The sequence below is a fragment of the Triticum urartu genome, chromosome 2A (genome assembly GCF_056163025.1).
Source record: "Triticum urartu cultivar PI428250 chromosome 2A, HENAU_Tu73, whole genome shotgun sequence".
Classification (NCBI taxonomy): Eukaryota; Viridiplantae; Streptophyta; class Magnoliopsida; order Poales; family Poaceae; genus Triticum; species Triticum urartu.
Window position 1 is genome coordinate 13,794,385 of NC_141874.1, and position 72,089 is coordinate 13,866,473.

General features: G+C 43.5%; 1 protein-coding gene and 1 pseudogene across 1 annotated transcript; both read right to left on the bottom strand.

Moving 5' to 3' along the window:
• Positions 1 to 30,012: 30,012 nt before the first annotated feature.
• Positions 30,013 to 53,210, bottom strand: LOC147982910 (uncharacterized). The gene is made up of 10 exons (XM_087540582.1): positions 53,002 to 53,210; positions 52,399 to 52,477; positions 50,699 to 50,826; positions 50,290 to 50,624; positions 50,148 to 50,212; positions 30,872 to 30,997; positions 30,701 to 30,768; positions 30,287 to 30,364; positions 30,144 to 30,209; positions 30,013 to 30,028 (listed from the first exon to the last, which is right to left on the bottom strand). Exons 1-10 carry the CDS (start codon positions 53,208 to 53,210, stop codon positions 30,013 to 30,015), a joined length of 1,170 nt encoding a protein of 389 aa, XP_087396708.1.
• Positions 53,211 to 65,984: 12,774 nt separating this feature from the next.
• LOC147982911 (uncharacterized) overlaps positions 65,985 to 72,089 on the bottom strand; it is a 13,630-nt pseudogene continuing 7,525 nt past the window's right edge.

Below are 72,089 nucleotides of genomic sequence, written 5' to 3' on the forward strand. Positions count from 1 at the left end.
TGACTTCCGAAAGGATTCAACCGGTACTAACTCATAGATGGCTCTCGGACGATGCAAGTACTAATTGCATGTTTTGTTATTTAAATTGTCAATAATCTATGTCTCAACTTTCAACATGTAATGCCCTAATATTCTATGAAGGTTATTGATGCTTATATGGGACATTTGGAGCTGCGCATTGGTCATGATCGTTACCTCTGTCCAGCGTGGAGGTCCAAATTCCTTGTAGATCGTGCTATCGCACGAGATGATCCATTGTCGTCGAGCTGCAACATGGACAGTGCTCTGTCTAAAGCTGGAGCAGTTAATAGAGTCACGAAAGAGTATATTGTGTGTGATAAGGTATGTTATGTTTGTAATTCTTCACTTCAGGACATTACATCTAGTATTACGTTTGATCCATAATTGGTTTTTGCACTGTAGACGTATATCACGTTGAATATCGAAAATGCCCACTGGATGACCGTGGTCATGCACTTGATCAAGCAAGAATTCCAAGTTCTCGATTCACTCTATCCTCTGGACCAGACAGAAAAGACTATGAAAGCACTGGTAGTATAACCAACTTTTGTACCATTGGTCTTACATGTTGTTTATGATTCTTCTTTAACACTATCCTCTTTATAGCGAATGGCTATAGCAAACGATATGCGCCAAGCAAATCTTATTACACCAGGGAAATATCCGGACGTTAGTAAATGGCCTATCAATGAGTATGACATGCCCCAGCAAGAGGATGGGTGAGTTAGTAGGACATCATGCACATTCAAACAACAATACACATGTTCGTATTGCCCACCGCTAATGTTTGCATATATACCAGGAACTCTTGTGGCCTTTTTGTCATACAGTGTCTAGAGAATTGGGACGGGGACCGAATGACCCGTGATTTTTCACAGGTATGCTGTTTTTTACGTTTGTAGAGTAGCTACTATGGTCGTGTGCAAAATTAGGTTCATGTAACCTGTATGTCATTTTTTGCAGGCCACCGTTGACGCAAGGAGAAGACGTTTCGTCACCGAGTTGATTATGTCACCTTCGAACACGATGGAGTGTGTGAAGAACAAAATTCGCGAAATCGCAAGTAAAAGGCGCGCCTGAAGAATTCATGCGGCATGCAAGAGTCAAGTTTTAGTGCTTTGGATTTAGTCCGGTCGAAGGTTTCGACGGCATGATTATCTTACGGTTTCTATCATTTTTATGTAATAAACAGGGCATCTCGAATATTGTGACACATACATGTGTATGTGTCTGTCAAACAATAGGCTCGTACCAGACCATTCGGTCATTCAATTCGCTCGAGAAGACAATTTGGTCGTACCAATAAAGTTTTGGCTTCAACTATCAATTGTTCTTGCTTAATATTTTTCTCGTTCTACAATTTTTTATAGCCATGAAGAACAAGAAACTGGAGACTAAGATTACAGAATGTGAAGCTGAAATTAAAAGGAATGAGAAAGAAAAGAGGGCAATGGTTAAGATGCACAAGGAAATATTGCTCTATAGGGATAGGATTTTAGGATTTGGAGGTCTTCTGTATCTTGGCCTGCTTGCCACTATGATTGTTGTCATAGTTACCAAGTAGATTGTTCATAAAGTTATTGACATCATTGTAGTTGACATGATGAAATCCTGATGAATTATTTGCTACTCAGTTTATGGGCAAAGTGTAATAGACAATGCAGCAGAAATAACATGGGGCCATCATGATTGGTAGACAATGCACTTTTGGCATGTTCTACATTTGGCAGACTCTGCAGTTTTGTCATGTTCTATATTTGGTAAGTGATGCACATGGGCACATCACATAGCAACACTACTGATTTGTGCAGCTGCCCACCTCATTGTCTTGTTGCAACATAGGAGCAACATCTAGCAGCACCTACACCTTTGATTCAACACTGAAGCAAAACCACAGTACATATTGAAATTTAACTGAACTTCACACTTAGGGTAGGCAATAGATATTCAGTTCTTTAGCCACAAAGAACCCGACCAAACCGTACTGATTCCATAACTTATATAATTACCTGGAGAAAAGCACACCTAACCAACATCAAGCCCAATTTTTTTTTGATCAAAGAAGGGCTTGCCCCTTCCGATTTTCATTACTGAAAACCACCAAAGTTCACAACCAAGTTCAGTCTAAAAAGAGAAGGACTAAAACGCTACCAGCATGACATCGCAACATCCCAGAAGGCCAACACAGGCCAGCCAAACCGCGCAATGACCCAAACAAGTTCACAAGCGACGACACAATCCACCCTACATCGATCATTATTACATCAAAAGCAAGCATGGAGCTGAAGGAGCCTAGTAGCAACTAGGAGAACAGCAAACTTATATGCTGAAACATATAACAGCATACCTAAGATAACCAGCAGCTTCCTCCTCCTTCAGCAACTGTGCCCATCTTCACTTCTTCAGAAATTTGAGGCGGCGTGAGCGGCGCACCACACACGGAGAAGCCTTCTTCTTGACCATCGCCGGCGCCACCTGATCCTGAGCCACCTCCTCTTCTTCCACCTTCACTATGTCAGGGTGCAGGGGAAGGAGCTCGACGTCGATGGGCATTGTTTTGCCACCCTCCACGGCAACCGGCGCTACCATCTGCACGGCGTCCTCCTCGCCCTCCTCAGGGTCATCAGGGATGAGCAGTACCTCGCCCACGTCGTCCTCCATGATGTCAGAGCTCAACGGCAGGACTGGCTTCGGCACGTGGCGGACCTGGTAGTCCGGGCTCACGGGCGCAGGGATAGCGAGCTCGACGTCGACGCGCTCCGCCATCGACGCGACGCATGCTGGATCTAGCCGCAGCGTCATGGTGGTGGAGCGGTACATCCACCACCTTGCGCGCTGAACAGGGGAGTCGCTCAGCGTGGCCTCTCGCATTGCCCAGACGAGGAGGAGAGCCGGCAGGACGCCGCAGCCGTAGGGGAAGGCGTGCTTCTTCTTTGCATCGGTGAGGACTTTGACGAGGCCACGCGCGTGGTTGACCAACATCTCTGTGCTGGGGAACCAGCCGCACACCTCCGCCAACTGGGCGCACCACCCCTCGTCATCGCCGGCGAGCTTCATCATCGCTCTCTGCCAGCCGAGGCTTTTCTCCATGGAGGCGGCTGCAGCGGTCGTCGGCGGGGGTTTTCTCGATCTACTGTAGGTGGGGATAAGGGGAGTTCGAACCGGCGCGCGAGGTAGGTGGGTGAATGTGTGGTGGGGAGTGGTAAGTTAGGTGATTTAATGGCAGTTAGGACGTGGGGAGGGGAAATGTTCAATATTCTTTCTAATTTATAGGTGTAATTTATTTAGGTCATATTTTGTGGTTTATTTAGAGATGTAAAAATTTGACACTCCCACTAAACAAAGTGTCGATCGAGTTGCTACAACTAGATGATGCCCCGCGCGTTGCTGCGGGAACCGTGTTAAAACCAATCCATAAATTAGTGCTTAAAACCAATGAAATTAAATGTAAGAGTTTTACATGTTAAAAAAGATAAAACTTAAAAGAAGTGTGTGTGGCAAAATGATGTATAAAAGAGAAAAAAATCCCCACAAATAGAAGACATGATTGATGAAGTGGCGTTGTTTGAGTTGATAGGTTAATGGAAAAAATGCATGCATGCGTTGGGAAAAAAGGCATGCATGACCAATGAGGTGGCATAATTTACATTAATGCAAAAAGTAACTTATGAGCACATGCATGATTCCTTGATGCCACACAATTTTAATCGGAAGGCTGTAAATAATTGAGGTGATGTGGAAGCACGCATGTGTAGACAAATCTAGTAGTGGGGGCTAGCTATTTAGGTATAGAAGATATATATAGGATCCAAACACGATGTTAAACGTCGAACTAAAATTGATGCCATAATGTGAAAAGGATATACTGCCATGTTCACTCGATTCATCCGTAAAAAATTGAAGCAAGTGTTCTACACTTCTTCCTTCTCCATTGTTCTGCACATCATAGAAGACAAGATAAGTTAATGAATGATAAATTTTTCAATAATCCAGAATGCATACAAACACTTACTTCTGATTCAGTTTGCATTTCTTGCTACTTTTAGTGTGTCCTAGCAATTTGCAAGTGCTGCACCGGGTTTTCAACTCATCAAAAGAGAGTGGTCTACCATTTTTCGAGACAGGGCGGTTCTCATCTACCTTTGTTGCACCTTTGCTGGACACTTTCATAGGATCTTTAACTGCGACCATGTTGCCTTCACCATCGTCTACATATTCAACTGCACACTTACTGAAGTCATTTATATTGTTGCTTAAATTTTCCTGTAGCAGATCATACTCATGACTCTTAGCTATCACAGCCTTCAAACTATCCTGTTACTGATCCCACAAAGCTGGGTGTTTGCATGCCGCATGCATAGCTTCTGACGCTAACACACTGACCTGGCTATATTTCATTCTTTCCTCTGCCCCAGTCCAACCATATCCCAAAAGATTGCTTGTGCACCTCGCGGGCAGTCCCAACCTTGCTTGTTTCGTGAACCGAACAAGAACTAAACACTTTGGTATTTCAGATATGTTCAAGTACTTCACTACGTGGAATATGTGTTTGCAAGGTAGACCCTTTCGAATCATTCTTCTGCAGCTGCACCGTATAGGTTCTGCGGAATTTACTGTTGTATACTCCACCCAAAAACGGCTATTCCGGTTATTCTTCCAGGCTACGATGTACTGCTGTGATCTATTTCCCAGCTTAATTTCTACAATCTCCATGCCATCAATTTTTCTAAGATCATCTTGCAACATATAGAAGTTTGCTGGAGTGAAGACGTGAGAAGCAGCTATCTCAAGTTCCCTCGAGCTAGTAACTGGCACCAGTAAACTCTGTGAGGCCATGCAGTCATCTCGCGCCTCGTTTTCACAGATACGTACAACAGCGTTCTCATAATGCAAAATCTTATCCACCAGGGTCATTTCACCGTCTAGGTGGAGGTGAAGGCATGAGTTTAGGCTTTCACTCCGCTTGTTGCTTTTCATGCCAAGCCAAAACCCCTCTGTCAGATAAGCCGCGGCCCACAGTCTCCTCTTCTTATACATCCATCTCAACCATGTTACTATTTTTTCCGACTGCCATCTTTTGGTAAACGCGTGCCATCTCTCCTCAAACGTGGCCGTGGACGTGTTGTAGTACAGAAGGGTTTGGAACTCCTTCAAGGACTTGGGACTGAGGTGAATCTTCATATTTTTTTCTATATACCACGTACATATACGGTGCCACATGTCTGGCAAGACTTAGCGAATTGCCTTGATCATCGCAGCGTCGGCGTCTGTGATTACACTCTTCGGCATCTTTTGACACATGGACCTCAAAAAAGTCTGCAGCAGCCACACGTATGTCTGTTCGGTCTCGTCCGAAACTATGGCACAACCAAAAACAGTGGTCTTCCGGTGATTGTTAAGACCAACAAAAGGTATGAATGGCATACCATAGCGGTTCATCTTGTACGTTCTGTCAAATACAAGCACGTCGCCAAAGTCCTCATAGTCATGACGAGACTGGGAGTCACACCAGAACATCCTATTCAAGTGTCCTTCCTTATCTAGCATGTACTCGAAAAAGAAGCTAGGATCCCTCTGTTTCCTACTGGCCATGATGCCTATGGTTGTGGCAGCATCACCTTTTTAAGCAGCATCCTCTTCTCCCTGGCACAAAGGTTGTATATTTCACGCCTGGTAAAACCAACACCGCCATACCATACATGTTTGATGATGAGGGAATCCATCATGTCGTGAATTCTAATCCCTGCCGCTCCCATGGACATTATCTCATGCTTCTGAAACTCTTTGATTTTTCTGTGGGACCAAAAAAAAGGTACCTCGTCCGGTCCTGCCAACATATGGCTATGCTTGTCCTCAAAACTTGCAACATACCAAACCCCACGCTTTTGGTCAAGCTTGACAGTCAGGTGTGCTTTGCAAAAGCAGCGTGTCTCGGCTCTGAGCCGACGGCTGTGCCCTTCCTCGGTTAGCAACTTGCTGTCACGTTTCCCTTGTCTGGAACAAACAAACTTCCTATAACGCATAAGATGTGCCTCGGTTTTGGTATACCTGACCTTATTCTTCCTAATGCTGAAACCATTAGCTCTAGCATAGCTGTTGTAGAAATCATACGCAGCATCGTGAGTCATAAAAGTCATGTCCATTATCTGCATGAACATATCCCTCTTATCATCCACACTGGCAGTATCTTGGACATTCATTACCCCACCATCTTCTGTCACCTACACAGTCAAAACATAGTCATGAAAACTGTTTTGTATGGTTTAACATTACTTTCATAGAACATTGATTACACAAATACCTCACTCATGGTGACCGACGACTGAGAATCCCCAGAATCAAGTGCATTTGATGATTCGTCGTTAAGGCCTGTCTCCGCGTCTGATTCACCGTAATAGTCGTACGCATTATGACATTCGGAAATGAACTGAAAATACAACACAAATACATAATTACTTATCATATAATATTCCAGAATGAATTCAATTTGCATGCCAATAAATTTTTTCACTTACGTACCTGACTAATGTAATCTTCATTTGAGAGCTCCGAATTGTTTCCTGACCATCATCATGCTCATCCATCTACAAATTTTCAACACAAAAATATAATGTTGTAGGATGGCACCAAAATATTACAACATGGTAATGTCACTCACATTCAAATCTTCCCATTCGTTCCCATTCTCTGACTGATTCCCAAGATCTGAATTTTCATCATCTGACCAATCTTCTATCCAGTCTTTCATCAGTTCTCCAAACTCCATGTCTACCATCATATCAGTTAACTCCTCGTCCGCCATTTCCTACAACAAATGATGAAAACATTATCAATGATGAAATATCTACACATAGCTCACGATCACGGATGTTATGTAAACAACCCCAACCGAGGCCGTTCAGATCTGCCAAACCAAGTCAGGAAGATGGCCACGACACCCATCGTGATCACTTTCAATCGCAAGGAGCAGCACTACAAAACCTAGCTAGATCTGTGATTACCTCTGCCGCCGGATACCTAGGTTAGCCGCCACATCAAATAATGATAGTCCTGGTGGACACAGCAGACGGCAACAGACGCTACGTGAACCCTACATTGAAGAAACCCATATCACGAGGAGCAGCACTACCGGAACAAGATCCACGATTGCGTGCGCTGCCGGGTAGGTAGGTTTCCCGCCCCGGTAGGCTAACCACTATCTCTGACGGCGGCAGTTCGTTCGATGTTGCCGCGAGCGAGACTAGAGGGGTGCGGGGGGATGCAGGATGCGGTACCTGTGAGCGCTGGAGATTCACGATGTTGTCGCGCCCGCTGTCCGACGAGATCGTCGGCGACGAGATAGCCCTGCGCGCCCCGCTGGAGATCTACCGCGTGAATTATGGAGCGGCATGAATGCTCGCGAGATTGATGGAGCTGCGTGAATGATTGGATCCAGCAGGTCCTACGTGGTCGTGGGGTCGTGTGATGTTTTTTTTCGGACTAGGTACTATACGTATACGGTCTGGGCTATACATGGCTTGGCAGGGCTAGACAGGGCTTGGATCTGGGCTACGGCGGGCCAGAAAAAAAAATCGCAGGGACAAAAATACCCCTCCGAAATTAGGTTAGGGAGGAGCACCGGAGCAGGCCTCCATTGCCACTGGAAGCGAGCAGGTACCCTGAGGAAGCCCTGCATGGCTGGTATGTACACCTCCTGCGTAAATCTTACGGATGAATGAATACAGCTGAATACTAATTAGGAAAAATTCAAGCTTGACAAAAAACACTAACCAGAAAATGGAACTTGCTGCATTGGAGCGCTACTGGAAGAACCCACACCCACAACAAAATCATGGTACATAGAACCACCCTCCGTGAAAAATCTGAGCACTTGAAAGCTCAGCCCATCCTTGTTTCTCCTACAAGAATACTTTGACACAGTGACCTCTACAATATATTTCCTTCCAACCAGAGCCATTATCTTTGCTGGCATGACGGAGCTATTTGCTAGAAAACTCTCCAGCACCTGATCGGCTGGCCTGCGCACAACATCCCTATCAACATCATCAAAGAAAACCATTTCCACTGCAGCGTTTCCATCAGCTGCGATTATAGGAAGCTTGTACCTACAGCAGCAAAGATATCAGTTCAAAACCTCATTACAACAAAACCAAAACACGTAACAAATAATTAAAGAGACCTAGGGCTAGCAGTCCTGTTAACACAATTCAGATTAGTACAATGATATGCATCACCATCCTCCATAGCCTTCCAAGTGTGGTTGGACGCAATACCCTGGACGGTGATCTTGCACCTAAAGACCTTGTTCTGCAAAAATACCAACAATAAGAACAAACATAGTATAAATTTAGCCGAGGAGTCACTAGTAGAAAAACCCCTATTAGTCCCGGTTGGTGAGGGCCTTTTGTCCCGGTTCTTGAACCGGGACTAAAGGGTCGTTACTAATGCCCTAGACCTTTAGTCCCGATTCTAACACGAACCGGGACAGATGGGCCTCCAGATGGGCCTCCACGTGGCCGGTGCGCCGAGCCCAGGCAGGAGGGCCTTTGGTCCCAGTTGGTGGCACCAACCGGGACCAAAAGGCATCCACACGTCAGCATTTCAGTGGCTGGGGTTTTTGTTTTTTTTTGAAAGGGGGGGGGGGGGGGTTGGGGGTTTTTGGGGGGTTAATTCAGGTGTTCCATATATTGTGTTAGCTAGCTAATTAATAGAGAGAAGTGTCCTCTCTTATGTCCGTGCTTGGTCAACGCTACGTACTATACATAGAGAGGCCCTCGACACGCTAGCTAGTAAGAAAATGAAGGGAACCATTAACTACAGAAGTTCGTCATGCATACCGAGAGAAGTGATCGATCGACCTCTCCTTCTCCGAGAGATTGGTCGAACAACAAGTTTTCGTATTATCTATCCGACGCTACTGGCTACATACATATACAATATGTAAGATCTCTTACAATCCCCTAGCAATTGAAATCAACTTCCACATGGTATTCTCCGGCTTTATTGATGATGTGGTCAAGAAAGAATCCCGCCAATTCCTCTGGAATTGCTTTCATGCTATCTTGTTCTAGGAGTTCATTCCGCATCTGCCACGTCTAATTTGAAGAAAGGGGGTTAATTAATACATATATATGAATGAAACTCAACAGAAATGATGGTGTAATAAAATGAAATTGTGAATATTATTGCTTACGCACTTCATATTGTCTTTTAGAGTAGCCCCGCTTATTTTTCAAAGTCGCGTTGTAGATGAACTCGCACACGTATTATCCATAGTAATTATTCCCTTGTTCCTGCCACAAGCACTTTACGAGAAATAGAGGTCAATCAAACTGATAATGAAGCATTATAAATGGCACTGATGGAAGTATAGCTATAGAATCAATGGGAGATGCGCGCAACTAGCTAGCCAGTAGTACTTACTTTCGGGTATGTATATCGCAGCTCCTTCGGTAGTCCCGGAGCTTCTGCGGTGAACTGTTTCCAAATCCTGCAAGACAAAGAAAATAATTATTATTACTTGAGATATCAGGAAATGAACAAAAAGTTGCCGATATGGTGCGATAATGATCGATTGAACTTACTTGTTGAGCATTTTAGTCACGTCCGCATAGGTTTCGGGATCTTTTCGTCTCGAGTCTAAGACGGTTACTAGTCCCCACTCAAGCTTAATCTCCAGAAGAACATAGTGGAAGCTGCGCACGTATGCATAACTCATCAATTACATTACTATAACCTCGCTCGAGTAATAAGGGAAACCGAATATGCACACGATAGTAACACTCACTTGAAGTTGTAAGGAAAGAGTATGGTATCTTTGTTTTGATTTTTGATCAACGATTGTAGCAAGTTGGCCTCGGCCTCTTCGGCGTGCTTTTTAACCTGAATTTCATCTGTGATATTTGTGTTAATGAACCCAATATCATACATTTCTTGTTTTCTACACTCGACGATCTTCAATCTGCATAATATAGTGAGGATAATTAATTATAAATACATGCAATGAAAGAGCTGAGCTATATATAGAGACTTAACGACAGAAATAGTACTTACAGACAGTAGCAAAAGACCGTTAATTTATCGAGGGCCTTTTGATTGAAGAACTCGAAGAACTCCTCAAATGGAACAGGCAACAGATCAGTTCCATCGAGGTCGTGCTCCTCTTTAATGTTCAGATACCAAGTATTCGTCCCACCAGACTCTCTGTAGGTTTTCATGTACCAATTATGGAATCTTCGCATCATCGTTGTTAGAGATTTTTCATCCTTGGCGAGAGGCTTCCCGTACTCGTATCAGTGTTCGTCCACCTCCATGAAATCAGGAAGTTGATCGTCAGGCAGGTAATCTGCAAGATTGCCATAACCGGCCACCGTCCACGTAGCATTAGCGATGATGTCGCCGCTAGACACATTGAGCGGGGGGCACGATTGATTTTCTTGTTCGCCAAGCTGGGCAATTTTTTTCGCAGCTGCACGTTCTTTTGACCTTTGATGTCTGACAGTACTTCCCGACCGCTCCGCTTCGAGATATGTCTGTTCAGTAATGCGCTCATAGTTGGTTCTCGGCGGAGACTTTGGTGATTTCCTCAGGGCATCGATAGTGCGCTTTGCTTTCATTGGATCTACCTTCTCCTCCGGAGGTGGATGTCTCTTTACTTTCAACCCTTCAAAGAAGTCGTCCACTTCACCCCACATGATCTTCGCGTTTTCCTCCTTGGTCCTCTCGTACGGTAACTTCTCTAGAGGCTTGAGAGAAGGACCGTATTTGTATTGCCTCCCGCCTCTGTTGGCTGTACTGCTAGACGCCAGAGCAGACGAAGCGGCTGCGGCGTCTGTCTTCTTTCGTGCTTGCTTACGAGGCGGAGGAGAAGGACTACGACGCGCCGGAGCAGCCGGGGCGGCGGTGAGTCTCTTCCGCCCTTGCTGGCGAGGCGGAGAAGGAGGCGGCTGCTGGCTGTTCGGGCGCGCCGGTGCAGGCGGAGAAGGAGGCGGAGTGCCGCCACGCGCCGGACAAGGAGGCTGAGTGCCCTGATCATCACTCGCCGGACGAGGAGGCGGTGGAGGAGGCGGAGTGCCCTGAATCGCCGGAGGAGGAGGAGGAGGCGTCCAGTTCGGATGCTTGATGAACTCCTTCCGCATAGGCATGGAGTCTTCAGAGCAGAACCCAGCCGAGTCTCCCCTTCACTGGTAGGGTGGTCAAGCTGGAGGTCCTCAAATCCCTCCATTATTTTGTCCACCGTCACCCTAGCATATCCTTCTGGAATCGGACGACAGTGAAAAGTTGCACCGGGTTCAGAAGGTCGAACTTGGCCGACAGCCGCCTTGACTTTGAAGTTCTGCCATTGCGTCATAAGGTGCCAATTTTGAGACTCCGTGATAAAATCCACGGGGTAGCTAGCAGGAGCCGTCAAGACATGCTCCGGCTGAAGCAGCTCGGTGGAAGCCACGTTGCTTCTCCGCTGAGATGGCGGGGTAGCTTCGGGGGAAGCTTCGGCAGGTCGTTTGTTGCGATCCGCTTCTCGTTCCTCTAGCCCTTGTACCGTTTCGTGCAGCGCCTATAGTTGGCTCTACTCCAGTTTCTTCCTCCTCTCCTGGGTTTTGTAACCCCCTGCGTCCGGAAAACCAACCTTCCACGGAATGGAGCCTGGCGTGCCTCGTGTCTGTCCAGGGTGCTCAGGATTCCCGAGGGCCATTGTGAGCTCGTCCTTCTCCCTGTCTGGAACGAACGTCCCTTGCTGCGCTGCATCGATATAGTGCCGAAGCCTGTTGACTGGTATTTTCAGTTGCTCGTCCGTCCAACAGCACTTCCCTGATACAGGGTCCAAGGTTCAGCCAGCCCCGAAGAACCAAGTCCGGGAACGGTCTGGCCAGTTCATTGTCTCTGGTTCGATCCCTTTATCAAGCAGATCATTCTCAGCCTTGGACCACTTAGGCCAGGCTTTGAGGTAGCCACCTGACCCAGTGCGATGGTGAAACTTCTTCTTCGTAGCATTTTGCTTGTTTGTCGCCGACATCTTCTTACTCTTTTCCGATGTCTTGTGGGCCACAAATGCGGGCCAGTGATCTCTGATCTTCTCATATTTGCCGATGAATTCTGGTGTCTCTTCTTTGTCGACAAACTTGTTCAGCTCTTTCCTCCACCTCCTAAATAGGCCTGCCATCTTCTTAAGAGCACAAGACTTGATTAATTGCTCTTTAACTGGCTTCTCCGGATCCTCCTCTGGCGGTAGGGTGAAATTTGCCTTCAGCTCAGTCCAAAGATCATCTTTCTGCATATCATTGACATAAGACACCTCAGGGTCTTCCTCCTTAGGCTTATACCATTGGTGGATGCTAATCGGGACCTTGTCCCTAACAAGAACCCTGCACTGAGTAGCAAATGCGTTCTTTGTCCGGATGGGTTCAATCGGTTTGCCGTCGCGCGTGATTGCTGTGATCTCAAACCTTTCATCCGAGCTCAACTTTTTCTTCGGGCCTCGTCTCCTTACCAAAGTTGTGCTCGATCCGGAGGGCTAGAAAAAAGAAGAAAGATGAGAGTTAATTAATATGTGTACATATACCAAAACAATGAATGCATCAATTAGCTAGTCAGCACAGGCTTAACTAATATATATACCTGGCCAGACTCGGTTCGGTCACCGGAGCCATCATCACGGTCTCCTTCTTGCACCGTCATAGGGTCACTGATAACCCACAAGTATAAGGGATTGCAACAGTTTTCGAGGGTAGAGTATTCAACCCAAATTTATTGATTCGACACAAGGGGAGCCAAAGAATATTCTCAAGTATTAGCAGCTGAGTTGTCAATTCAACCACACCTGGAAACTTAGTATCTGCAGCAAAGTGTTTAGTAGCAAAGTAATATGATAGTGGTGGTAACGGTAACAAAAGTAAAGACAGCCAAAGTAATGTTTTTGGTATTTTGTAGTGATTGTAACAGTAGCAACGGAAAAGTAAATAAACGAGAACCAGTATATGGAAAACTCATAGGCACCGGATTAGTGATGGATAATTATGCTGGATGCGGTTCGTCATGTAACAGTCATAACATAGGGTGACACAGAACTAGCTCCAATTCATCAAAGTAATGTAGGCATGTATTCCGTATATAGTCAGACGTGCTTATCGAAAGGAACTTGCATGACATCTTTTGTCCTACCCTCCTGTGGCAGCGGGGTCCTATTGGAAACTAAGGGATATTAAGGCCTCCTTTTAATAGAGAACCGGAACAAAGCATTAACACATAGTGAATACATGAACTCCTCAAACTATGGTCATCACCGGTAGTGGTCCCGATTATTGTCACTTCGGGGTTTTCGGATCATAACACATAGTAGGTGACTATAGACTTGCAAGATAGGATCAAGAACACACATATATTCATGAAAACATAATAGGTTCAGATCTGAAATCATGGCACTCGGGCCCTAGTGATAAGCATTAAGCATAGCAAAGTCATAGCAACATCAATCTCAGAACATAGTGGATACTAGGGATCAAACCCTAACAAAACTAACTCGATTATATGATAAATCTCATCCAACCCATCACCGTCCAGCAAGCCTACAATGGAATTACTCACGCACGGCGGTGAGCATCATGAAATTGGTGATGGAGGATGGTTGATGATGACGACGTCGACGAATCCCCCTCTCCGGAGCCCCGAACAGACTCCAGATCAGCCCTCCCGAGAGAGATTAGGGCTTTGCGGTGGCTCCGTATCGTAAAACGCGATGATTTCTTCTCTCTGATTTTTTTCTCCCCGAAAGCCAATATATGGAGTTGGAGTTGGCGTCGGAGGGCCACCAGGGGGCCCACGAGGTAGGGGGCGCACCCAGGAGGGAGGGCGTGCCCCCCACCCTCGTGAACAGGGTGTGGGCCCCCTGGCCTTCATCTTTGGCGAGGATTTTTTATTATTTTTTCTAAGATGTTCCGTGGAGTTTCAGGTCATTCCGAGAACTTTTTTTCTGCACATAAAACAACATCATGGCAATTCTGCTGAAAACAGCGTCAGTACGGGTTAGTTCCATTCAAATCATACAAGTTAGAGTCCAAAACAAGGGCAAAAGTGTTTGGAAAAGTAGATACAACGGAGACGTATCAACTCCCCCAAGCATAAAGCCTTGCTTGTCCTCAAGCAATTCAGTTGACAAACTGAAAGAGAAAAGGAAAAACTTTTACAAACTCTGTTTGCTCTTGTTGTTGTAACATGAAAAGACAGCATTCAAGTTTCAGCAAATATTTTGAACACATAGGTCTCACAATTACTCATATCAATAGCATAATCAGCTAGCGAGCTATAATAACAAAACTCGGATGACAACACTTTCTCAAAATAATCATAACATGATATAACAAAATAGTATCTCTCTAGCCCTTTCTGAGACCGCAAAACATAAATGCAGAGCACCTTTAAAGATCAAGGACTGACTAAACATTGCAATTCATGGTAAAAGACATCCAGGCAAGTCATACCCAATATAAACCAATAATAATGAATGCAAATGACAGTGTGCTCTCTAGCGGGTGCTTTTTAATAAGAAGGATGATGACTCAACATAAAAGTAAATAGATAGGCCCTTCGCAGAGGGAAGCAGGGATTTGTAGAGGTGCCAAAGCTCGGTTTTAAAATAGAGATTGAATAACATTTTGAGCGGCATACTTTTGCTGTCAACGTAACAACTATGAGATGGCTGTATCCTCCATACTACATGCATTATAGGCAGTTCCCAAACAGAATGGTAAAGGTTTATACTCCCCCAACCACCAACAAGCATCAATCCATGGCTTGCTCGAAACAACGAGTGCCTCCAACATACAACAGCCCTAGGGGAGTTTTGTTTGATTATTTTGATTTTCTTTGATCTTTTTGGATCATGGGACTGGGCATCCTGGCCTTTCTCGTGAATTAGGAGCGGAGTCCACTACTCCTCTTGAGAATAACCCACCTAGCATGGAAGATGTAGGCAGCCCTAGTTGAAACATGAGCTGCTCGAGTATACAAAACAGAATTTCATTTGAAGGTTAAGAGTTTGGCACATACAAATTTACTTGGAACGGCAGGTAAATACCACATATAGGTAGGTATAGTGGACTCATATGGAACAACTTTGGGGTTTAAGGAGTTTGGATGCACAAGCAGTATTCCCGCTTAGTACAGGTGAAGGCTAGCAAAAGACTGGGAAGCGACCAACTGAGAGAGCGACAACAGTCGTAAACATGCATTAAAATTAATTTACACCGAATACAAGCATGAGTAGGATATAATCTACCATGAACATAAATATCATGAATGCTATGTTGATTTGATTCAACTACATGCGTGAACATGTGCCAAGTCTAGTCACTCAATTCATTTAAAGGAGGATACCATCCCATCATACCACATCATAATCATTCTAATAGCATGTTGGCACGTAAGGTAAACCATTATAACTCATAGCTAATCAAGCATGGCACAAGCAACTATAATCTCTAAATGTCATTGTAAATATGCAACGATGAATCATCATATTTACAAAAACAAGAGAGGTCGAATTCATACCAGCTTTTCTCATCCCAATAAGTCCATCATATATCATCATTATTGCCTTTCACTTGCACGACCGAACGATGTGTATAATAATAAGAGTGCACGTGCATTGGACTAAGATGGAATCTGCAAGCATTCAACTCAAGAGAGAAGACAAGTAATATGGGCTCTAAGTTAAATAAACAATCATGCATGTATGAGCCACTAAGCATTTTCAATATAGTCTTCTCGACCCCAAAGAAAAGAAAGAAAACTATTTACACGGGAAAGCTCCCAATAAGCAAAAGAAGAACGGGAAATATTTTTGGTTTTTCTTTTTAATTACTACAGCAAAGAAATAAACTACTACTATTTTTTTTGTTTTTTTAAGGTTTATTAAACACACAAGAAGAAAGCAGGAAAAAGAAAATAAACTAGCATGGATATTACAGTGAAAGAGTATGAGCACCGACATCTAGCAATGAGTGTGTGTGAACATGAATGTAATGTCGGTGAGAAATACGTACTCCCCCAAGCTTAGGCTTTTGGCCTAAGTTGGTCTATTGCCAGGGATAGCCTGGCGGATACCCGTAGGTGAAGCTGGGTCATACTGCGATGAAGAAGACTCTGACTGCCACTGGGTGGCAACCACCTCTGGATCCCAAGAATAAACAGACTGTCGTGGAGGCTCATCTTGTGGCTCCGGTTCCGGGGCTGGTATAGGATTCCGATAGGCTTGAATGGCCGCCCACGGAACAATGTGAGGACCTACAGACAAGTTAAACAAAGAGGGAGCAGGCAAAGTAATAGTCTCAAGGTGATGTTTATCAAAGTATAATTTATATTTGAGCTCCCCTTCACGACTCTTAACAAGAAAGTCATGCGCTAGCATACTCTTATAATCTAAATAAGCACGGGGCAACGATGTTTCTTCCTTCTCCTCATGCCTAATACGTATTTCAAAATATTCAGCTAGGCATGAAGCATAAATGCCTCCAAAGATGGGGCCCTTAGTACGATTCAGACTTAAACATCTAGCAACAATTCCACCCATACTATCAGAGTTATTGCGGTGTAAACCATGGGACAAAATAATAATATCAGGAACACTAAGGTTTCCACAGTTCCCACGTCCAATCAAGCAACGACTAGAAAATAAGGCAAAGTAGTGTAAAACAGGAAAATGTATGCTAGTAATCCTTGCATCCGAAACCTTCCTGGTTTCTCCCACAGAGATAGTGTTAATAAAAGCTTCTACTTCGTTACGGTGTGGTTCATCCAAGGTGCCTTCAAAGGGTATTTTGCAAACCTCGCAAAATTCAGCTAATGGCATCTCCTTAACAATGTCATATAAATGAAACTCTACTGATGGAGGTGATTTCTTAGGGAAAAAGTAGAAGTTTTGCACAAAAGTATTTGTGAGTAAGAGATACTGATGACGTTGGTCACGGAGGAAGTCGGTGAGGCCAGCATTCTCAATCAATAAATAGAAATCCTCATAAATCCCGGCTCTCCTCAAGAAGTCATCAGAAGGCCATTCACACGGCCGGACCTCCGCGGTGCGAGGCAAATTAAATTTGGGCTTCTGCTCTTCTTCCTTTTGGTTTTCCTTCGAGCTTCGGCTCGACGAGCCCCTTAAAAGTCTCTTCATTATTTTCTGAAATAATCTGAAATTTTTAGTAACTTCAAATAAAAGTGAACCAACTTCAATAAAATCGATAGCAACAACTCCCACAAGTGCCTAGAGCCTATATCAAGCATTAGAACTACTTGGAACCATATAAGTTTGACATGCAAGCTCAAGAACATGGTCACCTATGCAGCACAAATTTGCAATGAGTAAAGCACTAGAACAAAAACTAATTGGACCAATGGAGGAGTCACATACCAAGGAACAATCTCCCCAAGCAGTTTTGCGAGAGGTGCTTTAAGCAAGGAGATCGAAAATCACAGCAACGGGGGATGGAACTCGTGCTTGAGTTGGTTTTTCGTGTTTGTGTGAAAAGGAGGAAGAAGATGGGTGCAGGGATAAGTGGAGGAGGGCCACCATGGGCCCATGAGGCAGGGGGCGCGCCCAGGGTGGTAGGGCGCGCCCTCCACCCTCGTGGCTAGGTGGCAGCTCCCCCCGCGGTAATTTTTGTACGGTAAATCCTCAAATATTCCCGAAAAATCATATTAAATTGGCATGGCATTTTGAGGACTTTTATTTTCGGGATATTTTTATATTGCACGGATAAGTCAGGAGACAGACGGAAAAATACTATTTTACTTTATTTCTACTAAATAACAGAAAATATAAAGAGGGTATAGAAGGTTGTGCTTCTAGTTTCATCCATCTCGTGATCATCAAAATGAACCCACTAACAAGGTTGATCGAGTCTTGTTAACAAACTCATTCCGAATAATCACGGAACAGGAGAATTTCGAATAACACTAAGTTACCTCAACGGGGATATGAAAATCCCCAACAATAAGAATATCATACTTTTTCTTGACAGGAGGGAGAGGAAATTCAAAACCTCCAAATATAATCGATGGAATTTTTCCAATAGAGTTGATACTATAAACTTGAGGTTGTTTCCTCGGAAAGTGTATCGTGTGCTCATTACCATTAACATGAGAAGTGACATTGCCTTTGTTGCAATCAATAACAGCCCCTGCAGTATTAAGGAAAAGTCTTCCAAGAATAATAGACATACTATCATCCTCGGGAATATCAAGAATAACAAAGTCTGTTAAAATAGTTACGTTCGCAACTACAACAGGCACATCCTCACAAATACCGACAGGTATAGCAGTTGATTTATCAGCCATTTGCAAAGATATTTCAGTAGGTGTCAACTTATTCAAGTCAAGTCTACGATATAAAGAGAGAGGCATAACACTAACACCGGCTCCAAGATCACATAAAGCAGTTTTAACATAATTTCTCTTAATGGAGCAAGGTATAGTAGGCACTCCTGGATCTCCAAGTTTCTTTGGTATTCCACCCTTAAAAGTATAATTAGCAAGCATGGTGGAAATTTCAGCTTCCGGTATCTTTCTTTTATTAGTAATGATATCCTTCATATACTTAGCAGAAGGATTTGTTTTGAGCACATCAGTTAATCGCATACGCAAAAAGATGGGTCTAATCATTTCAGCAAAGCGCTCAAAATCCTCATCGTCCTTTTTCTTGGATGGTTTCGAAGGAAAAGGCATGGGTTTCTGAACCCATGGTTCCCTTTCTTTACCATGTTTCCTAGCAACGAAGTCTCTTGTATCATAACGTTGATTCCTTGATTGTGGGTTATCAAGATCAACAGCAGGTTCAATCTCTACATCATTGTCTTTGCTAGGTTGAGCATCAACATGAACATTATCATTAACATTTTCACTAGGTTCATGTTCGTCACCTGATTGTGTTTCAGCATCAGAAATAGAGATATCATTTGGATTCTCAGGTGGTTCAGCAATAGGTTCACTAGAAGTTTGCAAAGTCCTATCATTTTTCTTTTTCTTCCTTTTAGAAGAACTAGGTACATCAATATTATTTCTCTGAGAATCTTGCTCGATTCTCTTAGGGTGGCCTTCAGGATACAAAGGTTCCTAAGTCATTCTACCAGTTCTAGTAGCCACTCTAACAGCATAATCATTTTTCTGACTATTCATTTCATCAAGCACTTCTTTCTGAGCTTTAAGTACTTGTTCTACTTGAGTGGTAACCATAGAAGCATGTTTGCTAACAAGTTTAAGTTCACCTCTAATATTAGCCATATAATCACCCAAGCGTTTAATCATAAAGGTATTCTGTTTTAATTCTCTACCAAAATAAGCATTAAAGTCATCTTGCTTAAACATAAAGTCATCAAACTCATCCAAGCACTGACTAGCAATTTTAGTAGGAGGGACTTGAGCTTTATCATATCTATAAAGAGAATTTACCTTTACTACCTGTGCCAGGATATCGGGATCAGGAGGTTATTCAATGAATAAGGAATTGAGATCATATACTTCTTCAACAGGCGGTAAATTAAGGCCGTGTATTTCTTCAATAGGAGGTAAATTCTTAATATCTTCAGCTTTAATACCTTTTTCTTTCATAGATTTCTTTGCCTCTTGCATATCTTCGGGACTGAGAAATAGAACACCTCTCTTCTTCGGTGTTGGTTTAGGAATAGGCCCAGTAATTGGCTCAGGAGCTGGCTCGGGAGTTGGCTCAGGAGGTGCCCATTTATTTTCATTTGTCAACATATTATTCAATAGAATTTCAGCTTCATCCAGTGTTCTTTCCCTGAAAAGATAACCAGCACAACTATCCAGGTAATCTCTGGAAGCATCAGTTAGTCCATTATAAAAGATATCGAGCATTTCAGGTTTCTTAAGAGGATGATCAGGCAAAGCATTAAGTAACTTGAGAAGCCTCCCCCAAGCTAGTGGGAGACACTCTTCTTCAATTTGCACGAAGTTGTATATTTCCCTCAAAGCAGCTTGTTTCTTATGAGCAGGGAAATATTTAGCAGAAAAGTAATAAATCATATCCTGGGGACTACGCACACAACCAGGATCAAGAGAATTAAACCATATCTTAGCATCACCCTTTAATGAGAACGGAAATATTTTGAGTAAATAAAGGTAGCGCGATCTCTCATCATTAGTAAAAAGGGCGGCTATATCATTTAACTTAGTAAGATGTGCCACAACAGTTTCAGATTCAACCAAAGTAATTATATCTGGATCAACAGAAAATTCATAATAATCCTTATCGGGAACACAGATAGGTGAAGTAGCAAAAGCAGGGTCGGGTCTCATTCTATCTCTAAGAGATTCTTTACCCCATTTAACTAGCAACCTCTTAAGTTCGTATCTATCCTGGCAAGCAAAAATAGCTGCAGAAGATTCTGCATCAAAAAGATAACCCTCAGGAATAGCAGTCATATTTTCATCATCACTCTCATCATTGTATTCAGATTCAATAATTTCTCTTTCTCTAGACCTAGCAATTTGCTCATCAAGGAATTCACAAAGGGGCATAGTAGTATCAAGCATAGAAGTAGTTTCATCATAAGTATCATGCATAGCAGAAGTGGCATCATCAATAACATGTGACATATCAGAATTCATAGCAGTAGCAGGTTTAGGTGTCCCAAGCTTACTTATAACGGAAGGAGAATCTAGTGCAGAGCTAGATGGAAGTTCCTTACCTCCCCTCGTAGTTGAGGGCAAAATAGTAGTTCGATCGTCTTTCAAGTTCTTCATAGTGTCCAGCAGATATAAATCCCAAGTGACTCAAAGAATAGAGCTATGCTCCATGGCAACGACGCCAGAAAAAGGTCTTGATAACCCACAAGTATAGGGGATCGCAACAGTTTTTGAGGGTAGAGTATTCAACCCAAATTTATTGATTCGATGCAAGGGGAGCCAAAGAATATTTTCAAGTATTAGCAGCTGAGTTGTCAATTCAACCACACCCGAAACTTAGTATCTGCAGCAAAGTGTTTAGTAGCAAAGTAATATGATAGTGGTGGTAACAGTAACAAAAGTAAAGACAGCCAAAGTAATGTTTTTGGTATTTTGTAGTGATTGTAACAGTAGCAACGGAAAAGTAAATAAGCGAGAACCAGTATATGGAAAACTCGTAGGCACCGGATTAGTGATGGATAATTATGCTGGATGCAGTTCATCATGTAACAGTCATAACATAGGGTGACACAGAACTAGCTCCAATTCATCAATGTAATGTAGGCATGTATTCCGTATATAGTCATACATGCTTATGGAAAAGAACTTGCATGACATCTTTTGTCCTACCCTCCCGTGGCAGCGGGGTCCTATTGGAAACTAAGGGATATTAAGGCCTCCTTTTAATAGAGAACCAGAACAAAGCATTAACACATAGTGAATACATGAACTCCTCAAACTATGGTCATCACCGGGAGTGGTCCCGATTATTGTCACTTCGGGGTTGCCGGATCATAACACATAGTAGGTGACTATAGACTTGTAAGATAGGATCAAGAACACACATATATTCATGAAAACATAATAGGTTCAGATCTGAAATCATGGCACTCGGGCCCTAGTGACAAGCATTAAGCATAGCAAAGTCATAGCAACATCAATCTCAGAACATAGTGGATACTAGGGATCAAACCCTAACAAAACTGACTCGATTACATGATAAATCGCATCCAACCCATCACCGTCCAGCAAGCCTACGATGGAATTACTCACGCACGGCGGTGAGCATCATGAAATTGGTGATGGAGGATGGTTGATGATGACGACGGCGACGAATCCCCCTCTCTGGAGCCCCGAACGGACTCCAGATCAGCCCTCCCGAGAGAGATTAGGTCTTGGCGGCGGCTCCATATCATAAAACGCGATGATTTCTTCTCTCTGATTTTTTTTCTCCCCGAAAGCCAATATATGGAGTTGGAGTTGGCGTCGGAGGGCCACCAGGGAGCCCACGAGGTAGGGGGCGCGCCCAGGAGGGGGGGGCACCCCCCACCCTCGTGAACAGGGTGTGGGCCCCCTGGCCTTCATCTTTGGCGAGGATTTTTTATTATTTTTCCTAAGATGTTCCTGGAGTTTCAGGTCATTCCGAGAACTTTTGTTTTCTGCACATAAAACAATATCATGGCAATTCTGCTGAAAACAGCGTCAGTCCGGGTTAGTTCCATTCAAACCATACAAGTTAGAGAGAAGAAATCATCGCGTTTTACGATACGGAGCCGCCGCCAAGCCCTAATCTCTCTCGGGGGCTGATCTGGAGTCCGTTCGGGGCTCCGGAGAGGGGGATTCGTCGCCGCCGTCATCATCAACCATTCTCCATCACCAATTTCATGATGCTCACCGCCGTGCGTGAGTAATTCCATCGTAGGCTTGCTGGACGGTCATGGGTTGGATGATATTTATCATGTAATTGAGTTAGTTTTGTTATGGTTTGATCCCTAGTATCCACTATGTTCTGAGATTGATGTTGCTATGACTTTGCTATGCTTAATGCTTGTCACTAGGGCCCGAGTGCATGATTTCAGATCTGAACCTATTATGTTTTCATGAATATATGTGTGTTCTTGATCCTATCTTGCAAGTCTATAGTCACCTACTATGTGTTATGATCCGGCAACCCCGAAGTGAAAATAATCGGGACCACTCCCGGTGATGACCATAATTTGAGAAGTTCATGTATTCACTATGTGCTAATGCTTTGTTCTGGTTCTCTATTAAAAGGAGGCCGTAATATCCCTTAGTTTCCAATAGGACCCCGCTGCCACGGGAGGGTAGGACAAAAGATGTCATGCAAGTTCTTTTCCATAAGCACGTATGACTATATATGGAATACATGCCTACATTATATTGATGAATTGGAGCTAGTTCTGTGTCACATGACGAACATGACTAATGTTACATGACTGTTACTTGACGAACCGCATCCGGCATAATTATCCATCACTAATCCGGTGCCTACGAGCTTTCCATATACTGGTCTTGCTTATTTACTATTCTGTTGCTATTGTTACAATCACTACAAAATACCAAAAACATTACTTTTGCTGTCTTTACTTTTGTTACCGTTACCACCACTATCATATTACTTTGCTACTAAACACTTTGCTGTAGATACTAAGTTTACAGGTGTAGTTGAATTGACAACTCATCTGCTAATACTTGAGAATATTCTTTGGTTCCCCTTGTGTTGAATCAATAAATCTGGGTTGAATACTCTACCCTCGAAAACTGTTGCGATCCTCTATACTTATGGGTTATCATGTACTAAATCAGAGAACATTAATGTACTAAAATTAATGTATTTTTAAAACACCATGCATATTACAATTGAAAAAATACATACATTCATACAAAAAACATGTAAAAAATACATACATACATATATGAACAAACATAAGAAATACATATATCTAAAAAATACATACATACATATATGAAAATATAAAACATCTAAAAACATGTAAAAACATCTGAAAACAACGGCGGCAGCGGCGGGGCCGGCAGGGGCGCGCGGTGCTCACAAGGGCGGCGTCGGGGCGGGCAGGGGTGAGCGGCGGGCGGCGTCGGAGCGAGCAGGGGCGCGGGGAGTGGCAGCGAGGTGTCGGCAGGGCGGCAACGGCGTTGAGGCGCGACGCGGGGCGGCGACGGCGTCGGGGCGGCGCGGGGAGGTGACCGTGACGGCGCGGGGTGGCGCGCGGCGATGGCGTCGGGGCGGCGCGGGGTGGTGACGGCGCGGGGCACGGGTGGCGACGGGGGCGGCGACGGCGTCGGCGGTGTGTGAACCGGGCAGCCTGGCGGCGGCGGCAGCGCGGGCAACTGCAGAGATGAAATGAAAAACGTTAAGTCTTTGCTTATATAGCAAAGCCATTGGTCCCGGTTCGTGAAACCAACCGGGACTAATGCACCCTTTAGTCCCAGTTGGTGGCACCAACCGGGACTAAAGGGGGGCATTGGTCCTGGTTCGCAGCACTAACCGGGACGAATGCACCCCTTTAGTCCCGGTTGGTGCCACCAACCGGGACCAATGGGCCTTGCACAACGGCGTGGTGGTGGGAGTTTAGTCCCACCTCGCTAGCTGAGAGAGAGCCGCACCTGTTTATAAGGTGCGATGCGCCAACCCCCTCGAGCTCCTCTCTAAAGCAGGCTTTCAGGCCTAATCTGTCTCTATGTGCCTGTGGGCCTACTGGGCTTACTACGGGCCTGAATCCTGGCCCATTGTTGGGTTTCTAGTCGTATTCAGGCCGTGGGGGCCCAGTAGGAGGCACTTTTTTTTCTTCACTTATTGTTGCGATTTTTATTTTTTTCCAGTTTTTTTGTTTTGTTTTCTGTATTATTTATTTTCTTTTGTTTTTTGCTTTATTTTTTAATTCTTTTTGCTTTTAGTTTTAGAAAAATTATAAACTTTCTGTTAGTGCCATTAGTTTTCAAATTTGAAAACTTTTTTTTGTTTTCTTTCTTGCTTTATTTATTTTATTTTGTTTCTACTTACAACAAAATACTTATTGTTGCTATTTTTATTTTATTTTCAGTTTTGTTGTTTTGTTTTCTGCATTATTTATTTTATTTCGTTTTTTGCTTTATTTTTTAATTCTTTTTGCTTTTAAGTCAGCAAAATTATAAACTTTCTGTTAGTGCCATTAGTTCTAGAAAAGTTATAAACTTTCTGTTAGTGCCATTAGTTTTCAAATTTGAATACTTAAAATTTGAATTCTTTGAAATTTGTGTGAATCACAAGTTTGTGATTAACTTTACTAAAAAATGAACATAGATGCGCCTATAGAGAAAATTCAACCTAAATTTATAATAAATTTCTATGAATTTCAGAGAAATTCACTATGAATTTAGGTCAAATTCCTTGTATAGGGGCATCTATTTTCACTTTGAGAGGAGCTCAACAAGGCAGAGAGGGACAGGCTTATAAACCGATGTGAGCGCCCTTCGGTTGGCGAGGTGGGAGTAAACTCTGAGCGCAACGAGGACCAACCCTTTAGTCCCGGTTTGTGGCACAAACCGGGACTAATGGTCATGGGCCAGGGGCGAGGCGCATTGGTCCCGGTTCGTGCGTGGTACCGGGACCAAAAGGTCCAGACGAACCGGGACCAATGGCCCACGTGGTTGCCCTCTTGAGAGTGTTCTTGGTTAGAACATAGTTGACAAGGAGCGAACCGGGATTAATGGTATTATGAGGGCCGAACCATAAGACATTAAAGCATTTCAAATGAACTCTGGAAAAGTTGAAAGTTGGCATGGTATCATAATTTCACCCACATAGCATGTGCATGTACAAAACGTACAATGGTATCATACTCGTCTGTTACAAAGTTGGCATGCTATCATCATAATAGTTGCGGGAGAAAGTCTTCACTTTTTCTTCGCTTGTGTCATTTGCTTATTGCGCCATAACCATGGATAATCTTCATCGTTTATCAGGATGCTGGGGTCAGCCTTGACTTTGAAGGGAGGAATTTCATGAAACTTTTCATAATCTTCAGACATGTCTGTCTTGCCCTCCACTCCCACGATGTCCCTTTTTCCTGAAAGAACTATGTGGCGCTTTGACTCATCGTATGATGTATTCGCTTCCTTATCTTTTCTTTTTCTCGGTCTGGTAGACATGTCCTACACATAGATAACCTGTGCCACATCATTGGCTAGGACGAATGGTTCGTCAGTGTACCCAAGATTTTTCAGATCCACTGTTGTCATTCCGTACTGTGGGTCAACCTATACCCCGCCTCCTGACAGATTGACCCATTTGCACTTAAACAAAGGGACCTTAAAATCATGTCCGTAGTCAAGTTCCCATATGTCCACTATGTAACCATAATATGTGTCCTTTCCCCTCTCGGTTGTTGCATGAAAGCGGACACCGCTGTTTTGGTTGGTGCTCTTTTGATCTTGGTCAATCGTGTAAAATGTACTCCCATTTATCTCGTATCCTTTGTAAATCAATACAGTCAAAGATGGTCTCCTGGACAACAAGTACAACTCATCACAAACAGTGTTGTCACCTCTGAGACATGTTTCCAACCAACTGCTGAAAGTCCTAATGTGTTCACATGTAGTCCAGTCGTCGCACTGCTCCGGGTGTTTGGAGCGCAGACTGTTCTTGTGTTCATCGACATACGGGGTCACCAAGGTAGAGTTCTGTAGAACTGTGTAGTGTGCTTGAGACCAAGAATATCCGTCCCTGCATATTATTGAGTCCCTTCCAAGCGTGCCTTTTCCAGTCAGTCTCCCCTCATACCGCGATTTAGGGAGACCTATCTTCTTAAGGCCAGGAATGAAGTTAACACAAAACCCGATGACATCCTCTGTTTGATGGCTCATGGAGATGTTTCCTTCTGGCCTAGCGCGGTTACGGACATATTTCTTTAGGACTCCCAGGAACCTCTCAAAGGGGAACATATTGTGTAGAATTACGGGCCCCAGAATGACAATCTCGTCGACTAGATGAACTAGGACGTGCGTCATGATATTGAAGAATGATGGTGGGAACACCAGCTCGAAACTGACAAGACATTGCGCCACATCACTCCTTAGCCTTGGTACGATTTCTGGATCGATCACCTTCTGAGAGATTGCATTGAGGAATGCACATAGCTTCACAATGGCTAATCGGGCGTTTTCTGGTAGAAGCCCCCTCAATGCAACCGGAAGCAGTTGCATCATAATCACGTGGCAGTTATGAGACTTTAGGTTCTGAAACTTTTTCTCTGGCATATTTATTATTCCCTTTATATTCGACGAGAAGCCGGTCGGGGCCTTCATACTGAGCGGGCATTCAAAGAAGATTTCTTTCTCTTCTTTCGTAAGAGCATAGCTGGCAGGACCTTCATACTGCTTCGGAGGCATGCCGTCTTTTTCGTGCAAACGTTGCAGGTCCTCCCGTGCCTTAGGTGTATCTTTTGTCTTTTCATACACGCCCAAGAAGCCTAGCAGGTTCGCTCAAAGGTTCTTCATCACGTGCATCACGTCGATTGAAGAGCGGACCTCTAGGTATTTCTAGTAGGGTAGGTCCTAAAATATAGATTTCTTCTTCCACATGGGTGTGTGTCCCTCAGCGTCATTCGGAATAGCTAGTGCGTCGGGACCCTTTCCAAAGATTACGTGTAAATCATTGACCATAGCAAGTACGTGATCACCGGTACGCATGGCGGGCTTCTTCCGGTGATCTGCCTCGCCTTTGAAATGCTTGCCTTTCTTTCGACATTGATGGTTGGTCGGAAGAAATCGACGATGGCCCAAGTACACATTCTTCCTGCAGCTGCCCAGGTATATACTATCGGTGTCAAGTAAACAGTGCGTGCATGCGTGGTATCCCTTGTTTGTCTGTCCTGAAAGGTTACTGAGAGAGGGCCAATCATTGATGGTCACGAACAGCAACGCCTTTAGGTCAAATTCCTCCTGTCTGTGCTCATCCCACGTACGTACACCGTTTCCATTCCACAGCTGTAAAAGTTCTTCAACTAATGGCCTTAGGTACACATCAATGTCGTTGCCGGGTTGCTTAGGGCCTTGGATGAGAACTGGCATCATAATGAACTTCCGCTTCATGCACATCCAAGGAGGAAGGTTATACATACATAGAGTCACGGGCCAGGTGTTGTGATTGCTGCTCTGCTCCCCGAAAGGATTAATGCCATCCGCGCTTAAAGCAAACCATGCGTTCCTTGGGTCACTTGCAAACTCATCCCAGTACTTTCTCTCGATTTTTCTCCACTACGACCCGTCAGTGGGTGCTCTCAACTGCCCGTCTTTCTTACAGTTCTCACTGTGCCATCGCATCATCTTGGCATGCTCTCCGTTTCTAAAGAGACGTTTCAACTGTGGTATTATAGGAGCATACCACATCACCTTCGCAGGAACCCTCTTCCTGGGGGGCTCGCCGTCAACATCACCAGGGTCATCTCGTCTGATCTTATACCGTAATGCACCGCATACCGGGCATGCGTTCAAATCCTTGTACTCACCGCGGTAGAGGATGTAGTCATTAGGGCATGCTTGTATCTTCTGCACCTCCAATCCTAGAGGGCATACGACCTTCTTTGCTATGTATGTACTATCGGGCAATTCGTTATCCTTTGGAAGCTTCTTCTTCACTATTTTCAGTAGCTTCTCAAATCCTTTGTCAGGCACAGCATTCTCTGCCTTCCACTGCAGCAATTCCAGTACGATGATTCTGTTCTTTAGACTAATTTGCAGTTTGTGCCAAATGTAATTACTATAGAACCTTTGCCTGTGCAATTCAGCAATATATTTATCTTTCTATCTTTGTTGTTGTTGCACTGATGAAATGAAGAGAAATTAAAGAAATGAAAAACCTGCTAGCAATAACTTACAAAAAAGTTCACAGTAGAAACAAACAACAAGAACTTACACGTAGCATTACCAAACAATAACCACTAGACTAAAGATAGAATCTCTTGCCAAATACAATTCATCAAACATATAAAAATAGAAAACTGATTCCAAGAAAAAGAATTTTCACATCATTTTCATGGGAGCAAAGCGAGGAAACGGCTCTTGGCTGCCATCTTGGCTATGCCAAAATTTGGTACCGACGCCAGTTCGGTCTTGCTTTGGAATCTTGGACTGAGGCTGGCCGGGTTTCTGTGGGTGTCCGTCGACCCGTACGTTCACTGTCCGGATCTATTCTCATCCACACACGCACTACTAGCTGCAAGTAGCACATGATGCACGAGTGTCCGGATCCATTCTCTTCCACATACGCGCTAGCTGCAGGCAACGGCTCCTGCTAGCCTCAGTACTGTCCTTCCATGAGCATGCGGGAGATGTTGACGAGTTACCGATCGACGCTCAAACCATTGGTTGACTAGTTATTACACATGCATATTGCTCGCTAGTTGTCATCAATGCATAGCTCGTGTGATCCGTGATTGAAGGGCAAAGAATCGGAATCCAATTACCCTTTCTCCTATAGTACTGTTGATCATTCTGACCTCCACCTTCTAGAGTGAGCGTCACATAGCTAAAGGTTTGAGACTGGATTTCTACTCTTTGAAAAAACGTTATCAAACAAAATGATCCCGCAAAAAAGGTGTGTCTTCTTTGGGAAAGAAGTACTGCCACTAGTGAGAGAGTCGGTTGAGACAGACGCGAGACCAATGAAGGAGGAGGAAGACAGCTTGCTAGGTCAGGCTTGGTTTTGGGTCGGCGTGGTAGCGTGCCTTCTACTCCCTCCGTTCCCAAATATAAGTGTTTCAGTGAAGAGATCGAACACACTTGTTCCATTGAACAGCAGGAGCAGGGGGTGACTTGGCCATGATGGAGATCGTTGGAGGCCATGCACGAGAGAGGTGGAGCGTCGTGTGTGCTTGGGGGAAAACTGCACACACGTACTCTATGCTAGCCTATACAGTAGACTACATACAATGCTCATACACACAAATACATGTAGGTTATCAATAAGTCTTTCAAGAGGTTTCAACACATGACTACATACGGACCAAAATGAGTAAATCTACACTCTAAAATATATCTACATACATCCATATATTATAGTCCATTTGAAATGTCTAAAAATACCTATATTTAGGAACGGAGGGAGTAGTACGCATGCCACTAGTAAATTTATAGTTTTTTATAATGGATTTGCCGGCTCTGATATCATTTGTGTGTAAACTACTCACACGCCATCAATACACACTAGAGGGATACTCGCGCTTGCGCCGCGCCAGTTTTTCATACAACACCACATCAAAACACTGGATTACTCGTCTCATACAACAACACTCCAAAACCCAGGCTTACCTGAAATCTTTTTTAACCATCGCATAGACCACACCACCACGGATGCAACTGAAACTGTTTACAGAGGCTAAGACACTAAGCACCGCCACTACATAAATCCCATTCTCACATATAAGCACGCCTAGCCTAGGGAACGCGAAATCCTGACAAAGTGCCTAAGAAAACAGCCTGCTTCCATCACTGGTCGTCCACCTTGCAAACCACCTGCTCCCATCACTTATCGTCCACCCTACAAATATAGTGAAAGGTGAATCATTACATAAGTAGTGTTTTCTAAAGTTCACTCTTTTCACAAGAATTTCACAAGAAAATAGTAAGAAAAGATAGCATATGCCGAAGCATACCTATGTCCAGCTGTGTCGCTCCCATCAACGAACAAGTTTTTAGATGCAGTCGACTTTGAACGTGACCTGCGCGTATACCATAACATCACCTGTATTACAGGATGCTCACTCAAAAAGAAAATCATATGCAATAGTAGCCAAACTTTTTATTCTTGGTCTCCTTCACCTTAGTCTTGTCCGGCACATCAGCAGTGCATACATTATGGGACTGTGTTAATTTGCTAAAAAGCGAATAAAAGCCTCAGGAACGCAATCTATACAAAGTTTTCAAAGAAAGGCATACCATCATATGGTGACATGAAGAACACAGCATATGAAAGATAGACAATATTTAGAAGAACTAAAGATCCAACAACACCGAACAACAAAAGCAAATAGGAATAAAGTAACCAGTATGGCTCCTGGAGGCGTATGAATGGCTTGAGGAAAGTCAGCAAGACCCCACATTTTGAGGTTGTGCCTCCTAAACAAGAACAAGAATACATTGGAAGCAAGAAATAGTTTAGGAAAAAAACAGTAGCATATAGTTAACAAAAGAACATCATATGGTTACCAGCATGTCTTCTCGGCGCATGGACATGAGCTGAGCAACATTAGTAAGATTTGGATTCTGCATTTCCGTCCCCTGAAAAATAATAAAAAACGAATTATAACTAAAATAAACAGCTAGTAGATGAAATTAATGGCCACAAGCACCATAAAGCAAAGGAAATTATGTTCAAACTCACCAACATGTCCCCTGGAAGTGAGGAAGTGCCTTGAGGAAACTCAGTATTACTGGTGCGCACGTTAGGAAGTGAGGAAGTGTCCTGAGGAAGCTCAGCATGACTGGTGTGCACGCTAGAAACTGTATTCTACATTTTTCCGCCCCGTAGAAAAGAACAATATATGGACTATCAGAAAAATAAACAGCTAGGGAGAAGAAATAAATGACCAGCAGTATCATGAAGCAAAGGAAAGTTTGCTTGAGCTCACCATCATCGCCACCGTTTCTGCTCCGGTGCTCCCCCCTTGGGCTGAACGCGAGGGGGAGAAACACAAGGACGGGTGAGATCTATCAAAAACGATTCGTGAAGAGGGGCACGATCGTTTTTTTATGCCCGCGGAGAGCGCGCGTACAGCCCTGTACAAGCCCGCACCGGCCCAATTACCTTTGTACAGTGAGGGTATACATGTATTTTACGTGGGCGTTTCGTTTTCCCTTGTCACGTGCGGCGGTCGTGGGCGTGGGCGGCGGCGGTCGTGGGCTAGCCACGCAGCCACGCGGCGCACGAAAACTTCCAAAAACGTCACATCCTATAAACAGGGAGGGGAACCACCACCGGCCGCATCGCCCCCACCATTTCCCCCCAAATCGGCTCACTCCCTCTCTCTCCTTGCCGCATCGTCTACCCCTCGTCTCCATCGCCCCGCCACCGCACCTACTCGCTCAACCCCACCGCCTCCCTCTCTCCAGTGGGTTCTCATAGGCTTCGATGGTGCAAGGTGGTGGCGGTGCCGCCGCTGCGCACGGAGTTGCGGTCGAGGCCGCGAACATCGCGACAGATGTCGTCCAAGAAGTGGTCGTCGTCGGCGGTGCGGGAGATGCTGCACCCGCAGTCGCTGGATCGGTCACTGCCGCGGCGGATCTGGTGGAGCAGGGGGTGCTGGGCTCGGACTCCGTCGTGCCGGACCTGGTGATGACGGCGTCTCGCGGCGCACTGGATGCAGGTGCGGAGGCGAGCGACAAGCAGGTGGTGGATGTGGTAATCTTTCTCGTTCCCCTCCTCTCTTAGTTGTAGTTGTTAAGCACAAGATTTAGTAGATAGGGTTTTTTATTGTAGATTTGTGATTGAATGCGGCACCCCCTTCTGCTTGTTAGGGTTTTTTGATTGAATGGAGAACCCATTTGAGAGTTAGGGTTTTTTTGTAGTTGATTCGTGGTTGAATGCTAGAGAGATCATAATGAGAGTTATGTTTTTTATATTAGAATCTGGATTGCCTCATGTGCTGAGATTTTGTTCTGTGATGTAGATGTTGTTAGATTTGTTTTGCATATTCCCTCAGTGGGCCACGGCAGGAGCTGAGCCGCCACCCAGTGTATCTATTAAAGTTGATATTGTACAAATGAGGTTAAAATCCTACTTTGTTCATCTGAAGTCTATCAATTAATTGTTGAAATGAACACAGTATGTTTAACTAGTGCACAATTTCAAAATAGTTAGGAGCTTCACTTCATTATCTATAATTTCAAATTGTAGGTAGGTTTATTTTTGATCTGTAGGATTCCTGTACTTATAAAGTGAACCATAAGTAGGTTTGCTAGACATGCAACTATGCCAGATGACTAACTCATATTAAATTGTTGTTGCATAACTCCATGCATGAATGTCATATGAATCATCAAGTAGATGTATTAGTAAAGGTTTTTTTAATTAGATGTTTAGTTAGGGTTTTCTTTTATTGGATTCATTTATAGCCAGTTATATGTATGATCTATGATTGAATCATCCAGTAGATGTAGTAGTTATGGTTTTTTAATTAGTTGATTAGTTAAGGTTTATTGCTATTATTCATTTATAGACAGTTCTATAGATTCTGTGATTGAATGAAGTAGTAGATGTACTAATTAGTGTTTCTTAATTAGATGTTTAGTTAGGTATCTTTTGTATTGGATTCATTTATAGGCAGAGATAAATGTAATTAAATGGTGTGACTGAATGATGCAGTAGAAGTAAGAGTTATGATATTTTAATTAGATGTATGAGTTAGTGTTATTTGTAGTAGATTCATTTATATCCAATGATATATGTAAGTAAATTTTGTGATTCAATGTTCCAGTGGATCTAGGAGTTAGTGTTTTTTAATTAGATGCTGTAGTTAGGGTATTTTAATTAGATGTAGGAGTTAGGCTTCACCATTTCACTTATTCTGACATATGAGTTATCATTGAGAACTGCTCTGAACTAAATATTCATTAATATTTACAATTGAAATGAAAACCTGACATGTTTGTGAAGTTATATATAAAGGTCCTATTTGCATTGTCTGTCAAAAACTGCTATCTCATTGGTTAATAAGAGAGGAATGATATTCATTTATACCTTCATATGCATGTTCAAAAGCAAAATCTGAATTTGTATGTCCATATGAATGAACTTGTATGTTCATAACCCAATTGTTTAGTATGTATATAGCTTGATATATAGTATATGAATTAGTTGTTGAAATGTACATACCATGTGTAACCTGTGCACCTTTTCAATATAGTTAGGAGCTTTCCATCATTATGCAAAATCAACTTGTTTGTAATGACATTATTTGAACTGCAATTCAATTCCTTGTAAATGACTTGCTTGGTTGACAATATAGCAGAAGGAGGTTCTTGTTGGCAACAAGAGGAAGTGGGACTCATCTGGCTACTACCCTTATGACAGTGATGAGGATGACCCGTACGAGGTAAGGCCTAGTTGTAATGTTATTTGTGCATTGCTTAGTGTTAGATGTTTATAGTATTTGAATGCATAATGTATTAATGTCAGTCATTAATGTGTGCAGTATCAATCTGGAGATGATGTGGTCGAGGGGAACGTCGAGTCCTTTGAAGAGAAGGTGGTGCAGAAGATCAGGGCCCAAGGATCTGCTATGTACTACAACTGGAAGACGGAAAAGTACCGGTGCCCCAACTGCAGCAGGCCCAAGCCCAGGTCTGGGTTGCTGGAGCATCTGATGGAACATTGTCGGGCTACATCCATCAGCAGTGATGAGTACAAGATCAGGGCTCAGCATTCTGCCCTCCACAAGGTCCTGAAAAACCCTCACATGTAGTTGCCCTAGACCCTGGTTGTCTTATGATGGAGGAAGGCTCAGTCCTTTTGGTGAACTTTATGTGGTATTCTGATGGTGGAAACTTTTAGTGGTAATTTAGTATGAACTTTATCTAAGTGTAGTACTGTGATGTGTGGTCTAAACATATCTAATATGCTAGTGGTCTGCATCAGCAAGTGTGCTGTGTGGATGTTGCTATCTATGGTAGTAATATATATTGCTAGCTATATTTGTGTCCCTTAAATTTGCCATTATGGTTCCTTAGATGTATGGTTCCTTAGATGTATGATTTGCTTGAATTTAGCTGCTGCAATGATCAGACATGCCGCATCAGTGTTGCTTCACTGATGAGGCATGCTGCAAACACTTCCCATGTTGCGGTCATGTGGAACATGCTGTGGCAATGGTGCAATAAATTCCCATAATGTGGCCATGTGCAACAAGCTCTGCCCATAAGCAAATCGGACCAAATGTAAAACTTTGCGTTAAGTTAATTAATGTTGTTTAGTGAAGTAAGTGGAAATTGTTCATCCACACATATGACATCTTTCCTTCATTTGAGGAAGCAAAAATAGCAAATACTCCACCATATGATCAAATATTCCAATAACTGAGCACATATTCCATCATTTCATGAAATACTAATAAAAAAGTAGTTAAAGATGGTGTGTGTGTGTGTGTGGAAAAAACAACATTTTAATAAAGGTGTAAGGATTATTTGCAATATGAAGGAGTTTTTTCATGAAGAGCAAGTTGATTATTTGAAATGCCCCTTGAGGTATAGACCGATGTTTTGACCAGTTAGTCTAGAGAGCATTATAAATTAATAAAAAATTCTAAAAAATGTAAAACTTTGGAAAACTAGCTATGTTTGTGCAAGATATCATGTGTGCCAAAATTGAGGTGATTTCGAGGTGGTCGAAAAAATCATCGCATTTCGGAGGGGCCATTTGGTCTAACTTAAGCCAGTTTTTTAACATACGTGATTTTTTCGACCACCTCCAAATGACCCAAATTTTGTTCTAAATGGTGACCCACATGTGCCAAACATGGCTATCAAAGAAAATTTGGAAAAAGAATAATTTACAATGGCCCCTTGAGGTATAGACCGATGTTTTGAGCAGCCAGTCTAGGGGGCAATATAAATTCAAAAATAATTCAAAAAAATACAAAAACTTGAAAACCTAGCTTTGTTTGTGCAATAAGTCATGTTTGCCAAAATAGAGGTAATTTGGAGGTGGTCGAAAAAATCACCGCATTCCGGAGGGGCCATTCGGTCTAACTTAAGCCAGTTGTTGAACATAGGTGATTTTTTCCACCACCTCCAAATCACCCAAATTTTCTTGTAAATGGTGACCCACATGTGCCAAACATGGCTATCAAAGAAAATTTGGAAAAATAATAGTTTACAATGCCCCCTTGAGGTATAGACCGATGTTTTGAGCAGCCAGTCTAGGGGGCAGTATAAATTCAAAAAAAATAAAAAAATACAAAACCTTGAAAACCTAGCTTTGTTTGTGCAATAGGTTATGTGTTCCAAAATAGAGGTGATTTGGAGGTGGTCGAAAAAATCACCGCATTCCGAAGGGGCCATTTGGTCTAACTTAAGCCAGTTTTTGAACAAAGGTGGTTTTTTCCACCACCTCGAAATCACCCAAATTTTCTTGTAAATGGTGACCCACATGTGCCAAACATGGCTATCAAAGAAAATTTGGAAAAAGAATATTCTACAATGCCCCCCTTGAGTTATAGACAGATGTTTTGAGCAGCCAGTCTAGGGGGCAGTATAAATTCAAAAAAAATCAAAAAAAATACAAAACCTTGGAAACCTAGCTTTGTTTGTGCAATAGGTCATGTGTGCCAACATAGAGGTGATTTGGAGGTGGTCGAAAAAATCACCGCATTCCGGAGGGGCCATTTGGTCTAACTTAAGCCACTTTTTGAACAAAGGTGGTTTTTTCCACCACCTCCAAATCACCCAAATTTTCTTGTAAATGGTGACCCACATGTGCCAAACATGGCTATCAAAGAAAATTTGGAAAAAGAATAATTTACAATGGCCCCTTGAGGTATAGACCGATGTTTTGAGCAGCCAGTCTAGGGGGCAGTATAAATTCAAAAATAATTCAAAAAATACAAAAACTTGAAAACCTAGCTTTGTTTGTGCAATAAGTCATGTTTGCCAAAATAGAGGTGATTTGGAGGTGGTCGAAAAAATCACCGCATTCCGGAGGGGCCATTCGGTCTAACTTAAGCCAGTTGTTGAACATAGGTGATTTTTTCCACCACCTCCAAATCACCCAAATTTTCTTGTAAATGGTGACCCACATGTGCCAAAGTTGGCTATCAAAGAAAATTTGGAAAAAGAATATTCTACAATGGCCCCTTGAGGTATAGATCGATGTTTTGAGCAGCCAGTCTAGGGGGCTATATAAATTAAAAAAAATCAAAAAAAACAAAAACTTGAAAACCTAGCTTTGTTTGTGCAATAGGTCATGTGTGCCAAAACAAAGGTGATTTGGAGGTGGTCAAAAAAATCACCGCATTCCAGAGGGGCCATTTGGTCTAACTTAAGCCAGTTTTTGAACAAAGGTGGTTTTTTCCACCACCTCCAAATCACCCAAATTTTCTTCTAAATGGTGACCCACAGGTTGAAATCTCATTAATAGCCATGTGTATTACATGTAAGTGTGCATGTGTAAAATTTATTATGTGATTTGAAGGTCAAAACATTAACTTGGCATATATGCAAAGAGAAAATGTGTATTCAATGCAAGTGAGCATGTGTATAATTTAGTTTGTGATTTGAAGACCAAAACACCTGGCAATATGCGAAAAAAAAGTGCCCACCAACCAGAGCAGGATCATTCATACACCACGGCCTGCATACGACTAGGAACCCAGCGGTTCATGGGCCAGGATGCAGGCCCGTGGTGCAGAATAATTCTGCTGCTAGTAGGCCCCACTGGGCAGAGGTGACTAGAGTTAGGCAATGTACTGCCTGCATATGGTAGGAGCTTGGGAGGGGAGTCGCAGTCGGGTATATAAAAGGTGCGACGCTCTCTCGATTGGCGAGGTGGGACTAAACTCCCACCACCCCACGGCAGTGCGTTGCGCTGCGCCCTGCGCGGCTTTGCCTTGGGCCCAATTCGGGCGGGCTGGCCCAAGGAAGCCTTACCCGCGGCGCACTGATCTGGCCCAGGGCAGCCTTGGGCCCAATTCTAATATTTCTTATCTTTATTATATTTAAAATATTTTTAGTTTGTAAGATAAAATGTTCTGTTTTATTTCACTTCTTCATTCTAATTTTTGTTCTCTTCTTTATATTTGAAATATTTTCTAAATGTAAGATAATATGTTGTCTTTTATTTCACTTCTACATTCTAATAGATCTTATCGTTTTTATATTTGAATTATTTTTTAAATGTAAGATAATATGTTGTCTTTTATTGCACTTATTCATTCAAATTTTTCTTCTGTTTTCTATATTATCCTCTTTTCTTTGTTCTGACGGTTATAAATTTAAACAATGTATGATATAATGCTGTCTTTTATTTCACTTTTCATGGTTGTCTTTTTCAATTATAAATTTTCTTTTCTGTTTCATACTTGAAATATTATTTAAATCAAATGTAGTTGGGACAATCGCATGCATGCCTCCACATGCACCATGTACTAGAAGCAGGTTTACCTTCCCGGTCCAACCGAATGATCACAAACTTTATGCATATCCAAGGATGATCATGGCATGCATGCATGACAAGTATCGTTCATTGCTAACAGTCGTTGCATTTTCTAGGGTTTTTCTAGCGACAAAACCCTAGAACACTGCCCCACGTGACACAACGTGCGTTTTGTGTCCGAATTTGTGCACACCCTGCCTGGGGGACCACATTGGCCATGCCCACATGGTCCCAAAAGTTGGGGTCATCTCATGCATGCCTCCACATGCACCATGTACAAGCAGGACCATTCGGGTCTGCCGGAGGGCAGGTCTGAAAGTGGTTTACCTTCCCGGTCCCACCAAAGGATCCCAAACTTTATGCATACCCTAGGATGATCATGGCATGCATGCATGACAAATATCATTCATTTTCGACATTCAATGCATTTTCTAGGGTTTATCCGGCGATAAAACCCTACAACACTGCCCCCACATGACGCAACGTGCGTTTTGTGTCCGAATTTGTGCACACCTTGCCTGGGGGACCACATTGGCCATGCCCACATGGTACCAAAAGTTGGGGTCATCTCATGCATGCCTCCACATGCACCATGTACAAGCAGGACCATTCGAGTCTGCCGGAGGGCAGGTTTGAAAGTGGTTTACCTTCCCGGTCCCACCAAATGATCCCAAACTTTATGCATACCCTAGGATGATCATGGCATGCATGCATGACAAATATCGTTCATTTCCGACACTCAATGCATTTTCTAGGGTTTATCCGGCGACAAAACCCTACAACACTGCCCCCACGTGACCCAACGTGTGTTTTGTGTCCGAATTTGTGCACACCTTGCCTGAGGGACCACATTGGCCATGCCCACATGGTCACAAAAGTTGGGGTCATCTCATGCATGCCTCCACATGCACCATGTACAAACAGGACCATTCGGGTCTGCCGGAGGGCAGGTCTGAAAGTGGTTTACCTTCCCCACCAATTAACAAGTCATAAATAGGACAACATTTAATCATACATATTTGATATGAATTTGAAAAATATGAGAAGAAGTGATATGGAATTATGAAACATGAAAAAACAATTAGGAATAAGAAGGACAAAACATAAATAACAGGAAAACCAAATTAAAATGGAAAGAGGAACAGTACATTATAATATATAATATTGCAGAAATGATAGAGATACTATAAATATTGTTAAACATATACAAGTCTACAATAACTAATAGGTGTCACAAATATTTTTTTATTGAGGGAAGAAACAATGCTATTAATTTTCAGGAAAAAACAATGTAGAGGTAGGTGGGCCGGCCCAGACCGCAAATAACTGTTGAATCCATATTGTGGGGGCCCACCACGCTGCGCTTTCCATGCACGTCGATCACATGCAAGTCGATCACGGGAGTAGTTGCCGTTCTGTTACACAATTCCGGGATCATGCTAATCCATATGTTCCTAATCCCTACGATTGAGGACCATGTTCTGCCTCGATTCAATGGAGGAAAATATAGATCGCCAGATTGGCCACAGGGAAGTTACGAAGACCGAGGCGACCTCGTATATAATCTCAACCTCCTCGCACATGTCGTCGTCTAGATCGCCTCCTGCCGGCGAGTCGTCGACACCTCCGTCCGCCGCATCCCACATGCCACAAAAACCCCGAGAAGATCGAGATCGTCCGCACGTGCTGGCCACCCTCGACGAACTACGTCGACAATGCATCGCCGACTTCTTTCATCTTCGTCGACCGATCAAGTAAGTTCCTCCGTCTTGTTGCTTTCATGGACTTAGGTTCACCGGCGGAGCTATGTGGAAGTCTGAGGGGGCTGTGGCCCCCCCAGCCCAAATGAGATTTATTTTTTATGAAGCAGTAGTATGCCTTCTCTCCCATGTTCGCACGCATGAGTACGCCCATCATCTCTACGCATGCACAGCTCGGCTGCTCCATGGCATCTCATCCCGCACAGGCTCGACGCAGACTCGCGAAGTGCTCCCATTCTGGGCCACATGTGTAGCCGGCGACAGCGCCGTGCGGGGAGGAACGAGAACACGGCCGAGCTTCGTGTCTTCACCACTAGTCCGTTGCCGCCTATGTTGTTGCATGCGTCTGCATGAACGCCCGGCCGGCTGGCCACTGCTCGTCTACTTCTTTTGGTTCCCTGTATGTATGAGTTTGATTAGTACTCCTATTCACTCGGTCGCATTAAGGATTTGTCTTGTTGTTGGCAACACATAAACGATTGGCAGCACATAATTGTTTAGCTAGTTACTTGAATTAAGAGTAAAAAGGAGAATGAAAAGCTGATCCGTAGTAGTAGTACCTCCATGGTTTGGTAGTAACTCGTTGGGGTTTGAAAGCTCAGCCGTATATGTATCAAAGTTTTGGTATAGTTCTTTTTTGTAGTATATATGTACTTTGAAATCAATATAGGGAATATGAATATAATTTTGTGTTAAGGCCACAAGCTCTAGTTTATTGTAGTGGTTAAAATTTTCACTTCAAAAAAAAAAAACAGTTGTAGTTACTTTTTTATTGCCTCATATCAGCACACACTTGGGTGCATGTTGCTGTATACATGTTGTTAGTTTTATATTTGCATTAGTGTTATTTTTGCATTTTTGTTTGATGCTGCCAGAAAGTTTTATAATTTTGCATGTCTATTGTTACTTTTGCATTTGTGTTGGCAAATGTAACGAAGTTTTATATTTTCTTTCTATAGGATGGACGAGCTGAATGGAGAAATAGTGTGCGCTGTTGAAAAATGGTGCAAGCTTGTTGCCGCTCTATCGAGCGGTCAACACGCTACAGTGGCTGATACAACATTGCGCAGCATGCTGCAGATACCATCTATTAAGATGCGTACCCTTCTGATTAGGTATATGATTGAGAATTTTGATGCCAGCAAGTCCAGATTCATTATACAAGAGCGGGTTGGGGAGGTGACTCTCGGTGCGGTCGACGTCGAGTGCATCTTGAACCTCGAGAACCAAGGACTCTCCGCTTCGGACATTCTGATTGAAGAAGGAGAGGACATAAAGGAGCGGGTGCCGCCACAATTTCTCAGTAAGACATCAGAAAACATAGTGATAGATAATCTCATTGAGGACATAATTAAAAGTAAAGCCACCGACGACGATTTTCTTCGGAAATTAGTCCTTGTCCTATTCGGAACAATTATTGCTCCCATGTCGAGCAAGATTGTGCCAAAGCAGTACTACGCTTTGGTCCATGATGTGAAACATATTTCAAAGATTAACTGGAATGCCTTCACCCTGCGTGTTCTACTCGATTGCCTTCGCATAGTCAAGAAAGGCAAACACCTATGCCAATGGCCGAAAGGCAATTTGGCTCTGTTGTAGGTACACAAATGAGGCCTATTGCATAATGTCAATTATTATATCATTGCAATTTTATGTGATGTATTGAACTAACTCTAAATCCTTATATATTTTTGTAGTACTTGTACTGGGAGAAGGTGCAACCTGTCGAAGGCGATTGCGCCTATAATCCCAACTTCTCCATACAACCTCTTATGAGGAACTGGACCGAAGGTGCAGCCACTAGGAGAGATCGGTTCGACTATGACAATGGGCGCGCCCGTGGTAACGTCAAGGTAAGCCATTGTGTTCTGTCTTTCTTAAATGTTTTGTAACTAAATAATATTTATTTTTAATTCATCACATGTACTTCAATATCGCATGCAGATCGAAAATAATATCACCCAAGAGTATAGGGTGCAGGAGCCCAAAATCCCATGTAATGTGCCTGCCATGAAGCCAAAAACCAAACCTGCTAATGGAAACGCAAAGAAGTCAACGACAGCCCCAATGTCGGAAGATTTGATGGAGCTTCTAATGAAGCGGTGCATGGACTTCATACACACCCAGATGAGGCAAATCCCTGATCAAGTTGCTGAGGTGTCACACCATAACATAATAGTTTATAGTTTGTTCCCTGTTTTAAACCATGCAAGCATTCTTAACTTTATATATCTATTGCAGAGGTTGTTGGAGAAGATGAACAAATCAGGTGTCATGTACACGCCGGCTGCTGCCGTGCCATCCGTGGACAATGATGTGGATCAAGAAGTGGATTCGTTCGAGAACGGTCCATATGAAAAGAAGGAATTCGTGTACAAGGATGACATAGACTCACACGGAGAGCCTGTCATTGACATGACGCAGCCTGATGAAGTAGTTCCCAACCATAAAACCGTACCTGAGGTACTATGTATATATATTTCTGTCTATAATTTTCTCCTTCAATTTTTTACGGGCTGAAATGTTCACACCATTTTGTTTGCCAAACAGAAAACCCCAGCAAAGATGAATGGACACAAGGAAGCTTCACCTATTAAGCGTAATGATGAATGTGGCGCTACACCCGAAAACCCTTGGATCGTTGGTAATTCTACACAAGCACCTTCATCGGACATAGACATTTGTCCATCTTCTGTCAGCAAGTTAATGGCTAAGGTGAATGGAAAAAAGGGTGCAACAGTCGATAAGGATGAGGAAGTTATGTCCGGTAAGCGGAAGCGGACCGTTCCCAAGAAATTTGAATCCCCCTACGCACTTGACAAGCCCAGCAGGCATACCAACCGTGGTCAAAAACCCTCCGGTACCCGTTCTGCTAGTAGAGGTATCGTAACTAACTTTGTTGGTTTGTTGTATACTACAAGTGCATATGATCACCATTGTTGACATTCATATTATTTCATGCAACTCTCTTTTCTAAAATTGATGAGCTGGATGAGTTGACGCCGAAAATAATTGATGCAGCTGTTTCATTTGTCGAGTTAGCTGCTAGCACCGACAAGAATATGGGGAAGAAAATTTACTACAGTGAAGGGCGTGGTATATCTCTGACTTCCGAAAGGATTCAACCGGTACTAACTCATAGATGGCTCTCGGACGATGCAAGTACTAATTGCATGTTTTGTTATTTAAATTGTCAATAATCTATGTCTCAACTTTCAACATGTAATGCCCTGATATTCTATGAAGGTTATTGATGCTTATATGGGACATTTGGAGCTGCGCATTGGTCATGATCGTTACCTCTGTCCAGCGTGGAGGTCCAAATTCCTTGTAGATCGTGCTATCGCACGAGATGATCCATTGTCGTCGAGCTGCAACATGGACAGTGCTCTGTCTAAAGCTGGAGCAGTTAATAGAGTCACGAAAGAGTATATTGTGTGTGATAAGGTATGTTATGTTTGTAATTCTTCACTTCAGGACATTACATCTAGTATTACGTTTGATCCATAATTGGTTTTTGCACTGTAGACGTATATCACGTTGAATATCGAAAATGCCCACTGGATGACCGTGGTCATGCACTTGATCAAGCAAGAATTCCAAGTTCTCGATTCACTCTATCCTCTGGACCAGACAGAAAAGACTATGAAAGCACTGGTAGTATAACCAACTTTTGTACCATTGGTCTTACATGTTGTTTATGATTCTTCTTTAACACTATCCTCTTTATAGCGAATGGCTATAGCAAACGATATGCGCCAAGCAAATCTTATTACACCAGGGAAATATCCGGACGTTAGTAAATGGCCTATCAATGAGTATGACATGCCCCAGCAAGAGGATGGGTGAGTTAGTAGGACATCATGCACATTCAAACAACAATACACATGTTCGTATTGCCCACCGCTAATGTTTGCATATATACCAGGAACTCTTGTGGCCTTTTTGTCATACAGTGTCTAGAGAATTGGGACGGGGACCGAATGACCCGTGATTTTTCACAGGTATGCTGTTTTTTACGTTTGTAGAGTAGCTACTATGGTCGTGTGCAAAATTAGGTTCATGTAACCTCTATGTCATTTTTTGCAGGCCACCGTTGACGCAAGGAGAAGACGTTTCGTCGCCGAGTTGATTATGTCACCTTCGAACACGATGGAGTGTGTGAAGAACAAAATTCGCGAAATCGCAAGTAAAAGGCGCGCCTGAAGAATTCATGCGGCATGCAAGAGTCAAGTTTTAGTGCTTTGGATTTAGTCCGGTCGAAGGTTTCGACGGCATGATTATCTTACGGTTTCTATCATTTTTATGTAATAAACAGGGCATCTCGAATATTGTGACACATACATGTGTATGTGTCTGTCAAACAATAGGCTCGTACCAGACCATTCGGTCATTCAATTCGCTCGAGAAGACAATTTGGTCGTACCAATAAAGTTTTGGCTTCAACTATCAATTGTTCTTGCTTAATATTTTTCTCGTTCTACAATTTTTTATAGCCATGAAGAACAAGAAACTGGAGACTAAGATTACAGAATGTGAAGCTGAAATTAAAAGGAATGAGAAAGAAAAGAGGGAAATGGTTAAGATGCACAAGGAAATATTGCTCTATAGGGATAGGATTTTAGGATTTGGAGGTCTTCTGTATCTTGGCCTGCTTGCCACTATGATTGTTGTCATAGTTACCAAGTAGATTGTTCAGAAAGTTATTGACATCATTGTAGTTGACATGATGAAATCCTGATGAATTATTTGCTACTCAGTTTATGGGCAAAGTGTAATAGACAATGCAGCAGAAATAACATGGGGCCATCATGATTGGTAGACAATGCACTTTTGGCATGTTCTACATTTGGCAGACTCTGCAGTTTTGTCATGTTCTATATTTGGTAAGTGATGCACATGGGCACATCACATAGCAACACTACTGATTTGTGCAGCTGCCCACCTCATTGTCTTGTTGCAACATAGGAGCAACATCTAGCAGCACCTACACCTTTGATTCAACACTGAAGCAAAACCACAGTACATATTGAAATTTAACTGAACTTCACACTTAGGGTAGGCAATAGATATTCAGTTCTTTAGCCACAAAGAACCCGACCAAACCGTACTGATTCCATAACTTATATAATTACCTGGAGAAAAGCACACCTAACCAACATCAAGCCCAATTTTTTTTGATCAAAGAAGGGCTTGCCCCTTCCGATTTTCATTACTGAAAACCACCAAAGTTCACAACCAAGTTCAGTCTAAAAAGAGAAGGACTAAAACGCTACCAGCATGACATCGCAACATCCCAGAAGGCCAACACAGGCCAGCCAAACCGCGCAATGACCCAAACAAGTTCACAAGCGACGACACAATCCACCCTACATCGATCATTATTACATCAAAAGCAAGCATGGAGCTGAAGGAGCCTAGTAGCAACTAGGAGAACAGCAAACTTATATGCTGAAACATATAACATCATACCTAAGATAACCAGCAGCTTCCTCCTCCTTCAGCAACTGTGCCCATCTTCACTTCTTCAGAAATTTGAGGCGGCGTGAGCGGCGCACCACACACGGAGAAGCCTTCTTCTTGACCATCGCCGGCGCCACCTGATCCTGAGCCACCTCCTCTTCTTCCACCTTCACTATGTCAGGGTGCAGGGGAAGGAGCTCGACGTCGATGGGCATTGTTTTGCCACCCTCCACGGCAACCGGCACTACCATCTGCACGGCGTCCTCCTCGCCCTCCTCAGGGTCATCAGGGATGAGCAGTACCTCGCCCACGTCGTCCTCCATGATGTCAGAGCTCAACGGCAGGACTGGCTTCGGCACGTGGCGGACCTGGTAGTCCGGGCTCACGGGCGCAGGGATAGCGAGCTCGACGTCGACGCGCTCCGCCATCGACGCGACGCATGCTGGATCTAGCCGCAGCGTCATGGTGGTGGAGCGGTACATCCACCACCTTGCGCGCTGAACAGGGAAGTCGCTCAGCGTGGCCTCTCGCATTGCCCAGACGAGGAGGAGAGCCGGCGGGACGCCGCAGCCGTAGGGGAAGGCGTGCTTCTTCTTTGCATCGGTGAGGACTTTGACGAGGCCACGCGCGTGGTTGACCAACATCTCTGTGCTGGGGAACCAGCCGCACACCTCCGCCAACTGGGCACACCACCCCTCGTCATCGCCGGCGAGCTTCATCATCGCTCTCTGCCAGCCGAGGCTTTTCTCCATGGAGGCGGCTGCAGCGGTCGTCGGCGGGGGTTTTCTCGATCTACTGTAGGTGGGGATAAGGGGAGTTCGAACCGGCGCGCGAGGTAGGTGGGTGAATGTGTGGTGGGGAGTGGTAAGTTAGGTGATTTAATGGCAGTTAGGACGTGGGGAGGGGAAATGTACAATATTCTTTCTAATTTATAGGTGTAATTTATTTAGGTCATATTTTGTGGTTTATTTAGAGATGTAAAAATTTGACACTCCCACTAAACAAAGTGTCGATCGAGTTGCTACAACTAGATGATGCCCCGCGCGTTGCTGCGGGAACCGTGTTAAAACCAATCCATAAATTAGTGCTTAAAACCAATGAAATTAAATGTAAGAGTTTTACATGTTAAAAAAGATAAAACTTAAAAGAAGTGTGTGTGGCAAAATGATGTATAAAAGAGAAAAAAATCCCCACAAATAGAAGACATGATTGATGAAGTGGCGTTGTTTGAGTTGATAGGTTAATGGAAAAAATGCATGCATGCGTTGGGAAAAAAGGCATGCATGACCAATGAGGTGGCATAATTTACATTAATGCAAAAAGTAACTTATGAGCACATGCATGATTCCTTGATGCCACACAATTTTAATCGGAAGGCTGTAAATAATTGAGGTGATGTGGAAGCACGCATGTGTAGACAAATCTAGTAGTGGGGGCTAGCTATTTAGGTATAGAAGATATATATAGGATCCAAACACGATGTTAAACGTCGAACTAAAATTGATGCCATAATGTGAAAAGGATATACTGCCATGTTCACTCGATTCATCCGTAAAAAATTGAAGCAAGTGTTCTACACTTCTTCCTTCTCCATTGTTCTGCACATCATAGAAGACAAGATAAGTTAATGAATGATAAATTTTTCAATAATCCAGAATGCATACAAACACTTACTTCTGATTCAGTTTGCATTTCTTGCTACGTTTAGTGTGTCCTAGCAATTTGCAAGTGCCGCACCGGGTTTTCAACTCATCAAAAGAGAGTGGTCTACCATTTTTCGAGACAGGGCGGTTCTCATCTACCTTTGTTGCACCTTTGCTGGACACTTTCATAGGATCTTTAACTGCGACCATGTTGCCTTCACCATCGTCTACATATTCAACTGCACACTTACTGAAGTCATTTATATTGTTGCTTAAATTTTCCTGTAGCAGATCATACTCATGACTCTTAGCTATCACAGCCTTCAAACTATCCTGTTACTGATCCCACAAAGCTGGGTGTTTGCATGCCGCATGCATAGCTTCTAATGCTAACACACTGACCTGGCTATATTTCATTCTTTCCTCTGCCCCAGTCCAACCATATCCCAAAAGATTGCTTGTGCACCTCGCGGGCAGTCCCAACCTTGCTTGTTTCGTGAACCGAACAAGAACTAAACACTTTGGTATTTCAGATATGTTCAAGTACTTCACTACGTGGAATATGTGTTTGCAAGGTAGACCCTTTCGAATCATTCTTCTGCAGCTGCACCGTATAGGTTCTGCGGAATTTACTGTTGTATACTCCACCCAAAAACGGCTATTCCGGTTATTCTTCCAGGCTACGATGTACTGCTGTGGTCTATTTCCCAGCTTAATTTCTACAATCTCCATGCCATCAATTTTTCTAAGATCATCTTGCAACATATAGAAGTTTGCTGGAGTGAAGACGTGAGAAGCAGCTATCTCAAGTTCCCTCGAGCTAGTAACTGGCACCAGTAAACTCTGTGAGGCCATGCAGTCATCTCGCGCCTCGTTTTCACAGATACGTACAACAGCGTTCTCATAATGCAAAATCTTATCCACCAGGGTCATTTCACCGTCTAGGTGGAGGTGAAGGCATGAGTTTAGGCTTTCACTCCGCTTGTTGCTTTTCATGCCAAGCCAAAACCCCTCTGTCAGATAAGCCGCGGCCCACAGTCTCCTCTTCTTATACATCCATCTCAACCATGTTACTATTTTTTCCGACTGCCATCTTTTGGTAAACGCGTGCCATCTCTCCTCAAACGTGGCCGTGGACGTGTTGTAGTACAGAAGGGTTTGGAACTCCTTCAAGGACTTGGGACTGAGGTGAATCTTCATATTTTTTTCTATATACCACGTACATATACGGTGCCACATGTCTGGCAAGACTTAGCGAATTGCCTTGATCATCGCAGCGTCGGCGTCTGTGATTACACTCTTCGGCATCTTTTGACACATCGACCTCAAAAAAGTCTGCAGCAGCCACACGTATGTCTGTTCGGTCTCGTCCGAAACTATGGCACAACCAAAAACAGTGGTCTTCCGGTGATTGTTAAGACCAACAAAAGGTATGAATGGCATACCATAGCGGTTCATCTTGTACGTTCTGTCAAATACAAGCACGTCGCCAAAGTCCTCATAGTCATGACGAGACTGGGAGTCACACCAGAGCATCCTATTCAAGTGTCCTTCCTTATCTAGCATGTACTCGAAAAAGAAGCTAGGATCCCTCTGTTTCCTACTGGCCATGATGCCTATGGTTGTGGCAGCATCACCTTTTGAAAGCAGCATCCTCTTCTCCCTGGCACAAAGGTTGTATATTTCACGCCTGGTAAAACCAACACCGCCATACCATACATGTTTGCTGATGAGGGAATCCATCATGTCGTGAATTCTAATCCCTGCCGCTCCCATGGACATTATCTCATGCTTCTGAAACTCTTTGATTTTTCTGTGGGACCAAAAAAAAGGTACCTCGTCCGGTCCTGCCAACATATGGCTATGCTTGTCCTCAAAACTTGCAACATACCAAACCCCACGCTTTTGGTCAAGCTTGACAGTCAGGTGTGCTTTGCAAAAGCAGCGTGTCTCGGCTCTGAGCCGACGGCTGTGCCCTTCCTCGGTTAGCAACTTGCTGTCACGTTTCCCTTGTCTGGAACAAACAAACTTCCTATAACGCATAAGATGTGCCTCGGTTTTGGTATACCTGACCTTATTCTTCCTAATGCTGAAACCATTAGCTCTAGCATAGCTGTTGTAGAAATCATACGCAGCATCGTGAGTCATAAAAGTCATTTCCATTATCTGCATGAACATATCCCTCTTATCATCCACACTGGCAGTATCTTGGACATTCATTACCCCACCATCTTCTGTCACCTACACAGTCAAAACATAGTCATGAAAACTGTTTTGTATGGTTTAACATTACTTTCATAGAACATTGATTACACAAATACCTCACTCATGGTGACCGACGACTGAGAATCCCCAGAATCAAGTGCATTTGATGATTCGTCGTTAAGGCCTGTCTCCGCGTCGGATTCACCGTAATAGTCGTACGCATTATGACATTCGGAAATGAACTGAAAATACAACACAAATAAATAATTACTTATCATATAATATTCCAGAATGAATTCAATTTGCATGCCAATAAATTTTTTCACTTACGTACCTGACTAATGTAATCTTCATTTGAGAGCTCCGAATTGTTTCCTGACCATCATCATGCTCATCCATCTACAAATTTTCAACACAAAAATATAATGTTGTAGGATGGCACCAAAATATTACAACATGGTAATGTCACTCACATTCAAATCTTCCCATTCGTTCCCATTCTCTGACTGATTCCCAAGATCTGAATTTCCATCATCTGACCAATCTTCTATCCAGTCTTTCATCAGTTCTCCAAACTCCATGTCTACCATCATATCAGTTAACTCCTCGTCCGCCATTTCCTACAACAAATGATGAAAACATTATCAATGATGAAATATCTACACATAGCTCACGATCACGGATGTTATGTAAACAACCCCAACCGAGGCCGTTCAGATCTGCCAAACCAAGTCAGGAGGATGGCCACGACACCCATCGTGATCACTTTCAATCGCAAGGAGCAGCACTACAAAACCTAGCTAGATCTGTGATTACCTCTGCCGCCGGATACCTAGGTTAGCCGCCACATCAAATAATGATAGTCCTGGTGGACACAGCAGACGGCAACAGACGCTACGTGAACCCTACATTGAAGAAACCCATATCACGAGGAGCAGCACTACCGGAACAAGATCCACGATTGCGTGCGCTGCCGGGTAGGTAGGTTTCCCGCCCCGGTAGGCTAACCACTATCTCTGACGGCGGCAGTTCGTTCGATGTTGCCGCGAGCGAGACTAGAGGGGTGCGGGGGGGTGCAGGATGCGGTACCTGTGAGCGCTGGAGATTCACGATGTTGTCGCGCCCGCTGTCCGACGAGATCGTCGGCGACGAGATAGCCCTGCGCGCCCCGCTGGAGATCTACCGCGTGAATTACGGAGCGGCATGAATGCTCGCGAGATTGATGGAGCTGCGTGAATGATTGGATCCAGCAGGTCCTACGTGGTCGTGGGGTCGTGTGATGTTTTTTTTCGGACCAGGTACTATACGTATACGGTCTGGGTTATACATGGCTTGGCAGGGCTAGACAGGGCTTGGATCTGGGCTACGGCGGGCCAGAAAAAAAAATCGCAGGGACAAAAATACCCCTCCGAAATTAGGTTAGGGAGGAGCACCGGAGCAGGCCTCCATTGCCACTGGAAGCGAGCAGGTACCCTGAGGAAGCCCTGCATGGCTGGTATGTACACCTCCTGCGTAAATCTTACGGATGAATGAATACAGCTGAATACTAATTAGGAAAAATTCAAGCTTGACAAAAAACACTAACCAGAAAATGGAACTTGCTGCATTGGAGCGCTACTGGAAGAACCCACACCCACAACAAAATCATGGTACATAGAACCACCCTCCGTGAAAAATCTGAGCACTTGAAAGCTCAGCCCATCCTTGTTTCTCCTACAAGAATACTTTGACACAGTGACCTCTACAATATATTTCCTTCCAACCAGAGCCATTATCTTTGCTGGCATGACGGAGCTATTTGCTAGAAAACTCTCCAGCACCTGATCGGCTGGCCTGCGCACAACATCCCTATCAACATCATCAAAGAAAACCATTTCCACTGCAGCGTTTCCATCAGCTGCGATTATAGGAAGCTTGTACCTACAGCAGCAAAGATATCAGTTCAAAACCTCATTACAACAAAACCAAAACACGTAACAAATAATTAAAGAGACCTAGGGCTAGCAGTCCTGTTAACACAATTCAGATTAGTACAATGATATGCATCACCATCCTCCATAGCCTTCCAAGTGTGGTTGGACGCAATACCCTGGACGGTGATCTTGCACCTAAAGACCTTGTTCTGCAAAAATACCAACAATAAGAACAAACATAGTATAAATTTAGCCGAGGAGTCACTAGTAGAAAAACCCCTATTAGTCCCGGTTGGTGAGGGCCTTTTGTCCCGGTTCTTGAACCGGGACTAAAGGGTCGTTACTAATGCCCTAGACCTTTAGTCCCGATTCTAACACGAACCGGGACAGATGGGCCTCCAGATGGGCCTCCACGTGGCCGGTGCGCCGAGCCCAGGCAGGAGGGCCTTTGGTCCCAGTTGGTGGCACCAACCGGGACCAAAAGGCATCCACACGTCAGCATTTCAGTGGCTGGGGTTTTTGTTTTTTTTTGAAAGGGGGGGGGGGGTTGGGGGTTTTTGGGGGGTTAATTTAGGTGTTCCATATATTGTGTTAGCTAGCTAATTAATAGAGAGAAGTGTCCTCTCTTATGTCCGTGCTTGGTCAACGCTACGTACTATAAATAGAGAGGCCCTCGACACGCTAGCTAGTAAGAAAATGAAGGGAACCATTAACTACAGAAGTTCTCCATGCATACCGAGAGAAGTGATCGATCGACCTCTCCTTCTCCGAGAGATTGGTCGAACAACAAGTTTTCGTATTATCTATCCGACGCTACTGGCTACATACATATACAATATGTAAGATCTCTTACAATCCCCTAGCAATTGAAATCAACTTCCACATGGTATTCTCCGGCTTTATTGATGATGTGGTCAAGAAAGAATCCCGCCAATTCCTCTGGAATTGCTTTCATGCTATCTTGTTCTAGGAGTTCATTCCGCTTCTGCCACGTCTAATTTGAAGAAAGGGGGTTAATTAATACATATATATGAATGAAACTCAACAGAAATGATGGTGTAATAAAATGAAATTGTGAATATTATTGCTTACGCACTTCATATTGTCTTTTAGAGTAGCCCCGCTTATTTTTCAAAGTCGCGTTGTAGATGAACTCGCACACGTATTATCCACAGTAATTATTCCCTTGTTCCTGCCACAAGCACTTTACGAGAAATAGAGGTCAATCAAACTGATAATGAAGCATTATAAATGGCACTGATGGAAGTATAGCTATAGAATCAATGGGAGATGCGCGCAACTAGCTAGCCAGTAGTACTTACTTTCGGGTATGTATATCACAGCTCCTTCGGTAGTCCCGGAGCTTCTGCGGTGAACTGTTTCCAAATCCTGCAAGACAAAGAAAATAATTATTATTACTTGAGATATCAGGAAATGAACAAAAAGTTGCCGATATGGTGCGATAATGATCGATTGAACTTACTTGTTGAGCATTTTAGTCACGTCCGCATAGGTTTCGGGATCTTTTCGTCTCGAGTCTAAGACGGTTACTAGTCCCCACTCAAGCTTAATCTCCAGAAGAACATAGTGGAAGCTGCGCACGTATGCATAACTCATCAATTACATTACTATAACCTCGCTTGAGTAATAAGGGAAACCGAATATGCACACGATAGTAACACTCACTTGAAGTTGTAAGGAAAGAGTATGGTATCTTTGTTTTGATTTTTGATCAACGATTGTAGCAAGTTGGCCTCGGCCTCTTCGGCGTGCTTTTTAACCTGAATTTCATCTGTGATATTTGTGTTAATGAACCCAATATCATACATTTCTTGTTTTCTACACTCGACGATCTTCAATCTGCATAATATAGTGAGGATAATTAATTATAAATACATGCAATGAAAGAGCTGAGCTATATATAGAGACTTAACGACAGAAATAGTACTTACAGACAGTAGCAAAAGACCGTTAATTTATCGAGGGCCTTTTGATTGAAGAACTCGAAGAACTCCTCAAATGGAACAGGCAACAGATCAGTTCCATCGAGGTCGTGCTCCTCTTTAATGTTCAGATACCAAGTATTCGTCCCACCAGACTCTCTGCAGGTTTTCATGTACCAATTATGGAATCTTCGCATCATCGTTGTTAGAGATTTTTCATCCTTGGCGAGAGGCTTCCCGTACTCGTATCAGTGTTCGTCCACCTCCATGAAATCAGGAAGTTGATCGTCAGGCAGGTAATCTGCAAGATTGCCATAACCGGCCACCGTCCACGTAGCATTAGCGACGATGTCGCCGCTAGACACATTGAGCGGGGGGCACGATTGATTTTCTTGTTCGCCAAGCTGGGCAATTTTTTTCGCAGCTGCACGTTCTTTTGACCTTTGATGTCTGACAGTACTTCCCGACCGCTCCGCTTCGAGATATGTCTGTTCAGTAATGCGCTCATAGTTGGTTCTCGGCGGAGACTTTGGTGATTTCCTCAGGGCATCGATAGTGCGCTTTGCTTTCATTGGATCTACCTTCTCCTCCAGAGGTGGATGTCTCTTTACTTTCAACCCTTCAAAGAAGTCGTCCACTTCGCCCCACATGATCTTCGCGTTTTCCTCCTTGGTCCTCTCGTACGGTAACTTCTCTAGAGGCTTGAGAGAAGGACCGTATTTGTATTGCCTCCCGCCTCTGTTGGCTGTACTGCTAGACGCCAGAGCAGACGAAGCGGCTGCGGCGTCTGTCTTCTTTCGTGCTTGCTTACGAGGCGGAGGAGAAGGACTACGACGCGCCGGAGCAGCCGGGGCGGCGGTGAGTCTCTTCCGCCCTTGCTGGCGAGGCGGAGAAGGAGGCGGCTGCTGGCTGTTCGGGCGCGCCGGTGCAGGCGGAGAAGGAGGCGGAGTGCCGCCACGCGCCGGACAAGGAGGCTGAGTGCCCTGATCATCACTCGCCGGACGAGGAGGCGGTGGAGGAGGCGGAGTGCCCTGAATCGCCGGAGGAGGAGGAGGAGGCGTCCAGTTCGGATGCTTGATGAACTCCTTCCGCATAGGCATGGAGTCTTCAGAGCAGAACCCAGCCGAGTCTCCCCTTCACTGGTAGGGTGGTCAAGCTGGAGGTCCTCAAATCCCTCCGTTATTTTGTCCACCGTCACCCTAGCATATCCTTCTGGAATCGGACGACAGTGAAAAGTTGCACCGGGTTCAGAAGGTCGAACTTGGCCGACAGCCGCCTTGACTTTGAAGTTCTGCCATTGCGTCATAAGGTGCCAATTTTGAGACTCCGTGATAAAATCCACGGGGTAGCTAGCAGGAGCCGTCAAGACATGCTCCGGCTGAAGCAGCTCGGTGGAAGCCACGTTGCTTCTCCGCTGAGATGGCGGGGTAGCTTCGGGGGAAGCTTCGGCAGGTCGTTTGTTGCGATCCGCTTCTCGTTCCTCTAGCCCTTGTACCGTTTCGTGCAGCGCCTATAGTTGGCTCTACTCCAGTTTCTTCCTCCTCTCCTGGGTTTTGTAACCCCCTGCGTCCGGAAAACCAACCTTCCACGGAATGGAGCCTGGCGTGCCTCGTGTCTGTCCAGGGTGCTCAGGATTCCCGAGGGCCATTGTGAGCTCGTCCTTCTCCCTGTCTGGAACGAATGTCCCTTGCTGCGCTGCATCGATATAGTGCCGAAGCCTGTTGACTGGTATTTTCAGTTGCTCGTCCGTCCAACAGCACTTCCCTGATCCAGGGTCCAAGGTTCAGCCAGCCCCGAAGAACCAAGTCCGGGAACGGTCTGGCCAGTTCATTGTCTCTGGTTCGATCCCTTTATCAAGCAGATCATTCTCAGCCTTGGACCACTTAGGCCGGGCTTTGAGGTAGCCACCTGACCCAGTGCGATGGTGAAACTTCTTCTTCGTAGCATTTTGCTTGTTTGTCGCCGACATCTTCTTACTCTTTTCCGATGTCTTGTGGGCCACAAATGCGGGCCAGTGATCTCTGATCTTCTCATATTTGCCGATGAATTCTGGTGTCTCTTCTTTGTCGACAAACTTGTTCAGCTCTTTCCTCCACCTCCTAAATAGGCCTGCCATCTTCTTAAGAGCACAAGACTTGATTAATTGCTCTTTAACTGGCTTCTCCGGATCCTCCTCTGGCGGTAGGGTGAAATTTGCCTTCAGCTCAGTCCAAAGATCATCTTTCTGCATATCATTGACATAAGACACCTCAGGGTCTTCCTCCTTAGGCTTATACCATTGGTGGATGCTAATCGGGACCTTGTCCCTAACAAGAACCCTGCACTGAGTAGCAAATGCGTTCTTTGTCCGGATGGGTTCAATCGGTTTGCCATCGCGCGTGATTGCTGTGATCTCAAACCTTTCATCCGAGCTCAACTTTTTCTTCGGGCCTCGTCTCCTTACCAAAGTTGTGCTCGATCCGGAGGGCTAGAAAAAAGAAGAAAGATGAGAGTTAATTAATATGTGTACATATACCAAAACAATGAATGCATCAATTAGCTAGTCAGCACAGGCTTAACTAATATATATACCTTGCCAGACTCGGTTCGGTCACCGGAGCCATCATCACGGTCTCCTTCTTGCACCGTCATAGGGTCACTGATAACCCACAAGTATAAGGGATCGCAACAGTTTTCGAGGGTAGAGTATTCAACCCAAATTTATTGATTCGACACAAGGGGAGCCAAAGAATATTCTCAAGTATTAGCAGCTGAGTTGTCAATTCAACCACACCTGGAAACTTAGTATCTGCAGCAAAGTGTTTAGTAGCAAAGTAATATGATAGTGGTGGTAACGGTAACAAAAGTAAAGACAGCCAAAGTAATGTTTTTGGTATTTTGTAGTGATTGTAACAGTAGCAACGGAAAAGTAAATAAGCGAGAACCAGTATATGGAAAACTCATAGGCACCGGATTAGTGATGGATAATTATGCTGGATGCGGTTCGTCATGTAACAGTCATAACATAGGGTGACACAGAACTAGCTCCAATTCATCAAAGTAATGTAGGCATGTATTCCGTATATAGTCATACGTGCTTATGGAAAGGAACTTGCATGACATCTTTTGTCCTACCCTCCTGTGGCAGCGGGGTCCTATTGGAAACTAAGGGATATTAAGGCCTCCTTTTAATAGAGAACCGGAACAAAGCATTAACACATAGTGAATACATGAACTCCTCAAACTATGGTCATCACCGGTAGTGGTCCTGATTATTGTCACTTCGGGGTTTTCGGATCATAACACATAGTAGGTGACTATAGACTTGCAAGATAGGATCAAGAACACACATATATTCATGAAAACATAATAGGTTCAGATCTGAAATCATGGCACTCGGGCCCTAGTGACAAGCATTAAGCATAGCAAAGTCATAGCAACATCAATCTCAGAACATAGTGGATACTAGGGATCAAACCCTAACAAAACTAACTCGATTATATGATAAATCTCATCCAACCCATCACCGTCCAGCAAGCCTACAATGGAATTACTCACGCACGGCGGTGAGCATCATGAAATTGGTGATGGAGGATGGTTGATGATGACGACGTCGACGAATCCCCCTCTCCGGAGCCCCGAACAGACTCCAGATCAGCCCTCCCGAGAGAGATTAGGGCTTGGCGGTGGCTCCGTATCGTAAAACGCGATGATTTCTTCTCTCTGATTTTTTTCTCCCCGAAAGCCAATATATGGAGTTGGAATTGGCGTCGGAGGGCCACCAGGGGGCCCACGAGGTAGGGGGCGCACCCAGGAGGGGGGGCGCGCCCCCCCACCCTCGTGAACAGGTGTGGGCCCCCTGGCCTTCATCTTTGGCGAGGATTTTTTATTATTTTTTCTAAGATGTTCCGTGGAGTTTCAGGTCATTCCGAGAACTTTTTTTTCTGCACATAAAACAACATCATGGCAATTCTGCTGAAAACAGCGTCAGTACGGGTTAGTTCCATTCAAATCATACAAGTTAGAGTCCAAAACAAGGGCAAAAGTGTTTGGAAAAGTAGATACAACGGAGACGTATCAACTCCCCCAAGCATAAAGCCTTACTTGTCCTCAAGCAATTCAGTTGACAAACTGAAAGAGAAAAGGAAAAACTTTTACAAACTCTGTTTGCTCTTGTTGTTGTAACATGAAAAGACAGCATTCAAGTTTCAGCAAATATTTTGAACTAACCATACTAACAATAACACATAGGTCTCACAATTACTCATATCAATAGCATAATCAGCTAGCGAGCTATAATAACAAAACTCGGATGACAACACTTTCTCAAAATAATCATAACATGATATAACAAAATAGTATCTCTCTAGCCCTTTCTGAGACCGCAAAACATAAATGCAGAGCACCTTTAAAGATCAAGGACTGACTAAACATTGTAATTCATGGTAAAAGACATCCAGGCAAGTCATACCCAATATAAACCAATAATAATGAATGCAAATGACAGTGTGCTCTCTAGCGGGTGCTTTTTAATAAGAAGGATGATGACTCAACATAAAAGTAAATAGATAGGCCCTTCGCAGAGGGAAGCAGGGATTTGTAGAGGTGCCAAAGCTCGGTTTTAAAATAGAGATTGAATAACATTTTGAGCGGCATACTTTTGCTGTCAACGTAACAACTATGAGATGGCTGTATCCTCCATACTACATGCATTATAGGCAGTTCCCAAACAGAATGGTAAAGGTTTATACTCCCCCAACCACCAACAAGCATCAATCCATGGCTTGCTCGAAACAACGAGTGCCTCCAACATACAACAGCCCTAGGGGAGTTTTGTTTGATTATTTTGATTTTCTTTGATCTTTTTGGATCATGGGACTGGGCATCCTGGCCTTTCTCGTGAATTAGGAGCGGAGTCCACTACTCCTCTTGAGAATAACCCACCTAGCATGGAAGATGTAGGCAGCCCTAGTTGAAACATGAGCTGCTCGAGCATACAAAACAGAATTTCATTTGAAGGTTAAGAGTTTGGCACATACAAATTTACTTGGAACGGCAGGTAAATACCGCATATAGGTAGGTATAGTGGACTCATATGGAACAACTTTGGGGTTTAAGGAGTTTGGATGCACAAGCAGTATTCCCGCTTAGTACAGGTGAAGGCTAGCAAAAGACTGGGAAGCGACCAACTGAGAGAGCGACAACAGTCGTAAACATGCATTAAAATTAATTTACACCAAATACAAGCATGAGTAGGATATAATCTACCATGAACATAAATATCATGAATGCTATGTTGATTTGATTCAACTACATGCGTGAACATGTGCCAAGTCTAGTCACTCAATTCATTTAATGGAGGATACCATCCCATCATACCACATCATAATCATTCTAATAGCATGTTGGCACGTAAGGTAAACCATTATAACTCATAGCTAATCAAGCATGGCACAAGCAACTATAATCTCTAAATGTCATTGTAAATATGCAACGATGAATCATCATATTTACAAAAACAAGAGAGGTCGAATTCATACCAGCTTTTCTCATCCCAATAAGTCCATCATATATCATCATTATTGCCTTTCACTTGCACGACCGAACGATGTGTATAATAATAAGAGTGCACGTGCATTGGACTAAGATGGAATCTGCAAGCATTCAACTCAAGAGAGAAGACAAGTAATATGGGCTCTAAGTTAAATAAACAATCATGCATGTATGAGCCACTAAGCATTTTCAATATAGTCTTCTCGACCCCAAAGAAAAGAAAGAAAACTATTTACACGGGAAAGCTCCCAACAAGCAAAAGAAGAACGGGAAATATTTTTGGGTTTTCTTTTTAATTACTACAGCAAAGAAATAAACTACTACTATTTTTTTTAAGGTTTATTAAATACACAAGAAGAAAGCAGGAAAAAGAAAATAAACTAGCATGGATATTACAGTGAAAGAGTATGAGCACCGACATCTAGCAATGAGTGTGTGTGAACATGAATGTAATGTCGGTGAGAAATACGTACTCCCCCAAGCTTAGGCTTTTGGCCTAAGTTGGTCTATTGCCAGGGATAGCCTGGCGGATACCCGTAGGTGAAGCTGGGTCATACTGCGATGAAGAAGACTCTGACTGCCACTGGGTGGCAACCACCTCTGGATCCCAAGAATAAACAGACTGTCGTGGAGGCTCATCTTGTGGCTCCGGTTCCGGGGCTGGTATAGGATTCCGATAGGCTTGAATGGCCGCCCACGGAACAATGTGAGGACCTACAGACAAGTTAAACAAAGAGGGAGCAGGCAAAGTAATAGTCTCAAGGTGATGTTTATCAAAGTATAATTTATATTTGAGCTCCCCTTCACGACTCTTAACAAGAAAGTCATGCGCTAGCATACTCTTATAATCTAAATAAGCACGGGGCAACGATGTTTCTTCCTTCTCCTCATGCCTAATACGTATTTCAAAATATTCAGCTAGGCATGAAGCATAAATGCCTCCAAAGATGGGGCCCTTAGTACGATTCAGACTTAAACATCTAGCAACAATTCCACCCATACTAACAGAGTTATTGCGGTGTAAACCATGGAACAAAATAATAATATCAGGAACACTAAGGTTTCCACAGTTCCCACGTCCAATCAAGCAACGACTAGAAAATAAGGCAAAGTAGTGTAAAACAGGAAAATGTATGCTAGTAATCCTTGCATCCGAAACCTTCCTGGTTTCTCCCACAGAGATAGTGTTAATAAAAGCTTCTACTTCGTTACGGTGTGGTTCATCCAAGGTGCCTTCAAAGGGTATTTTGCAAACCTCGCAAAATTCAGCTAATGGCATCTCCTTAACAATGTCATATAAATGAAACTCTACTGATGGAGGTGATTTCTTAGGGAAAAAGTAGAAGTTTTGCACAAAAGTATTTGTGAGTAAGAGATACTGATGACGTTGGTCACGGAGGAAGTCGGTGAGGCCAGCATTCTCAATCAATAAATAGAAATCCTCATAAATCCCGGCTCTCCTCAAGAAGTCATCAGAAGGCCATTCACACGGCCGGACCTCCGCGGTGCGAGGCAAATTAAATTTGGGCTTCTGCTCTTCTTCCTTTTGGTTTTCCTTCGAGCTTCGGCTCGACGAGCCCCTTAAAAGTCTCTTCATTATTTTCTGAAATAATCTGAAATTTTTAGTAAACTTCAAATAAAAGTGAACCAACTTCAATAAAATCGATAGCAACAACTCCCACAAGTGCCTAGAGCCTATATCAAGCATTAGAACTACTTGGAACCATATAAGTTTGACATGCAAGCTCAAGAACATGGTCACCTATGCAGCACAAATTTGCAATGAGTAAAGCACTAGAACAAAAACTAATTGGACCAATGGAGGAGTCACATACCAAGGAACAATCTCCCCAAGCAGTTTTGCGAGAGGTGCTTTAAGCAAGGAGATCGAAAATCACAGCAACGGGGGATGGAACTCGTGCTTGAGTTGGTTTTTCGTGTTTGTGTGAAAAGGAGGAAGAAGATGGGTGCAGGGATAAGTGGAGGAGGGCCACCATGGGCCCATGAGGCAGGGGGCGCGCCCAGGGTGGTAGGGCGCGCCCTCCACCCTCGTGGCTAGGTGGCAGCTCCCCCCGCGGTAATTTTTGTACGGTAAATCCTCAAATATTCCCGAAAAATCATATTAAATTGGCATGGCATTTTGAGGACTTTTATTTTCGGGATATTTTTATATTGCACGGATAAGTCAGGAGACAAACGGAAAAATACTATTTTACTTTATTTCTACTAAATAACAGAAAATATAAAGAGGGTATAGAAGGTTGTGCTTCTAGTTTCATCCATCTCGTGATCATCAAAATGAACCCACTAACAAGGTTGATCGAGTCTTGTTAACAAACTCATTCCGAATAATCACGGAACAGGAGAATTTCGAATAACACTAAGTTACCTCAACGGGGATATGAAAATCCCCAACAATAAGAATATCATACTTTTTCTTGACAGGAGGGAGAGGAAATTCAAAACCTCCAAATATAATCGATGGAATTTTTCCAATAGAGTTGATACTATAAACTTGAGGTTGTTTCCTCGGAAAGTGTATCGTGTGCTCATTACCATTAACATGAGAAGTGACATTGCCTTTGTTGCAATCAATAACAGCCCCTGTAGTATTAAGGAAAAGTCTTCCAAGAATAATAGACATACTATCATCCTCGGGAATATCAAGAATAACAAAGTCTGTTAAAATAGTTACGTTCGCAACTACAACAGGCACATCCTCACAAATACCGACAGGTATAGCAGTTGATTTATCAGCCATTTGCAAAGATATTTCAGTAGGTGTCAACTTATTCAAGTCAAGTCTACGATATAAAGAGAGAGGCATAACACTAACACCGGCTCCAAGATCACATAAAGCAGTTTTAACATAATTTCTCTTAATGGAGCATGGTATAGTAGGCACTCCTGGATCTCCAAGTTTCTTTGGTATTCCACCCTTAAAAGTATAATTAGCAAGCATGGTGGAAATTTCAGCTTCCGGTATCTTTGTTTTATTAGTAATGATATCCTTCATATACTTAGCAGAAGGATTTGTTTTGAGCACATCAGTTAATCGCATACGCAAAAAGATGGGTCTAATCATTTCAGCAAAGCGCTCAAAATCCTCATCGTCCTTTTTCTTGGATGGTTTCGAAGGAAAAGGCATGGGTTTCTGAACCCATGGTTCCCTTTCTTTACCATGTTTCGTAGCAACGAAGTCTCTTGTATCATAACGTTGATTCCTTGATTGTGGGTTATCAAGATCAACAACAGGTTCAATCTCTACATCATTGTCTTTGCTAGGTTGAGCATCAACATGAACATTATCATTAACATTTTCACTAGGTTCATGTTCGTCACCTGATTGTGTTTCAGCATCAGAAATAGAGATATCATTTGGATTCTCAGGTGGTTCAGCAATAGGTTCACTAGAAGTTTGCAAAGTCCTATCATTTTTCTTTTTCTTCCTTTTAGAAGAACTAGGTACATCAATATTATTTCTCTGAGAATCTTGCTCGATTCTCTTAGGTTGGCCTTCAGGATACAAAGGTTCCTAAGTCATTCTACCAGTTCTAGTAGCCACTCTAACAGCATAATCATTTTTCTGACTATTCATTTCATCAAGCACTTCTTTCTGAGCTTTAAGTACTTGTTCTACTTGAGTGGTAACCATAGAAGCATGTTTGCTAACAAGTTTAAGTTCACCTCTAATATTAGCCATATAATCACCCAAGCGTTTAATCATAAAGGTATTCTGTTTTAATTCTCTACCAAAATAAGCATTAAAGTCATCTTGCTTAAACATAAAGTCATCAAACTCATCCAAGCACTGACTAGCAATTTTAGTAGGAGGGACTTCAGCTTTATCATATCTATAAAGAGAATTTACCTTTACTACCTGTGCCAGGATATCGGGATCAGGAGGTTATTCAATGAATAAGGAATTAAGATCATATACTTCTTCAACAGGCGGTAAATTAAGGCCGTGTATTTCTTCAATAGGAGGTAAATTCTTAATATCTTCAGCTTTAATACCTTTTTCTTTCATAGATTTCTTTGCCTCTTGCATATCTTCGGGACTGAGAAATAGAACACCTCTCTTCTTCGGTGTTGGTTTAGGAATAGGCCCAGTAATTGGCTCAGGAGCTGGCTCGGGAGTTGGCTCAGGAGGTGCCCATTTATTTTCATTTGTCAACATATTATTCAATAGAATTTCAGCTTCATCCAGTGTTCTTTCCCTGAAAAGATAACCAGCACAACTATCCAGGTAATCTCTGGAAGCATCAGTTAGTCCATTATAAAAGATATCAAGCATTTCAGGTTTCTTAAGAGGATGATCAGGCAAAGCATTAAGTAACTTGAGAAGCCTCCCCCAAGCTAGTGGGAGACACTCTTCTTCAATTTGCACGAAGTTGTATATTTCCCTCAAAGCAGCTTGTTTCTTATGAGCAGGGAAATATTTAGCAGAAAAGTAATAAATCATATCCTGGGGACTACGCACACAACCAGGATCAAGAGAATTAAACCATATCTTAGCATCACCCTTTAATGAGAACGGAAATATTTTGAGTAAATAAAGGTAGCGCGATCTCTCATCATTAGTAAAAAGGGCGGCTATATCATTTAACTTAGTAAGATGTGCCACAACAGTTTCAGATTCAACCAAAGTAATTATATCTGGATCAACAGAAAATTCATAATAATCCTTATCAGGAACACAGATAGGTGAAGTAGCAAAAGCAGGGTCGGGTCTCATTCTATCTCTAAGAGATTCTTTACCCCATTTAACTAGCAACCTCTTAAGTTCGTATCTATCCTGGCAAGCAAAAATAGCTGCAGAAGATTCTGCATCAAAAAGATAACCCTCAGGAATAGCAGGCATATTTTCATCATCACTCTCATCATTGTATTCAGATTCAATAATTTCTCTTTCTCTAGACCTAGCAATTTGCTCATCAAGGAATTCACCAAGGGGCATAGTAGTATCAAGCATAGAAGTAGTTTCATCATAAGTATCATGCATAGCAGAAGTGGCATCATCAATAACATGCGACATATCAGAATTCATAGCAGTAGCAGGTTTAGGTGTCCCAAGCTTACTTATAACGGAAGGAGAATCTAGTGCAGAGCTAGATGGAAGTTCCTTACCTCCCCTCGTAGTTGAGGGCAAAATAGTAGTTCGATCGTCTTTCAAGTTCTTCATAGTGTCCAGCAGATATAAATCCCAAGTGACTCAAAGAATAGAGCTATGCTCCCCGGCAACGACGCCAGAAAAAGGTCTTGATAACCCACAAGTATAGGGGATCGCAACAGTTTTTGAGGGTAGAGTATTCAACCCAAATTTATTGATTCGATGCAAGGGGAACCAAAGAATATTTTCAAGTATTAGCAGCTGAGTTGTCAATTCAACCACACCCGAAACTTAGTATCTGCAGCAAAGTGTTTAGTAGCAAAGTAATATGATAGTGGTGGTAACAGTAACAAAAGTAAAGACAGCCAAAGTAATGTTTTTGGTATTTTGTAGTGATTGTAACAGTAGCAACGGAAAAGTAAATAAGCGAGAACCAGTATATGGAAAACTCGTAGGCACCGGATTAGTGATGGATAATTATGCTGGATGCAGTTCATCATGTAACAGTCATAACATAGGGTGACACAGAACTAGCTCCAATTCATCAATGTAATGTAGGCATGTATTCCGTATATAGTCATACATGCTTATGGAAAAGAACTTGCATGACATCTTTTGTCCTACCCTCCCGTGGCAGCGGGGTCCTATTGGAAACTAAGGGATATTAAGGCCTCCTTTTAATAGAGAACCAGAACAAAGCATTAACACATAGTGAATACATGAACTCCTCAAACTATGGTCATCACCGGGAGTGGTCCCGATTATTGTCACTTCGGGGTTGCCGGATCATAACACATAGTAGGTGACTATAGACTTGTAAGATAGGATCAAGAACACACATATATTCATGAAAACATAATAGGTTCAGATCTGAAATCATGGCACTCGGGCCCTAGTGACAAGCATTAAGCATAGCAAAGTCATAGCAACATCAATCTCAGAACATAGTGGATACTAGGGATCAAACCCTAACAAAACTGACTCGATTACATGATAAATCGCATCCAACCCATCACCGTCCAGCAAGCCTACGATGGAATTACTCACGCACGGCGGTGAGCATCATGAAATTGGTGATGGAGGATGGTTGATGATGACGACGGCGACGAATCCCCCTCTCTGGAGCCCCGAACGGACTCCAGATCAGCCCTCCCGAGAGAGATTAGGTCTTGGCGGCGGCTCCATATCGTAAAACGCGATGATTTCTTCTCTCTGATTTTTTTTCTCCCCGAAAGCCAATATATGGAGTTGGAGTTGGCGTCGGAGGGCCACCAGGGAGCCCACGAGGTAGGGGGCGCGCCCAGGAGGGGGGGCGCCCCCCACCCTCGTGAACAGGGTGTGGGCCCCCTGGCCTTCATCTTTGGCGAGGATTTTTTATTATTTTTCCTAAGATGTTCCTGGAGTTTCAGGTCATTCCGAGAACTTTTGTTTTCTGCACATAAAACAATATCATGGCAATTCTGCTGAAAACAGCGTCAGTCCGGGTTAGTTCCATTCAAACCATACAAGTTAGAGAGAAGAAATCATCGCGTTTTACGATACGGAGCCGCCGCCAAGCCCTAATCTCTCTCGGGGGCTGATCTGGAGTCCGTTCGGGGCTCCGGAGAGGGGGATTCGTCGCCGTCGTCATCATCAACCATCCTCCATCACCAATTTCATGATGCTCACCGCCGTGCGTGAGTAATTCCATCGTAGGCTTGCTGGACGGTCATGGGTTGGATGAGATTTATCATGTAATTGAGTTAGTTTTGTTATGGTTTGATCCCTAGTATCCACTATGTTCTGAGATTGATGTTGCTATGACTTTGCTATGCTTAATGCTTGTCACTAGGGCCCGAGTGCCATGATTTCAGATCTGAACCTATTATGTTTTCATGAATATATGTGTGTTCTTGATCCTATCTTGCAAGTCTATAGTCACCTACTATGTGTTATGATCCGGCAACCCCGAAGCGAAAATAATCGGGACCACTCCCGGTGATGACCATAATTTGAGAAGTTCATGTATTCACTATGTGCTAATGCTTTGTTCTGGTTCTCTATTAAAAGGAGGCCGTAATATCCCTTAGTTTCCAATAGGACCCCGCTGCCACGGGAGGGTAGGACAAAAGATGTCATGCAAGTTCTTTTCCATAAGCACGTATGACTATATACGGAATACATGCCTACATTACATTGATGAATTGGAGCTAGTTCTGTGTCACATGACGAACATGACTAATGTTACATGACTGTTACTTGACGAACCGCATCCGAAATAATTATCCATCACTAATCCGGTGCCTACGAGCTTTCCATATACTGGTCTTGCTTATTTACTATTCCGTTGCTATTGTTACAATCACTACAAAATACCAAAAACATTACTTTTGCTGTCTTTACTTTTGTTACCGTTACCACCACTATCATATTACTTTGCTACTAAACACTTTGCTGTAGATACTAAGTTTCCAGGTGTGGTTGAATTGACAACTCATCTGCTAATACTTGAGAATATTCTTTGGTTCCCCTTGTGTTGAATCAATAAATCTGGGTTGAATACTCTACCCTCGAAAACTGTTGCGATCCTCTATACTTATGGGTTATCATGTACTAAATCAGAGAACATTAATGTACTAAAATTAATGTATTTTTAAAACACCATGCATATTACAATTGAAAAAATACATACATTCATACAAAAAACATGTAAAAAATACATACATACATATATGAACAAACATAAGAAATACATATATCTAAAAAATACATACATACATATATGAAAATATAAAAACATCTAAAAACATGTAAAAACATCTGAAAACAACGGCGGCAGCGGCGGGGCCGGCAGGGGCGCGCGGTGCTCACAAGGGCGGCGGCGGGGCGGGCAGGGGTGAGCGGCGGGCGGCGTCGGAGCGAGCAGGGGCGCGGGGAGTGGCAGCGAGGTGTCGGCAGGGCGGCAACGGCGTTGAGGCGCGACGCGGGGCGGCGACGGCGTCGGGGAGGCGCGGGGAGGTGACCGTGACGGCGCGGGGTGGCGCGCGGCGATGGCGTCGGGGCGGCGCGGGGTGGTGACGGCGCGGGGCACGGGCGGCGATGGGGGCGGCGACGGCGTCGGCGGTGTGTGAACCGGGCAGCCTGGCGGCGGCGGCAGCGCGGGCAACTGCAGAGATGAAATGAAAAACGTTAAGTCTTTGCTTATATAGCAAAGCCATTGGTCCCGGTTCGTGAAACCAACCAGGACTAATGCACCCTTTAGTCCCAGTTGGTGGCACCAACCGGGACTAAAGGGGGGCATTGGTCCTGGTTCGCAGCACTAACCGGGACTAATGCACCCCTTTAGTCCCGGTTGGTGCCACCAACCGGGACCAATGGGCCTTGCACAACGGCGTGGTGGTGGGAGTTTAGTCCCACCTCGCTAGCTGAGAGAGAGCCGCACCTGTTTATAAGGTGCGATGCGCCAACCCTCTCGAGCTCCTCTCTAAAGCAGGCTTTCAGGCCTAATCTGTCTCTATGTGCCTGTGGGCCTACTGGGCTTACTACGGGCCTGAATCCTGGCCCATTGTTAGGTTTCTAGTCGTATTCAGGCCGTGGGGGCCCAGTAGGAGGCACTTTTTTTTTCTTCACTTATTGTTGCGATTTTTATTTTTTTCCAGTTTTTTTGTTTTGTTTTCTGTATTATTTATTTTCTTTTGTTTTTTGCTTTATTTTTTAATTCTTTTTGCTTTTAGTTTTAGAAAAATTATAAACTTTCTGTTAGTGTCATTAGTTTTCAAATTTGAAAACTTTTTTTTTGTTTTCTTTCTTGCTTTATTTATTTTATTTTGTTTCTACTTACAACAAAATACTTATTGTTGCTATTTTTATTTTATTTTCAGTTTTGTTGTTTTGTTTTCTGCATTATTTATTTTATTTTGTTTTTGGCTTTATTTTTTAATTCTTTTTGCTTTTAAGTCAGCAAAATTATAAACTTTCTGTTAGTGCCATTAGTTTTAGAAAAGTTATAAACTTTCTGTTAGTGCCATTAGTTTTCAAATTTGAATACTTAAAATTTGAATTCTTTGAAATTTGTGTGAATCACAAGTTTGTGATTAACTTTACTAAAAAATGAACATAGATGCGCCTATAGAGAAAATTCAACCTAAATTTATAATAAATTTCTATGAATTTCAGAGAAATTCACTATGAATTTAGGTCAAATTCCTTGTATAGGGGCATCTATTTTCACTTTGAGAGGAGCTCAACAAGGCAGAGAGGGACAGGCTTATAAACCGATGTGAGCGCCCTTCGGTTGGCGAGGTGGGACTAAACTCTGAGCGCAACGAGGACCAACCCTTTAGTCCCGGTTTGTGGCACAAACCGGGACTAATGGTCATGGGCCAGGGGCGAGGCGCATTGGTCCCGGTTCGTGCGTGGTACCGGGACCAAAAGGTCCAGACGAACCGGGACCAATGGCCCACGTGGTTGCCCTCTTGAGAGTGTTCTTGGTTAGAACATAGTTGACAAGGAGCGAACCGGGATTAATGGTATTATGAGGGCCGAACCATAAGACATTAAAGCATTTCAAATGAACTCTGGAAAAGTTGAAAGTTGGCATGGTATCATAATTTCACCCACATAGCATGTGCATGTACAAAACGTACAATGGTATCATACTCGTCTGTTACAAAGTTGGCATGCTATCATCATAATAGTTGCGGGAGAAAGTCTTCACTTTTTCTTCGCTTGTGTCATTTGCTTATTGCGCCATAACCATGGATAATCTTCATCGTTTATCAGGATGCTGGGGTCAGCCTTGACTTTGAAGGGAGGAATTTCATGAAACTTTTCATAATCTTCAGACATGTCTGTCTTGCCCTCCACTCCCACGATGTCCCTTTTTCCTGAAAGAACTATGTGGCGCTTTGGCTCATCGTATGATGTATTCGCTTCCTTATCTTTTCTTTTTCTCGGTCTGGTAGACATGTCCTACACATAGATAACCTGTGCCACATCATTGGCTAGGACGAATGGTTCGTCAGTGTACCCAAGATTTTTCAGATCCACTGTTGTCATTCCGTACTGTGGGTCAACCTATACCCCGCCTCCTGACAGATTGACCCATTTGCACTTAAACAAAGGGACCTTAAAATCATGTCCGTAGTCAAGTTCCCATATGTCCACTATGTAACCATAATATGTGTCCTTTCCCCTCTCGATTGTTGCATGAAAGCGGACACCGCTGTTTTGGTTGGTGCTCTTTTGATCTTGGTCAATCGTGTAAAATGTACTCCCATTTATCTCGTATCCTTTGTAAATCAATACAGTCAAAGATGGTCTCCTGGACAACAAGTACAACTCATCACAAACAGTGTTGTCACCTCTGAGACATGTTTCCAACCAACTGCTGAAAGTCCTAATGTGTTCACATGTAGTCCAGTCGTCGCACTGCTCCGGGTGTTTGGAGCGCAGACTGTTCTTGTGTTCATCGACATACGGGGTCACCAAGGTAGAGTTCTGTAGAACTGTGTAGTGTGCTTGAGACCAAGAATATCCGTCCCTGCATATTATTGAGTCCCTTCCAAGCGTGCCTTTTCCAGTCAGTCTCCCCTCATACCGCGATTTAGGGAGACCTATCTTCTTAAGGCCAGGAATGAAGTTAACACAAAACCCGATGACATCCTCTGTTTGATGGCTCATGGAGATGTTTCCTTCTGGCCTAGCGCGGTTACGGACATATTTCTTTAGGACTCCCAGGAACCTCTCAAAGGGGAACATATTGTGTAGAATTACGGGCCCCAGAATGACAATCTCGTCGACTAGATGAACTAGGACGTGCGTCATGATATTGAAGAATGATGGTGGGAACACCAGCTCGAAACTGACAAGACATTGCGCCACATCACTCCTTAGCCTTGGTACGATTTCTGGATCGATCACCTTCTGAGAGATTGCATTGAGGAATGCACATAGCTTCACAATGGCTAATCGGGCGTTTTCTGGTAGAAGCCCCCTCAATGCAACCGGAAGCAGTTGCATCATAATCACGTGGCAGTTATGAGACTTTAGGTTCTGAAACTTTTTCTCTGGCATATTTATTATTCCCTTTATATTCGACGAGAAGCCGGTCGGGGCCTTCATACTGAGCGGGCATTCAAAGAAGATTTCTTTCTCTTCTTTCGTAAGAGCATAGCTGGCAGGACCTTCATACTGCTTCGGAGGCATGCCGTCTTTTTCGTGCAAACGTTGCAGGTCCTCCCGTGCCTTAGGTGTATCTTTTGTCTTTTCATACACGCCCAAGAAGCCTAGCAGGTTCGCTCAAAGGTTCTTCATCACGTGCATCACGTCGATTGAAGAGCGGACCTCTAGGTATTTCTAGTAGGGTAGGTCCTAAAATATAGATTTCTTCTTCCACATGGGTGTGTGTCCCTCAGCGTCATTCGGAATAGCTAGTGCGTCAGGACCCTTTCCAAAGATTACGTGTAAATCATTGACCATAGCAAGTACGTGATCACCGGTACGCATGGCGGGCTTCTTCCGGTGATCTTCCTCGCCTTTGAAATGCTTGCCTTTCTTTCGACATTGATGGTTGGTCGGAAGAAATCGACGATGGCCCAAGTACACATTCTTCCTGCAGCTTCCCAGGTATATACTATCGGTGTCAAGTAAACAGTGCGTGCATGCGTGGTATCCCTTGTTTGTCTGTCCTGAAAGGTTACTGAGAGAGGGCCAATCATTGATGGTCACGAACAGCAACGCCTTTAGGTCAAATTCCTCCTGTCTGTGCTCATCCCACGTACGTACACCGTTTCCATTCCACAGCTGTAAAAGTTCTTCAACTAATGGCCTTAGGTACACATCAATGTCGTTGCCGGGTTTCTTAGGGCCTTGGATGAGAACTGGCATCATAATGAACTTCCGCTTCATGCACATCCAAGGAGGAAGGTTATACATACATAGAGTCACGGGCCAGGTGTTGTGATTGCTGCTCTGCTCCCCGAAAGGATTAATGCCATCCGCGCTTAAAGCAAACCATGCGTTCCTTGGGTCACTTGCAAACTCATCCCAGTACTTTCTCTCGATTTTTCTCCACTACGACCCGTCAGTGGGTGCTCTCAACTGCCCGTCTTTCTTACAGTCCTCACTGTGCCATCGCATCATCTTGGCATGCTCTCCGTTTCTAAAGAGACGTTTCAACTGTGGTATTATAGGAGCATACCACATCACCTTCGCAGGAACCCTCTTCCTGGGGGGCTCGCCGTCAACATCACCAGGGTCATCTCGTCTGATCTTATACCGTAATGCACCGCATACCGGGCATGCGTTCAAATCCTTGTACTCACCGCAGTAGAGGATGTAGTCATTAGGGCATGCATGTATCTTCTGCACCTCCAATCCTAGAGGGCATACGACCTTCTTTGCTGTGTATGTACTATCGGGCAATTCGTTATCCTTTGGAAGCTTCTTCTTCACTATTTTCAGTAGCTTCTCAAATCCTTTGTCAGGCACAGCATTCTCTGCCTTCCACTGCAGCAATTCCAGTACGGTACCGAGCTTTGTGTTGCCATCTTTGCAATTGGGGTACAACCCTTTTTGTGATCCTCTAACATGCGATCGAACTTCAGCTTCTCCTTTTGACTTTCGCATTGCGTCCTTGCATCGACAATGACCCGGCGGAGATCATCATCATCGGGCGCATCGTCTGGTTCCTCTTGATCTTCAGCAGCTTCGCCCGTTGCAGCATCATCGTGCACATCGTCTGGTTCCTCTTGATCTTCAGTAGCATCACCGTATTCAGGGGGCACATAGTTTTCATCGTACTCTTCTTCTTCGTCTTCCATCATAACCCCTATTTCTCTGTGCCTCGTCCAAACATTATAGTGTGGCATGAAACCCTTGTAAAGCAGGTGGGTGTGAAGGATTTTCCAGTCAGAGTAAGACTTCGTATTCCCACATATAGGGCATGGACAACACATAAAACCATTCTTCTTGTTTGCCTCAGCCACTTCGAGAAAATCATGCACGCCCTTAATGTACTCGGAGCTGTGTCTGTCACCGTATATCCATTGCCGGTTCATCTGCGTGCATTATATATAATTAAGTGTGTCAAAAAACATTACAGAACATCATGAATAGATAAATAAGTGACCAAATTAATAGAAGTTCATCATCACATTAAAACCAAAGTACATACATAGTTCTCATCTAACAACATATAGCTCTCCAGAGCATCTAATTAATTAAACCATAAATTGAAACTATGTAAAACATTTCAATGCGAAAACAAATGCGATCATAATCACAATCAAGGTAACAACTGATCCAACTGCATAATGATACCAAGCCTCGGTATGAATGGCATATTTTCTAATCTTTCTAATCTTCAAGCGCATTGCATCCATCTTGATCTTGTGATCATCGACGACATCCGCAACATGCAACTCCAATATCATCTCCTCCTCCTCAATTTTTCTTATTTTTTCCTTCAAGAAATGGTTTTCTTCTTCAACTAAATTTAACCTCTCGACAATAGGGTCAGTTCGAATTTCCGGTTCAACAACCTCCTAGATAAATAAAATCTATGTCACGTTGGTCGGCATAATTTTCATAAACAATAAATGAACCAATAGTTATGAAAAGATAATATATACCACATCTGAATTATAGACAGGACGAGGGCCGACGGGGGCGGATACCAAAACCATTGCACTATATAAGATGCAATAATAAAAGTAAGAAAATAATACAAGTATCTATCTAAACATACAAGTAAGAATATTTTTCCTTTCAGAAAGAAGATAAGAACAAGAGGCTCACCACGGTGGTGCCGGTGATGAGATCGGCGCGGGTGATCGACGGCGGTGAAGACGGGGACGGGGCGTGACGGACCGCTAAACCTAGATAAATATTGAGGAAAATGGAG

Coding starts and splice junctions, on each gene's coding strand:
- LOC147982910 (XM_087540582.1), bottom strand. CDS start 53,210: ATGTGGGGCGAAGTGGACGACTTCTTTGAAGGGTTGAAAGTAAAGAGA. Junction 30,769..30,871: donor CACTTCCAGGGGACATGTTG/GTGAGTTTGAAC, acceptor ATTATTTTTCAG/GGGACGGAAATGCAGAATCC. Junction 30,365..30,700: donor TCCATGCGCCGAGAAGACAT/GCTGGTAACCAT, acceptor TTCGCTTTTTAG/CAAATTAACACAGTCCCATA.